The sequence below is a fragment of the Wolffia australiana genome, chromosome 6 (assembly GCF_029677425.1).
Source record: "Wolffia australiana isolate 7733 chromosome 6, ASM2967742v1".
Classification (NCBI taxonomy): Eukaryota; Viridiplantae; Streptophyta; class Magnoliopsida; order Alismatales; family Araceae; genus Wolffia; species Wolffia australiana.
Window position 1 is genome coordinate 1 of NC_135840.1, and position 57,583 is coordinate 57,583.

The 57,583-nt window shown below is 34.0% G+C and overlaps 1 protein-coding gene across 3 annotated transcripts; it reads right to left on the reverse strand.

Moving 5' to 3' along the window:
- Window positions 1-47,466: 47,466 nt before the first annotated feature.
- Window positions 47,467-54,664, reverse strand: LOC144704706 (tubulin-tyrosine ligase). 3 transcript variants are annotated; one of them, XM_078577224.1, is made up of 17 exons: window positions 54,339-54,664; window positions 54,027-54,266; window positions 53,752-53,876; window positions 53,335-53,560; window positions 53,098-53,229; window positions 52,759-53,015; window positions 52,508-52,615; window positions 51,997-52,138; window positions 51,775-51,940; window positions 51,492-51,649; window positions 49,730-50,053; window positions 49,573-49,647; window positions 49,014-49,083; window positions 48,748-48,905; window positions 48,462-48,686; window positions 48,294-48,363; window positions 47,467-47,665 (listed from the first exon to the last, which is right to left on the reverse strand). In XM_078577224.1, exons 1-15 carry the CDS (start codon window positions 54,615-54,617, stop codon window positions 48,537-48,539), a joined length of 2,610 nt encoding a protein of 869 aa, XP_078433350.1. In that variant the 5' UTR covers window positions 54,618-54,664; the 3' UTR covers window positions 47,467-47,665; window positions 48,294-48,363; window positions 48,462-48,536. The 3 variants fall into 3 exon arrangements, with proteins under 3 accessions (XP_078433350.1, XP_078433351.1, XP_078433348.1); XM_078577225.1 differs by lacking the exon at window positions 47,467-47,665 and having other exon boundaries at window positions 48,178-48,363; window positions 53,335-53,554; XM_078577222.1 differs by lacking the exon at window positions 47,467-47,665 and having other exon boundaries at window positions 48,178-48,363.
- Window positions 54,665-57,583: the final 2,919 nt, after the last annotated feature.

Here is a 57,583-nt window from a genome sequence, read left to right on the forward strand (position 1 = left end):
AAAATTTAAATTTTAAATTTAAATTTAAATTTTAAATTTAAATTTTAAATTTTAAATTTAAATTTAAATTTAAATTTTAAATTTTAAATTTAAATTTAAACTTTAAATTTAAATTTTAAATTTTAAATTTTAAATTTAAATTTTAAATTTAATTCTAATCTTTAATTTAAATTTTAAATTTTAAATTTAAATTTTAAATTTAAATTTTAAATTTTAAATTTAAAATTTAAATTTAAATTTTGTAATCTAAATTTAAATTAAATTTTAAATTTAAATTTAAATTTAAATTTTAAATTTAAATTTTAAATTTTAAATTTAAATTTAAATTTTAAATTTAAATTTAAATTTAAATTTTAAATTTTAAATTTAAATTTAAATTTAAATTTTAAATTTAAATTTAAATTAAATTTAATTTAAATTTAAATTTAAATTTTAAATTTAAATTTAAATTTAAATTTAAATTTTAAATTTTAAATTTTAAATTTAAATTTAAATTTTAAATTTTAAATTTTAAATTTTAAATTTTAAATTTAAATTTTAAATTTTAAATTTTAAATTTTAAATTTAAATTTAAATTTAAATTTTAAATTTTAAATTTTAAATTTAAATTTAAATTTTAAATTTAAATTTTAAATTTTAAATTTAAATTTTAAATTTAAAATTAAATTTTAAATTTTAAATTTAAATTTAAATTTTAAATTTTAAATTTTAAATTTTAAATTTTAAATTTTAAATTTAAATTTTAAATTTTAAATTTAAATTTAAATTTTAAATTTAAATTTTAAATTTAAATTTAAATTTAAATTTTAAATTTAAATTTTAAATTTTAAATTTTAAATTTAAATTTTAAATTTTAAATTTAAATTTAAATTTTAAATTTAAATTTAAATTTAAATTTAAATTTTAAATTTTAAATTTAAATTTAAATTTTAAATTTTAAATTTTAAATTTTAAATTTAAATTTTAAATTTTAAATTTAAATTTTTAAATTTTAAATTTTAAATTTTAAATTTTAAATTTAAATTTTAAATTTAAATTTTAAATTTAAATTTAAATTTAAATTTAAATTTAAATTTAAATTTTAAATTTTAAATTTTAAATTTTAAATTTAAATTTAAATTTTAAATTTAAATTTAAATTTAAATTTAAATTTAAATTTAAATTTAAATTTTAAATTTAAATTTTAAATTTAAATTTAAATTTTAAATTTTAAATTTTAAATTTAAATTTAAATTTAAATTTAAATTTTAAATTTTAAATTTAAATTTTAAATTTTAAATTTAAATTTTAAATTTTAAATTTAAATTTTAAATTTTAAATTTTAAATTTAAATTTTAAATTTAATAAAACCCTAAACTAAACCCTAAACCCTAAACTCAACTCTAAACCCTAAACTAAACTCCTAAACCCTAAAAACCTCAAACCCTAAACTCAAAACCCTAAAACCCTAAACTCTAAACCCTAAACCCTAAACCCTAAACCCTAAACTCAAACTCCTAAAACTAAAAACCCTAAACTCAAACCCTAAACCCTAAACCCTAAACTCTAAAACCCTAAAACCTAAACCTTAAAACTCTAAACTCCTAAAACTCTAAACCCTAAACCCTAAACCCTAAACCCTAAATTTAAATTTTAAATTTAAATTTAAACTTTAAATTTAAATTTAAATTTTAAATTTAAATTTTAAATTTAAATTTTAAATTTTAAATTTAAATTTAAATTTTAAATTTAAATTTAAATTTTAAATTTAAATTTAAATTTTAAATTTTAAATTTTAAATTTAAATTTAAATTTAAATTTAAATTTTAAATTTAAATTTTAAATTTTAAATTTAAATTTTAAATTTAAATTTTAAATTTTAAATTTAAATTTAAATTTTAAATTTTAAATTTAAATTTAAATTTTAAATTTAAATTTTAAATTTAAATTTAAATTTAAATTTAAATTTAAATTTTAAATTTAAATTTTAAATTTTAAATTTTAAATTTTAAATTTTAAATTTAAATTTAAATTTAAATTTAAATTTAAATTTAAATTTAAATTTAAATTTAAATTTAAATTTTAAATTTTAAATTTAAATTTTAAATTTAAATTTTAAATTTTAAATTTAAATTTTAAATTTTAAATTTAAATTTAAATTTTAAATTTTAAATTTAAATTTTAAATTTTAAATTTTAAATTTAAATTTAAAATTTTAAATTTTAAATTTAAATTTTAAATTTAAATTTTAAATTTAAATTAAATTTTAAATTTAAATTTAAATTTTAAATTTTAAATTTAAATTTTAAATTTAAATTTTAAATTTAAATTTTAAATTTTAAATTTAAATTTTAAATTTAAATTAAATTTTAAATTTTAAATTTAAATTTTAAATTTTAAATTTAAATTTAAATTTTAAATTTAAATTTAAAATTTAAATTTAAATTTTAAATTTAAATTTAAATTTAAATTTTAAATTTTAAATTTAAATTTAAATTTTAAATTTTAAATTTAAATTTAAATTTAAATTTTAAATTTAAATTTTAAATTTTAAATTTAAATTTAAATTTAAATTTAAATTTTAAATTTTAAATTTTAAATTTTAAATTTAAATTTAAATTTTAAATTTAAATTTAAATTTTAAATTTAAATTTAAATTTTAAATTTTAAATTTAAATTTAAATTTTAAATTTAAATTTTAAATTTAAATTTTAAATTTTAAATTTTAAATTTGAATTTAAATTTAAATTTAAATTTTAAATTTTAAATTTAAATTTAAATTTTAAATTTAAATTTTAAATTTAAATTCTAAATTAAATTTAAATTTTAAATTAAATTTTAAATTTTAAATTTTAAATTTAAATTTAAATTTAAATTTTAAATTTAAATTTAAATTTAAATTAAATTTAAATTTAAATTTAAATTTAAATTTAAATTTAAATTTAAATTTTAAATTTAAATTTTAAATTTTAAATTTAAATTTTAAATTTTAAATTTAAATTTAAATTTTAAATTTAAATTTTAAATTTTAAATTTAAATTTTAAATTTAAATTTAAATTTTAAATTTAAATTTAAATTTTAAATTTTAAATTTAAATTTTAAATTTAAATTTTAAATTTAAATTTTAAATTTAAATTTTAAATTTTAAATTTAAATTTTAAATTTTAAATTTTAAATTTAAATTTTAAATTTTAAATTTTAAATTTAAATTTAAATTTAAATTTAAATTTTAAATTTAAATTTAAATTTTAAATTTTAAATTTTAAATTTAAATTTAAATTTTAAATTTTAAATTCTAAATTTAAATTTTAAATTTTAAATTTAAATTTAAATTTTAAATTTAAATTTAAATTTTAAATTTTAAATTTAAATTTAAATTTAAATTTAAATTTAAATTTAAATTTTAAATTTTAAATTTTAAATTTAAATTTTAAATTTTAAATTTTAAATTTTAAATTTAAATTTTAAATTTTAATTTAAATTTAAATTTTAAATTTTAAATTTTAAATTTAAATTTAAATTTTAAATTTTAAATTTAAATTTTAAATTTAAATTTTAAATTTAAATTTAAATTTTAAATTTTAAATTTTAAATTTAAATTTAAATTTAAATTTAAATTTTAAATTTAAATTTTAAATTTTAAATTTTAAATTTAAATTTTAAATTTAAATTTTAAATTTAAATTTAAATTTAAATTTTAAATTTAAATTTTAAATTTTAAATTTAAATTTTAAATTTTAAATTTAAATTTAAATTAAATTTTAATTTAAATTTTAAATTTAAATTTAAATTTTAAATTTAAATTTAAATTTTAAATTTAAATTTTAAATTTAAATTAAATTTTAAATTTTAAATTTAAATTTTAAATTTAAATTTTAAATTTTAAATTTAAATTTAAATTAAAAATTTTAATATTTTAAATTCCTAAATTTTAAATTTTAAATTTAAATTTAAATTTAAATTTAAATTAAATTTAAATTTTAAATTTAAATTTTAAATTTAAATTTAAATTTTAATTTAAATTTTAAATTTAAATTTTAAATTTTAAATTTAAATTTTAAATTTAAATTTTAAATTTTAAATTTAAATTTTAAATTTAAATTTTAAATTTTAAATTTAAATTTAAATTTTAAATTTAAATTTAAATTTTAAATTTAAATTTTAAATTTAAATTTTAAATTTAATTTTAAATTTTAAATTTTAAATTTAAATTTAAATTTAAATTTAAATTTTAAATTTAAATTTAAATTTAAATTTAAATTTAAATTTTAAATTTTAAATTTAAATTTTAAATTTAAATTTAAATTTAAATTTTAAATTTTAAATTTAAATTTTAAATTTAAATTTAAATTTAAATTTAAATTTAAATTTAAATTTAAATTTAAATTTTAAATTTAAATTTTAAATTTAAATTTAAATTTTAAATTTAAATTTTAAATTTAAATTTAAATTTTAAATTTTAAATTTAAATTTAAATTTAAATTTTAAATTTTTTAAATTTAAATTTTAAATTTTAAATTTAAATTTAAATTTAAATTTAAATTTAAATTTTAAATTTTAAATTTAAATTTAAATTTTAAATTTAAATTTAAATTTAAATTTAAATTTTAAATTTTAAATTAAATTTAAATTTAAATTTTAAATTTAAATTTAAATTTAAATTTTAAATTTAAATTTAAATTTAAATTTTAAATTTAAATTTTAAATTTTAAATTTTAAATTTAAATTTTAAATTTAAATTTTAAATTTAAATTTAAATTTTAAATTTTAAATTTTAAATTTAAATTTAAATTTTAAATTTTAAATTTAAATTTAAATTTAAAATTTAAATTTAAATTTTAAATTTAAATTTTAAATTTTAAATTTAAATTTAAATTTTAAATTTAAATTTAAATTTTAAATTTAAATTTCTAAATTTAAATTTAAATTTTAAAATTTAAATTTTAAATTTTAAATTTAAATTTTAAATTTAAATTTTAAATTTTAAATTTAAATTTAAATTTAAATTTTAAATTTAAATTTTAAATTTAAATTTAAATTTAAATTTAAATTTTAAATTTAAATTTTAAATTTAAATTTTAAATTTAAATTTAAATTTAAATTTTAAATTTAAATTTTAAATTTAAATTTTAAATTTTAAATTTAAATTTAAATTTAAATTTTAAATTTTAAATTTAAATTTTAAATTTTAAATTTAAATTTTAAATTTTAAATTTTAAATTTAAATTTAAATTTAAATTTTAAATTTTAAATTTTAAATTTAAATTTTAACTTTAAATTTAAATTTTTAAATTTAAATTTAAATTTAAATTTAAATTTAAATCTAAATTTTAAATTAAATTTAAATTTAAATTTAAATTTAAATTTTAAATTTAAATTTTAAATTTAAATTTAAATTTTAAATTTTAAATTTAAATTTTAAATTTAAATTTTAAATTTAAATTTTAAATTTTAAATTTTAAATTTAAATTTTAAATTTAAATTTAAATTTTAAATTTTAAATTTTAAATTTAAATTTTAAATTTAAATTTAAATTTAAATTTAAATTTAAATTTTAAATTTTAAATTTAAATTTAAATTTAAATTTTAAATTTAAATTTTAAATTTAAATTTAAATTTTAAATTTAAATTTAAATTTTTAAATTTTAAATTTTAAATTTAAATTTAAATTTAAATTTAAATTTAAATTTAAATTTAAATTTAAATTTTAAATTTAAATTTTAAATTTAAATTTTAAATTTTAAATTTTAAATTTTAAATTTAAATTTAAATTTTAAATTTTAAATTTAAATTTAAATTTAAATTTAAATTTAAATTTAAATTTAAATTTAAATTTAAATTTAAATTTTAAATTTAAATTTAAATTTAAATTTTAAATTTAAATTTAAATTTAAATTTTAAATTTAAATTTAAATTTTAAATTTAAATTTTAAATTTAAATTTTAAATTTTAAATTTAAATTTAAATTTAAATTTAAATTTTAAATTTTAAATTTAAATTTAAATTTTAAATTTAAATTTAAATTTAAATTTTAAATTTTAAATTTAAATTTTAAATTTAAATTTAAATTAAATTTAAATTTTAAATTTAAATTTTAAATTTAAATTTTAAATTTTAAATTTAAATTTAAATTTAAATTTTAAATTTTAAATTTTAAATTTTAAATTTTAAATTTAAATTTAAATTTTAAATTTAAATTTTAAATTTTAAATTTTAAATTTAAATTTTAAATTTTAAATTTAAATTTAAATTTAAATTTTAAATTTAAATTTTAAATTTAAATTTTAAATTTTAAATTTAAATTTAAATTTTAAATTTAAATTTAAATTTAAATTTTAAATTTAAATTTTAAATTTAAATTTTAAATTTAAATTTAAATTTAAATTTTAAATTTTAAATTTTAAATTTAAATTTAAATTTTAAATTTAAATTTTAAATTTTAAATTTAAATTTTAAATTTAAATTTAAATTTAAATTTAAATTTTAAATTTTAAATTTAAATTTAAATTTTAAATTTTAAATTTAAATTTAAATTTTAAATTTAAATTTAAATTTAAATTTAAATTTTAAATTTAAATTTTAAATTTAAATTTTAAATTTTAAATTTTAAATTTTAAATTTAAATTTTAAATTTAAATTTTAAATTTAAATTTAAATTTTAAATTTTAAATTTAAATTTAAATTTAAATTTTAAATTTTAAATTTAAATTTTAAATTTAAATTTTAAATTTAAATTTAAATTTAAATTTAAATTTAAATTTAAATTTAAATTTAAATTTAAATTTTAAATTTAAATTTAAATTTAAATTTAAATTTTAAATTTAAATTTAAATTTTAAATTTTAAATTTTAAATTTAAATTTTAAATTTAAATTTTAAATTTTAAATTTAAATTTAAATTTAAATTTAAATTTTAAATTTTAAATTTTAAATTTAAATTTAAATTTTAAATTTTAAATTTAAATTTAAATTTAAATTTAAATTTTAAATTTTAAATTTAAATTTTAAATTTAAATTTAAATTTAAATTTAAATTTTAAATTTTAAATTTAAATTTAAATTTTAAATTTAAATTTTAAATTTAAATTTAAATTTTAAATTTTAAATTTAAATTTAAATTTTAAATTTAAATTTAAATTTAAATTTAAATTTTAAATTTAAATTTAAATTTAAATTTAAATTTAAATTTAAATTTAAATTTTAAATTTTAAATTTAAATTTAAATTTAAATTTAAATTTAAATTTTAAATTTTAAATTTTAAATTTAAATTTAAATTTTTAAATTTAAATTTAAATTTTAAATTTAAATTTAAATTTTAAATTTTAAATTTAAATTTAAATTTTAAATTTAAATTTAAATTTTAAATTTAAATTTAAATTTAAATTTTAAATTTAAATTTTAAATTTTAAATTTAAATTTTAAATTTAAATTTTAAATTTAAATTTAAATTTAAATTTAAATTTAAATTTTAAATTTAAATTTTAAATTTAAATTTAAATTTAAATTTTAAATTTAAATTTTAAATTTTAAATTTTAAATTTAAATTTTAAATTTTAAATTTAAATTTTAAATTTTAAATTTAAATTTTAAATTTAAATTTAAATTTAAATTTAAATTTAAATTTAAATTTTAAATTTAAATTTAAATTTAAATTTAAATTTTAAATTTTAAATTTTAAATTTAAATTTAAATTTAAATTTAAATTTAAATTTTAAATTTAAATTTAAATTTTAAATTTTAAATTTAAATTTTAAATTTTAAATTTAAATTTTAAATTTAAATTTAAATTTAAATTTTAAATTTAAATTTTAAATTTAAATTTAAATTTAAATTTTAAATTTAAATTTAAATTTTAAATTTAAATTTTAAATTTTAAATTTAAATTTTAAATTTTAAATTTAAATTTTAAATTTAAATTTAAATTTTAAATTTTAAATTTAAATTTTAAATTTAAATTTAAATTTAAATTTAAATTTAAATTTTAAATTTAAATTTTAAATTTAAATTTAAATTTAAATTTAAATTTAAATTTTAAATTTAAATTTTAAATTTTAAATTTAAATTTAAATTTTAAATTTTAAATTTTAAATTTAAATTTAAATTTTAAATTTTAAATTTAAATTTTAAATTTAAATTTTAAATTTAAATTTTAAATTTAAATTTAAATTTAAATTTTAAATTTTAAATTTAAATTTTAAATTTAAATTTAAATTTTAAATTTAAATTTAAATTTTAAATTTAAATTTTAAATTTTAAATTTTAAATTTAAATTTTAAATTTTAAATTTAAATTTTAAATTTAAATTTTAAATTTTAAATTTTAAATTTAAATTTTAAATTTTAAATTTAAATTTTAAATTTTAAATTTTAAATTTAAATTTAAATTTAAATTTAAATTTTAAATTTAAATTTTAAATTTTAAATTTTAAATTTTAAATTTAAATTTAAATTTTAAATTTTAAATTTAAATTTTAAATTTAAATTTAAATTTAAATTTAAATTTTAAATTTAAATTTTAAATTTTAAATTTTAAATTTAAATTTAAATTTAAATTTAAATTTTAAATTTTAAATTTAAATTTTAAATTTAAATTTAAATTTTAAATTTAAATTTTAAATTTAAATTTTAAATTTAAATTTAAATTTAAAATTTAAATTTTAAATTTTAAATTTAAATTTTAAATTTAAATTTTAAATTTTAAATTTTAAATTTAAATTTAAATTTAAATTTAAATTTAAATTTTAAATTTAAATTTTAAATTTTAAATTTAAATTTAAATTTTAAATTTAAATTTAAATTTAAATTTAAATTTTAAATTTAAATTTTAAATTTAAATTTAAATTTTAAATTTTAAATTTTAAATTTAAATTTAAATTTTAAATTTTAAATTTTAAATTTAAATTTAAATTTTAAATTTTAAATTTAAATTTAAATTTAAATTTTAAATTTTAAATTTTAAATTTAAATTTAAATTTTAAATTTTAAATTTTAAATTTAAATTTTAAATTTAAATTTAAATTTTAAATTTTAAATTTTAAATTTTAAATTTTAAATTTAAATTTTAAATTTAAATTTAAATTTAAATTTAAATTTAAATTTAAATTTTAAATTTAAATTTTAAATTTAAATTTAAATTTAAATTTAAATTTTAAATTTTAAATTTTAAATTTTAAATTTAAATTTAAATTTAAATTTTAAATTTAAATTTAAATTTAAATTTTAAATTTAAATTTAAATTTAAATTTAAATTTTAAATTTAAATTTAAATTTAAATTTAAATTTAAATTTAAATTTAAATTTAAATTTTAAATTTAAATTTAAATTTTAAATTTAAATTTAAAATTTAAATTTTAAATTTAAATTTAAATTTTAAATTTTAAATTTTAAATTTAAATTTAAATTTAAATTTAAATTTAAATTTAAATTTAAATTTAAATTTTAAATTTTAAATTTAAATTTAAATTTTAAATTTTAAATTTTAAATTTAAATTTAAATTTAAATTTAAATTTTAAATTTAAATTTTAAATTTAAATTTAAATTTAAATTTTAAATTTAAATTTAAATTTTAAATTTAAATTTTAAATTTTAAATTTAAATTTAAATTTTAAATTTTAAATTTAAATTTAAATTTAAATTTTAAATTTAAATTTAAATTTAAATTTAAATTTTAAATTTAAATTTTAAATTTTAAATTTTAAATTAAACCCTAAACCCTAAACCCTAAACTCCTAAACCCTAAAACCCTAAACCCTAAAACCCTAAACCTAAACCCTAAAACCCTAAACCCTAAAACCCTAAACCCTAAACCCTAAACCTAAAACCCTAAAAACCCTAAACTCCTAAACTAAACCCTAAAACCCTAAACCCTAAACCCTAAAACCCTAAAACCCTAAACTTAAAACCCTAAACCCTAAAACCCTAAAACCCTAAACCCTAAACCCTAAAACCCTAAAATTTAAATTTTAAATTTAAATTTTAAATTTAAATTTTAAATAAATTAAATTTTAAATTTAAATTTAAATTTAAATTTTAAATTTAAATTTAAATTTAAATTTAAATTTTAAATTTAAATTTTAAATTTTAAATTTAAATTTTAAATTTTAAATTTTAAATTTAAATTTAAATTTAAATTTTAAATTTAAATTTAAATTTTAAATTTTAAATTTAAATTTTAAATTCTAAACTCCTAAGCCCTAAACCCTAAACCCTAAACCCTAAACCCTAAACCCTAAACCCTAAACCCTAAACCCTAAACCCTAAACCCTAAACCCTAAACCCTAAACCCTAAACCCTAAACCCTAAACCCTAAACGCCAAATCTCATTCGCTCCAGATTTTTCCCTCTCCTCGGGGAGAGCTTCTCTCTCCTTTGAAATCGGCGATTTGCTCATTTCCTTCGCGTCCGGTCTTGGAATGAGCTAAAATTTGTCCCATTGGATTCATATGGTCAAAATCTATTGGAATCGCATAAAAAATTGCTCTTAACAGATTAGTATAGCTCTTTCTAGAGGCAGGTTAAGATCAGAAGTTTTCATTTTCGAATTTTATTTTCCATAATTTGAGCGGTATACAAATCCAAATTTTGCCAAATTATGACTTGGATTGCTCGTCTAGGGTAGTAGAGCATCAAGGTTCAATTTATTTTCCATTTATTTATCATTTAATTGTTTAAATCTTGATGTTTTAGAAGAGTTTGCCGAAAAAACAAAAGGAAAAACTCGCGTTCCGCATTCCCATGCAGGCTGCTGAGTCAGCAGGGGCAGCTAGCTGGCCGTTTGACGTGTCAAACACGTCAAACGGCCAGTCTGCTCACCAAGGCAAGCTGGCGATGCCAGCACACCCTCCATTTGACGTGCTCGCCACGTCCGATATGGGTGCGTTGGACACGAGATCGCTCCAAGCCGTCGAAGCTGACAGCCTGGATGGATCTAACGCGTAGAAAAAAATGAAAAAAAAACACAAATTTTAAAAAAACCCAAAAAACATTAGATCTTGCGCTGCAGCCCGGAATCATCACTGCGGGCGGTTTTTGTACGACTATCTGGACCATCGCCGGTGAGCTTACCGCCGTCTCCCACTTTTTTTTACCATTCCACGCCCTCAGCACCCACCTTGGTTGATTGTTCCACACCCTCACCGCCCTTAGCGCCTGCCTTTGTTGACCATTCAACAACGCTGCCGCCGTAAGATCCTCATCTGGACCATCCAATCGACAGCCCAGATCAGCCCACGTCACCATGTCCACACCGGTTCGCCTCGGTGGCTAATGTGGCATTCTTTGGCCCATACATGTCGGCTGAGCCAGTTCGAGTCAACTCTGTCAACTTGGATGACTCACCACGTGCCGAACAGTTCGACTTGGATGAGTCGAATAGTTCAACTCGGCGGTCTCGGAACGAGTCGACCGGGTCGACAGCCACCGAGTCGACTCGGTCACCCTTGACCGAATCGACCCAGTTGACGCGGTCAACCTTGACCCAGTCAACCCGGCTGCCTCAGTTGACGGGGTCAACCCAACCCAAATTGACCAAACGGTCAATATTAACAGAGTTGACCTAGGAGACTTGGTCAACCCAGTGCATATTGACCAATCGGTCAACACCGACCGAGTCAACTCAGTCAATCCTGTACAAGTCAACCATGTTGCCTCGGTCAATATAGATCGAGTTGATCAGGTTGACCGAGTGAACCATGCCCACATTGACCGTATGGTCAACACTGACAGAGCTGATCGAATTGACTTGGTCAACCTTGCTCAAGTACCACGCGGTCAACCCTGAGCAGACAAACCACTTGGTCAACGCTGCACCGACTGACCACCTGGTCATTGCGTCGCAGATTGATCACTCGGTCATTCAAGACAGTTTAGAACTGATTGGGATGGGCACTCTAGCTCACACTGCTCACGTTGACTTGTTTGACTCGGTCAACCCAGTTCGAGTCGAGTTGGCCAACCTTGCTGAAATTAAACTAGTTGACTTGGTCAAACTTGACCGGGCCACATAGGTTGACTCGGTCAACGTAGACGGAGGCAAACGTGTCGATCCACCAGAACCTCACTGTGCCGAGGACCACAACGCATCAAAGACAAAAGGACAGGCGCTTGAGGAACAACTAGCTGAACGAGTACCACAGACGACATGGGCGGCGAGAGTGGCGAAAACTACACACATGGGCGCTACACACACGACTACTACACCTCCGCTCCCCAAGCTCGCACTACCCCCTCATTATGATGATTCGACCCCCAAACGGGGGTACACTGATTCGGAAGGAATGCGCGTAGTTACCTTCTCCAAAGAGGAGGTCTCGAGGATGGCAGCACCATTTGCCTACACAATGATTGGGAGATTCACTACAAAATGTCCACTCATTGATGATATTATGAGGGTATACTTAGCGCCGGGGAATTTCCTCGGCTCGGTGGTTATTGGCGCACGCAACCATCGAAGTGTCTTCATTCGCTTCCAATTGGAAGCCAACTTTAGGAGGGCCTGGAGTCAAACTACATGGACGATCAATGGCTCCACCATGCACACATATTGCTGGACGATCGAACAGACGAGTACCACCCGAGAGCACTGTCCTCACTCCGTGCTGGTATGGATAGGCTTCCCAGGGCTACGGCCACATCTCTTCACACCCGCTGCTCTTGAATCTCAAGCTGGTATAGTTGGAGCATTTATACGTCTTGATAAAGACGTACATTTGTTTAATCGCCCAGGATATGCACGGGTATGTGTCGAGATAGATCTCCTTGAGCCCATTCACCGCATGATACTCATTCGGAATGGAGACAAGTTGATCCGTCAGCCGATCGTGTATGAGAATGATGGGGGACCATCGCACCGACACCGGCACTAGACGAGCACAACCACATCGAGCTGCTCGTGCCGATATCCACGACCTAGGATTCAAGTACTCGTCGTAACCTTTCGTAAGTTTTCTTTATATTTTTCCCCGGTGATTTGATCAATCGATTTGTAGATGACATTCAAACATGTTCTAACTCTTTCGCTGCAAGAATCCACTTTATTCCATTTAAATTATGGCCCTAGAATCCAACACATTATTGGTTATTGCCATTTGTTAACAAATCCTGAGTTGACCCAATCATACCAAGTACTGTACAACCGTTGCCCATAGTCCACATGTCTATGATTAGAGGAAATTGCCTTGTGCTTTCAAACATGGATATCAACAACTCTTTCATTATCAAATACAACTTATTCACATAATTTTTCACTTTATTAGCCACCCAAAACCTGGAGCTTTCAATCGTAAATCAACGTTGGATCCTGGTTATCTGAGCGGATTGAAGGGGAGGATCACGAAACAAGGTATTGAAAATACGCTTGCGCGAAGGCGCGACGGAGCGATGAAGATGAAGACGAGCGGGAGCGAAGAAGCGAAGGAGCGGCAAGGTTATGTTTTTTTCACATAAAACGATTCATGTTCTCAAGGCACGAGTGAGCAGGCGGAAGCGGCCTAAGCAGTAGCTTGCGTGTAAACAACTCTATTTAGCCGATGGAAAGTACTTCAGTTGTTGGTACCACCTTACAGGAGGCGTGAGTACTTCGCTATGTTTATAGAACGACGAGGCGCGCTATTTGAAGCACCGATGCAGGAATAGCATCATCCTTATGGATGACACATTTCCATAGTAGATGAAAGAATACCTTTTCCAAGGCATCCCATTTATTGCATTCATGCATATGTATCAGATTTTATATGAAGAAGATTGAGGAGAAGATTAAGAAGGAAAGACAAAGAAGAGAAGACAAAGGAAGAAGAAAACAAAGAGGAAGATGAGAAGGAAAAAGAAAAAGAAAACTAGAAGGAGAAGAGAAGGAAAAAATGAAAACAGAATAAACAAGAAGAAGACAAGGGAAAATGAGATGAGAAGAATAAGAGAAGAAGACCATTAAGGAGAAGATTAAGTAAGAAAGATGAAGAAAAGAAGACAAAGGAAGAAGAAGAAAACAAGGAGAAGATAATAAAAAATGAAAACAGAATAACCAAGAAGAAGACAAGGGAAAATAAGATGAGAAGAAGAAGAGAAGGAGAATATTAGGGAGATGAATAAGAAGGAAGACAAAGAAGAAAAGACAAAGGAAGAACAGAGGAAAAAAGAAGAATAAAACTAGAAGGAGAAGAGAAAAAAATGAAAACCAAAATAAAAAAGAAGAAGACGAGGAAAAATTAGATGTGAAGAAGAAGAGAAGAAGATGAGAAGAAGAAGATTAAGGAGAATAATGAGAAGGAAAGACGAAGAAGAAAAGACAAAGGAAGAAGAGAAAAATGAAGATGAAAAGAAAAATCAAGATGAATAGAACAAAGAAGAAGAAGACAAGAAGGGGAAGAGAAAAGGAAAAATGAAAAACAGATTAAACAAGAACAAGATGAGGAAAAATAGGAGGAGAAGAAGAAGAGAAGAAGAAGAAGACAAGAAGTAGATTAAGGAGAAGAATAAGGACAATCGAAAAGAAAAGACGAAGGAAAAAGAAAAGAAAAAGGAAGAAGAGGGGAAAAAGGAAGAAGAACAGAAGAAGGAGAATAAAAGAAAATAAATGAACAACATAATAAACAAGAAGAAGAAGAGGATAAATAAGATGAGAAGAAGAAGAAGAGAAAAAGATGAGAAGAAGAAGAAAAGGGAAGAAGAAAATAAAAAAGGAGAAAAACAAGAGAAGAAGAAGAAAAGAATAAAAAGTTGACGAGGAATAAGAAGAAGAATAAGAAGAAGAAGAAGACTAAGAAGAAAAGGAGAGGAAAAGTTATGAAAAACATAATAAATAAGAAGAAGACAATGAAAACTAAGAAGAGAAGAAGATGAGATGAAGAAGATTAAGGATAAGAATAAGAAGGTAATATGAAGAACAATAGACAAAAGAAGAAGAAAAGAAAAAGGAATATGAAAATAAAAAACAAGAAAACAAGAAGGAGAAGAAAATAAAAAAAAGAAAAACAAAATAAGCAAGGAGAAGACGAGGAAAAATAAGATGAGATTAAGAAGAGAAGAAGATGAGAAGGAAGATTAAGGAGAAGAATTAGAAAAAAAAGACAAAGGAAGAAAACAGAAGAAGATGAACAGAAAATAAGTAGAAAATTGAAGATAAAAAGAAAAAAGAAGAAGAAGACGAAGAATAAACTGAAGAAAAACAAAAAAGAAAGGACGACAAAAGAAGAAATAAGTAGAAAATTGGACATCAATATTGGTCTAAATATTTGATCATGTTCAAACACTGAAATCAAAATGTTCCTGATAATATTCGACATATACGAAATTAAAGTTATGAACTTAGAATTTATCACAGATTATAAGCAGAATCAGAGCACTGTTCATAATCAACTACTGATACAGATCTGCCATTTGGATTAAAATAGGAATTTAAAAGAACTCAGACCCGGACGAGATCAACACTCATCAATCGAACGAATAAGGAAGGGAAAATAAGAAAATGAAGATTGCTACTTTTTTTTCCTAAGTACCTTCGCCTTCACACAGTCACACTTGGCAACGTCTTCTTCAGACAAGAGAGTGCGGTGAGCAGAAGCCGGGCAGAAGCAGCGGGGGTGGCAGAGATTGAGAGATGATGAGGGGGGGAAGTGTGTGGTGTCTCTTTCAAAACTTTTGCACGATTGCAGAAAACCGCACGGCACAGCCTTTGTGCGGTGTGCGGTGTCTTGTGTGAAAAAACTGTGTGGTGCATTGTGTTACAACTACTATTGTGTTTTCCCAATAATTATGTGATAAATTGGAGAAATTTAATTTAATGCATCTTTACCGCAGGATATAATGCATCTTTGGGATAATTTTGGCATTTCACAAGTCCAGATTATGAATAAAACAAAACACATTTAACTTTTCTAGCAGCTAGAAAATTTTGTCACTTCTCATGTCTTTAGCAACCAATAGACTAGGAATTTAAACGACATGGGTTTTGTGTAGCCAATATTTTTTCTTTGATTTCCTCCTTACCTCTTAATATATTAAATTATAAAATAAAAAAGTATTTTTATTTGATTTACATGAAAATTGTGTAATCTATAAAGATGAATTTGATAACTCAAGCTCTGCCTGTTTGATCATCTTACTTTCACTTTTTATTCAGGACAATAAATTGACATTTATTCCTAAAATCATAAATACTGTTAAATTGATTCCCAAACAGACCAGTAAAAATATCTAAGTTTTTGTTTTTGGCAACTTAAGCTCGATTAGATTTTTCCATTTTCTTGATTCTAATTATATTTTGAAGAAATTGAATAAAAAGATCTGTACCAGTGTGGACAGATCAGTTGTCGAATATCTAGGTCTTCCTCAAATTCATCATGAATCTCTTTAAGATCACTCATTGGCACCAGGGGATAGTGCCTAAATTTCATCCTATGTGGGTAGTTTATATAACACTGACGCCCAATCAGTCTTGGTTGATTTACATCACAACATATTCTAAAGATGGTTCTACAAACTTTTCCGTACTTTTGATGGTAAGCAGAAGGAAATAAAAAGCACACAATGGAGACTCAATGAGTTTTATGATGATAAACTAGCAAGAAACACATTTCTTCGAGACTTACTCTAGAACATACTAAAGTCTCACCTTTTTCTCATCTTCTTCTCTTCTTCTTCTCATCTTATTTTTTGTCCTCTTCTTGTTTATTCTGGTTTTCATTTATTTGTTTTTCTTCCCCTTCCTGTCTTCTTCTTCTTTTTTCTGCTTATCTTCATTTTTATTTTCTACTTTGTTTGTTTTTTCTTCTTCGTCTTTCCTTCTTATTCATCTCCTTAATCTTCTTCTTCTCATCTTCTTGTTTATTCTGTTTTCATTTATTTTCTTTTCTGCTTCTTCTTCATTTTTCCCCTCTTCTTCTTTTATCTCTTATTCTTCCTTTGTCTTTTCTTCTTTGACTTCTTATTCTTCTCCATAATCTTATTCTTTTCATCTTTTTCTCTTCTTCTGTTCATCTTATTTTTATCCTCTTCTTCTTGTTTATTCTGTTTTTCATTTTTTTCCTTTTCTTCTCCTTTTTGTGTTCTTTTTCCTTTTTCCACTCTTCTTTGTTTTTCTTTTCTTCTTCCATTGTCTTTTCTGCTTCATTTTTCCTTCTTTTTCATATCCTTAATCTTCTTCTTCTCATCTTATTCTTCTCTTCTTCTCATTTTATTTTTCATCATCTTTCTCTTGTTTAGTCTGTTATTTTTCTTCTTCTTCTCTTCTTATTCGCCTTCTTTTTTCTTTTCGTCTTCCCTTTACTTCTTCTTCTTATCTTCTTGTTCTTCTTCTCCCAATACTTAATACTTATTGCCTTTGACAGTTATGATTGGTCTGTCTTAATACGTATTACTTTCTTGCAAGTTGGTTGTCATTATTGTGTATAAGAATTCTGTGATTTTTTTTTCTATCAGCTTATGACATCAAATCTTCAAAAATGTCTATTCTTTTTTATTTTCCACATTATGAACCTGAAAATGTAATATGGAGGTTTGTATGCCCTCACATGAACCGAATGATGCCGAAATGTCTGCAGAAGATGAAAACCACAGTGGCTCAGACACGAGAAAGAAAAAGCCACGCTTTAATGCATGTGACACACTAAGGTACTTCACAGACGTAAGTGGGAATAAATTTAAGTGCAACTTGTGTGGAATCACTATAGGCCCCAGCAAGTACCAAAGCAGCACGCCTAAGTGGAGGCACCTGGAAAAGTTCCATCACAAATTATTCCAGTCATTTAAAGCAAAGACAAGTTGAGCCATACAAGAGAGATCAGTAATAGACATGTTTGCTGGTGGAGATACCAAGAAACAGTACTACCCCGGTCGTACCGCGGAGAAGACCAAATAAGATCTGATGCGACCATAGGTCTATCTAACTCGTTGTGCACCATTGTTAAGAAGAAATACTTCATACGACTTATCCGTTATATTGTGCAAGAAGAAATACCAGTACCATCACAAGAGACTATCAAGGCGAAAGTCTTCTCACTCTACCAAGAAATGAAGAAAATTTTTCGGAAAAAATTGGCATTTATTACTCGAGATTGATTGACACTTGGCGCGTGGACATTGGAAAACAGCATTGCTTTCCTCAGTGTGATAGTGCATTGGGTGGACTCTAAGTGGAACTTGTGCGAGTGTGTTCTAGAAATACACCATCTGACTAGGTCCCACACCAGCAAAAACATTAATGCACGCATCCTTGAAATGTTGGAGTTTGACTTGAAGAAGAAGGTATGGGTTACGACAGAAAAATTGCAATTACTATTATGTTTCACCGTTCCATTATATTGATGAATCCAAAATACGTAGGTGTGCGCAACTACCTCAGAAAATGCATCTAACAACATAAAGATGATGACTATTCTTGATGAACATCTCGTCACCGACATAGGAAGACACCAGAAACCACTTCAAGCAGCACGAGCTGACGCCCTGATGGCGAAGCCCTCAACCTATCTACGTTTTTTTTTCCTATAGGTTTAGGATAAAATTTTCATCTTTTCCTTAGTTTTTTTTCCTTAGGTTTACGTTTCTTTTTCCTTAGGTTTAGGACGGTGGCGCGCCCCCCGTCCCGCACCGCCGCGCGCCCCCATCTCGCGCCGCCGCACGCCCACACTGGCACCGACCGTGCGATCCGAGCCACGCCGCCTGCGCGTAGAGCCGCGCTCGGCCAACCGCCTCGGCGCCCTGCCGCGCATAGCAGCGCCGCGTCATGCCCAGAGCCATGCCGTGCCCAGCGCCATGCCGCGCCCAGCGCCGCACTGCGCCCAGCCGCGCCGCGCCCAAGACCGTGCCGCACAAGAGCAGCAACGCCCCCGTCCAGTCCAATGGACCAGAGCCCATTGGGCCGATGCTACTATCCAGGCCCAAGAGGCCCACACCGCCAGCCCGGCTCCCGCAATCCGAGGCGCCGCATCACGCGCCCTGAGGTGCTGCTACCGCCTTACAAAGCACCGTGAAGTCAAGCCACTTGCACGCGCCCCGAGGCACCACATCAGCCCTAGCCGACGCATGCACGCATCCTGAGACGATGCCACGTCAACCATAAGCCTATTAGTGGGTTTAATTTATTGGGCCGCCGATCCCGTTGGCCCAATCCGGCCCAAATCCGAGGCCCGTTATCCTGACCGCAGCCCGATGCCGCGGCCCAATACCCTGGCCCAAGCCGCGTTCGCCCGTGGCCCAGACGCCATCGCCGCCTCCAGCCGCCACTACCGCCGCCGCCTCTGGCCACCATTACCGCCGGCGCCGCCGCTCGCCGCTGCCTCCGGTCGCCGCTCGCCACCTCAGCCGCCTAGCGCCGTCGTATCGTATGCCGCTGCTTCGTCATCTGGCTGGTTGATCTGCTCGTCCACCGGTCGTCGGCCTACCGTGCCTCGACGACCGTCTCATGCAGCGCAGACCCTGTGAAGATAGCGACACCCTCGGCCCAACGAATTGAGGACCCCGCGCAGGACAGGACCTTTCTGGGACACCCCGCCCTAGAGCGGGACGTGCAATCCGAGACGATCATCCTCGAGAAGGACGAACGGATCACGACTCTCGCCGCAGGACGTCAACGACGTCTGTTCGGCATCATGCCCACAACCCGGGGTTCAAGTATTCTGCTTAACATGTCAACTAGCATAGTTTATTTTCTCCTATTTTGAATGTAATTTCTTTTCTAACTATGGACAGGCCTATCCGTGTTTTGGGCCTCGTCCTTTTGAATCATTCGTAATTTCATTTTTTTGGGAAGGCCGCTCGTCAAGGGACTGTTCCTTCCCGTTACATCCTGATTGGGCATGCCATCGACCCTATATAAAGGCCGGCATGTCCAAGAGGACGTTTTGGAGTTGATTTGAAATTAAATCTGAGTTTCATCTTGGCTCCCACTCCTCCATCAAGAAGATAGTTTTTTTTTCTAGTTTAGATCATGGGAAGATCGTTGCCATGGAACAGTCACCAACGCCCACTTTGTATCTGTCTGATCCTCTTCTCCATCAAGAACCAAGCATTTTTTATTGGTTTATGCTTCAAGAAATGTCAAGAACATCATCTTGCGACCACTTGAAGCTCGCTAGTTTCTACCAGCACCGGACCATCACCGCCTTTGACGCTGGTGCTTTCGGCTGCACTGCCCACCAGCAATCTGCTTTTTTCCAAGAACGGGTCAAGAATCTCACCCGGGATTGTTCGGGTTTTCCTTGCACCCTTCGACCTCATACCACCAAATCTTGGGCATCGCTAATACCACACCCGCTGCACTCGCACGCTGCTAGTGCCGCCCCTCGCCGTGCTTGCACGCCACTAGCACCGCTCCTATATGTGCCTGCTCGCCGCTAACGCCCAGTTCTCGGTGCTTGCACGCTGCTAACACCACTACCCTTCCTTGCCGCACACCTCAAGCACCGCTCCCCAGTCGTGTTCGCATGCTGCTAGCACCACACTCTGCCACCCTCCATGCCACCACACCCAGGAACTGACTGAGTCGTGTGCTGTGACACGTAAATATCGCCTTGCATCCACACGTTGCATCACCTCGGTGCTGTTAGCGTCAAACACCGTCACACCAAGCACCTTGACGTTTGAGCATCTAGGCGTCTTCGCTCACCCTGTTCCCGCTAATCATTGCTCAAGGCCTTCTTTGCCGTGGACATTGAAATCCACCGCCTTAGGTTCTACCATATCTCCTACGTTAGCAGTTTGGTTATTTTCTTTCAGTATTGTTGAGTGTTTTCCGACGCCTCTGAGAGTATTGTCGCTGAATTAGAATTTAGCCACCACTATTATGTGAGTGATAGGATTTCTCTTCTTGATACACTCACTAGTCTTTTACCGAGAAGGATTGGACGCCATTGGGTCATTAACTATAACCCTCATTTTGCAGAGTCTAATTGGTCCAAAGGGACATTGGGAAGTCTGATTGTGATCCAATCAAACATCTCAACTTAACTGATCATACCAATTGAACAGTATTTTCCTCACACTTGTCGTTGAATTTTAAGATCGCAGCATATTATCCTTGAATCACCTTGCATACCCGTTCACTCTTGTGCTGTAAAAAGTGCCGCTCAATCCCGGGCGTTACGTGTTACATCACTATTCCTCTCCATTTTGTCATTTTCTAGCACACTGATTCTATCATATTGATCTGTGTGTTGCCAATTCCTCCAAATTATGCGAACGAAGAAAATTATATTAAATTATGTAAAAGAAGTGTTTCAGAGTAAGTGTTACACAATCTCCACAAAATAGTATCATTTTTCAGCTCAAAGGGAATAGATTATCCATTCGACATGTCAGTAATACTATAATCTGAGAAAACTAGAAGTTCAATCAATCCTTTTATCATTTCTTTGTTACTCAAAAGCTTATTCTAATATTATATTCACTGTTTTGGAGAACTTGGAAGGTTTGAATACGTATTATAATAATTAATATGGAAAATAAAATTAAGAATTTATTTCACTGCTTCCTGTTAATGCACCAGATATAAGGAATTATTTAAATCACCAACAATATGAAATTATATTAAAAAGGTGTTTGAGAGTAAGCATTACACAATCTCCAAAAATAAGATCATTTTTGGGGTTAAAGGGATAAGTTTTCTATTTGAGTTATGCAGCACGTATTCTTTTGACATGTCAGTCACGACAAAACAATTATTAAAAAATAATAAAGAATAAGCCTTTTTATTAAGACTATTTTCTGAGAAAACTTGAATTTCAAATTAATTCACTTGTTTCGCAATATTATCATTTCTTTAGTATTCAAAAGCTTATTTTAATATTATATCCACTATTTAGAAGAACTTGGCAGGTTTAAATAATTAATATAATAATAATAATTAATATGGAAATAAAATTAAGATTTTTCTAGAAGCTTCATGTAATAAGAATCCAATATTCTCTTCTATGCTAGTTTCTAAATATATCACAATTCTTGATTTAATGTTGATTCCTTTATATCCACGTTAGCAAGTTCATTCATAACATCCTCAGGACTCTAAATCAGAGTCTTAGCCTCCTTCAGTGTTCTCTCTCCATTAGGGTGTCTACTAGCCGTTATGTATTTCAACGAATTTTATCAATTATCTTTAGCATTTATTGTTTAATTTTATATTTTTTGCATTAGAAATGATTTTTAAAATTAATTAAGAATTTTCTCAAATTAAAATTTTTTTATCAATTATATTTATAATTTAACAGTTAATTTTATATTATTTTCTCATTGGAAATGATTTTTAAATCAATTTTTTAAAAATAAGCAAAAAAACTTCAAAATATGCAAATTTGTGTGATGTGTGGTGCAAATTTCCGCACGAAACCGCATCGCACATCGCACACTGTTTCTGGTGCGCGCAAAAATTTGCATAGTCGGTGCAAATTTTCGCATCGCACTGTACGCACTACTCTATCTGCATTGTAACCTAGCTTTTCTTGCCTTTTGCACTGTCACAAAAAATAACTAACATATATAAACATTAATGGAGGCCAGTAAACTCAACACACAAGATATTTCCTTTCCAGTTTTTATTTCAATCCATCATTTATACTATATGACCATTATTTAGAATTTTGAATTATCTCTTGACACTTTTAGATCATAATACATGTTTCCATGAGTCGACGAAGCAGTCATAAGAACATTCATTTCAAAAAACACAAAATTATGCATTTGACGCCAAATGCCTTGCAGTCTCCAACATTCACTCTTGAGTTATAAAACCCCATCTCCAACTGAATTCTTAATTTTAAGAATTTACTTTGGACTAGTTTTAACTCTCACAGTTCTTCCATTAAGAATTCTAAAGTTTCTCATAATCTCATGCGACAATCAAACTTTCGCTAACTTGACTTTTTATTCAGAGCCATAATTTCAAGTTATATTATGAGGATGGCAACGCTCATCAGGTCTCCTCCTCCGAGAGACTTGCCATGGCCGAATCGCCCCCAATTGTGGAAGAATGGATTAAGTAATTACATTTTTACAGTTTGGGGTTCTTCATCCACCTTGTGCTACGATGTTGGGGTTGATTCTTCAAATGTCCCTGGCAGGCAGCAGGATCTGCTTCAGAGGAGAGTCATCGTCGGGGACCATTTCTCGTGGACGTGGGGGGCTGAAGGCAACTTTCCTCCTTGTTTTGTCGGAGGGTAGATGTGACATGCGACAAAGAGGATTCCTCAATCACTTGTGGTGCGTTCATGGTCGTGGACGTTCTACAGCGGTTGTCTCATAGAGAGGCTGGCAGTGGGCCTCCCTTAATCTACGAGACCCACAAAATTGTCCGCCTCTCTGTGCTATACGTCTCTGGCTTCCTCGCTTTTAGAGATATTTACCATCCTATTTCTGTTCTTTTTTATCTCGACTGTAATCACATTAGACTGTCTAGATGAGATTAGTTTTGCTATTGCCATAGTTCTTTTTTTCATGATTGAAATCATATATGACTCTTGTAATCATTTCTCCTAAGATGATGAGTGCCCCAGGCTCCTGTTCTTCTTCTTCGGCAACTGGAGAAGATGAAATGTGAATCCCCTTCCTTCTATCCTAAATATAAACTGTTGTACCCGCCCTTAAAACTGCCCAAGGACACTGGCCCTAATCAACAGTTGCCTCTCACTAAGTGGTCCAACCCTATACCGTACTGAGAGACGACATTGTTGTCCCCTCTCATACGTGTTCCAGCATCCACTGATCCTACATCAACATCTCAGCAATGGGTGAAAATGGGTGCCGTCAAGCCCTCCAAAACTACTCCTAAGGCAGCACCATCGTGCAAGGGAAAAGAGGCCATGGTCCACGCACCAACCTTGAATGCATTTTCTCTCATGCAATCCCTAAATGTGATTCATGATCAAAACCACATTGACTCGCAGTGAGTCGGCCCAGGAATGCATCTCCTGCCAATAGACACACTCTGAGCCACCCTTCTTCCTCTCGTATCCCATCATCACCTATTTTTGTCTTAGCATCCTCTAAATATCTTCCTCTCTGCACTCCCTCTCCACTGTTGACATCCCTTAACCCTACCCACCTTCCTCATCCATCAATTTCTAGTCATTTCCTCCTTCCTCCACTATGCCCCTACCAAGGAGCTTTATGACACCCACCCCTCTCCTATCCCCCACCACACCCCTTAGTCATTCAATGCTCAACCCTCTCCCATCCCTCGTCACACCCCTTAGCCACCCAACGCCTACCACTCTCCCCCAATCGCTAGACACAACCCTATCCCCACATGTACTTCACCCAACCCATATACCCTTTGCTAGAAATAATTCTTGACCAACCGTCAAGCCTCTCTCCCGAGTGAGGAGGATACTAGTGGACTGGCTTCCATTGGCCAAGAGGATGCCGACAACTCCATATTGGAGGATTCTGATATTGATACAACCCTTCCTCTTAGTGACTGCTCAAATACACCACACACATATCGCTTATAAAACACCATATCTTGGGTGCCCCATGTGAGCTGATAGTTTCATGATCCCTAGTCTTATTTGAAATTGTAGAGGTATTGGCAACCCTCTTACACATTCCCATCTCCTCTCACTCATCAATAAGCACAACTTAGGAATAGTTGACCTTCTTGAGCCGGTGACTTTTGATCGTCTACCATCACTCCTCAAATTAGCTTTTGTTATTTAGGACGACAGACTATTCGTTACAATTTCTGGCCAGAAGGAATCAGTATGTTACCTTCACAAAGCCGTATCTTCTGAAGCCTTACACGGGCATCGTAGTCTATGTGTCCCATCAACACCTAATGCGTGAAATCCTATGTGGAGAGCTTATACAATATATTCAAGATCACCCTCGACTTGTTGATCTCCCTTGGTATATAGCTAGGGATTTCAACTAGATCCAGGCAGTCAGTGACCTTTAGGAGGGACAACCACCTAGGTTGAGGTCCATGCAAGCGTTCAATAACTTTATCGTCCAGGCATCACTTGTGGAACTACTTACTATAGGTGAACAATAGACATGGTGGAATGAGCGCAATGCAGATGCCTTGGTGCACTACACTTTTAGTAGGAACAAGACCTTGGGACTGGATGGGTTTTCAGCAGAATTCGACATAGCTTGTTGCGGTATAGTAGGCACAGACTCGATGCTAGCTATCACTTTCTTCATTGGATATAAAAAATCCATAAATGGGCTTATGAGTGTAATTAATCTGTACGAGCAAGCTTTTGGCTAGCTTGTCAATGCCTTGAAGAGCAGCTTTATGGTTGGCCCATCCACCACCATAAAGTTCTCTCATATCATCCATCAATATACGTGATACTAACTAGAATGCCTCACCTTTGATTATATTGAGTGCCCTATCTTTCTTGATATTGCACAATATGCTTATTTTGATGCCTTCTTGGCCAGGCTACGATGAAAAATTGATGGATTAAAACATAACTTTCTATTCCCTGTTCGGCGCATCCAACTTATATGACACGTACTCATGAGCATCCTGATGCATACCCTAGCAGTACACTCGTTATAGCTCATGGTTCTTTGCTCTGTGACTCATTGGCTAGAGCTATCCATTGCTCTGTGACTCACGGTTGGCACTTCATTCAAGGCATGATTAGTGTGTGGTATGATACTTTGCTCGTCGACACACCCTTAGGCCGGCATATTCCCTTTGCCCATCATCAACTACGATTGATTATGGCACAATTGCTAACGGTGAATACGCGACAACTATGGGAGCAACATGGTCTCCTGCTATATGCCTTACCGCAGGCTATGGCTAATACCATAGGAACTTCTCTTGTCAGTCCTCCTAGAACCATTATCAAGAAAGATTCCATACACAAACCTAGGGATGTCGCATATGGCATCGGGCGATTATTATTCACATATCATTCTTCCTCTTGAGACCCATGCACCATCGTCTACCTAATGATGATCGGGTGGCCAATATTGCTGCCACTATTGGGCAGTTTCTCATCAGTTTGAGACTTGGAACACCTATTATTCTATGCTCCTTTCACACCATAAGATTTTTTGACAAGATACTTATCTTTTCCTAATGCTCTAAGCGGAGCCTCTATCGACACATCCTCGTAGACTACTTACTATAGGAGATATGGAAAGGGAAAAATTATTCTCATTTTGTAGGGACTCCAATTTGAGCACTGGATATAATGTAACGTGTCAAATAATTAATGTAACATGGTCTACGCCGGGATCAGTCAGCTCGTGTTACAACACAAGGGATGGAGAGCAATGATGACATGATGTGTGAATGCATAATTTTAGAAATACCCAATGAGAATTATGAGGACATTTGATGATATAAGAGACGACCAAGTAAAAATTCTGGGACTGGACGGTTACACTTAAACTCCCAACAACCCGACGGGATCACTAGACACTTGCAACGCGAGGGGCATGATGGCCCAGTGGCGTCCACGATTTCCTTAGTCAATTGAATTAGTTTACAGCCATAATAAATCCTATCTCTTGTTGACGGGGGCTAATCCTATAAGATCGTTGTTTAACATCAGCAGAGGAACAAATAGCGGAAGACGACACTGCAGAAAGTAATAACACTAAAAGGATTTAGGGAGAACGATAGAACCTGGATGGGATCGTGGACACGTAGTCCAACAAGCGAGGAATATCCGATATGTGACATAGCCTTGACACATTAAAGGGCATCTCCACGCAGAAGGATTGACCAGTAAATGAACGTGGAGGACAGAACTGGCAGTAACGAGGGCATGAGGGCGCACTTGTAAGCACGAATACAGCTCGCAGTACTGTTTTCAGGTGTTAGTATGATGAGGCACAATGCGTGACGTGCACAGTTGTGCAGACCTGCAGAGGCATGCAGGCGTGCAGGCGTGCAAGCACGTGCAGACCTGTGGAGGTGTGCAGGCGTGCAAGCGCGGCGGCACATTGATAAACATGCACACTAGCATGCGGGAATCATGCAGCGTGGGCACGAGAGGATGCACGGGTGATCGGGCATGAGGCGCACGGGGGTGCGCGGATGGGAAGGACGGTGACCTACAGGAGAAGTTTGCAGTCGCAATATGGTCAGCGGAAAGAGCCCACCGATGATGCAGGGTTATGAACCGATGCAGGCGCAGAGCGATTGTGATGATGTAGGATCTTGAATCAATGCAGCACAGAGCGGTGGCAAAGATGTGGCAGCAGATCGACTCCAAGATGACCAAGAAGTCTCCGAGAAGCACATTCTTGGGAAATAACCACCCTAGAATTGGGTTCTTGGTGAGGGACGGGGAAATCTTTTATTAGGCTAAACAGTCTTGGATGGCAAATTCTTAAGCGCTCCAAGAAAACCAAGAGACGAAGGATGGAGGGTCAGCGAGGAGCAGTTCTTTTGCGTAGTGTTCTCCATGCGGAAAAACTGGCGACGTGCAAACTGATCACCCTCCCCCCAGCATTCCTATCTAGGAAAATAGTAAAAGATAACTCCCACAAGGGAGGAGGTGGGAGCCCAATCGACAAAAGAAAACTTTAAATTTAATCAAACTCCAAGGGGCTTCCTTGCGCATGCCTCTCTATATAGGGTAGGGAGGATGCCCAATTGGGCCAAACGAGGGGAAACTGTCTCAAGACGAGAGACTTCCTCTCAACCTACATCAAACAACTATAAAAAATAACTATGGATGAGGCCCAAACACGAAGGCCCATCCAAAAATTCAGAAAGAAATAAAACCAAAATACATGTAACTAGGCTGTGTACTTGAAGCTGGGGTCACGAACATCGGATCGAGCTGTGCAGTGTGGCTGATATCGTCCAGTGTCTTGGCCGGCATGATGGTCCCCCATCAGCAATGGTTACGCTGCACCCATCGCCTCATACCGCCACTTCACTGCAGCTCGGCCCTTCCATGTGATCTTCATCAGACATGGGGCATTCCAATGACTTTGACATTCATTACCACTCAGATACAAATTGTCCATTGGCACCTGCCGCCAATCAGCATTGTAAAGCTAAATGTGGATGGTGAGGCCAAAGGGAACCCATGCTTGGCAAGGGAAGGGGGTATTCTTCGCGATCATAGAGGGAGTATCCTTTAAGTTTTTTCCTATTCATATAAAGTACAAATTAACACAACAGCCAAGGCTATGGAGATACATGATGGCTTACTCCTCTATGTGAAGTGAAACCTACAAAATATCATTGTAAAATCAGAGTCACAAAATGTTAGTCGATATGATACATGCAGGTCAATGCTCCCCAATGGTGCCGTCAGAGCATATGTCAAGACATTATGCAGTGTCCCCCAATTGACCAGCATCTGTCATCAGTTGAGTGAGGGTAACAAGACGGTGGATACCCTTGCCAACTATGTGGTATGCTCTCGTACCTCTTCCTCCATATTCCTCACATGGAAAGATCTCCCTAGGGTGGCTCGTTGTTACCATCGCATTGATAGCCTTGGCTTGCTGGCTCTTCCATGCATCGTATCTTGTCAAATGTTGGCCCCCACGAGTGGTGTATTACATGCCGCATTAGAGGTGTGAGTGCTCGACCTCGCGCCTAACTAATGTACATTACATACCTCAACGATGACATCTAATGAAGACGCGCAGATTTCTCATACTTCATGCATCACCACCTCTAAGGTCACAAGCAAGCTGTGGGCGCCAAGTAGCTTTCTCTGTGCACGGACTAGACATCACTCTTCTATATTTTCTTTTATTACACCATGGGCATGGGCAAGTATGGCATGTGTGTAATTGGGACATTTATACTCGATCTACATCTATAAGCTCTTATAAACACTTCATTTAATAAATAAGGTCCCCCTAGATGGCATCTAGGGCACAGCTGGATCCATCTATGGGCTTAATCTTTTTGTTGGTCATACTGGCACCATGATTTTTTGCCATTAAACAAAATTTAAAAAAATCAAAAATCCCTAAACCCTAAACCATAAGCTCAAAGTATATATGAATCATGAGGAATACTTTTCTTAGCTACACATCATTACAATGCATCATTTAATGTGAAGGACTAGTAATGTTGAGTACAGAGGTGTCGATAAAGTGATTTTTAGCATTAAAATAATACACATCTTAGATTCATTATGTGCATCATTCAATTATTTTTAGCTTTATTTTTAAAAATGTTGATGAAAATGGCCCCCATGCATTAATTATTTACATGTTTCAACATGACCATTTCTTCTCAGTAAAATTCCATCTAGTGCTGGAAGACCATTTTAACTCATATAGAAAAAAATTGGAATTATTATGGCATTTAGCTTGAAGTGCTTTCAATAAAGAAAAAGATAAGAAAAGGAGATCCCCATAAACTTTAACTGGACAGCATAAGGAACAGCTGGCAACACTCATGCCAGCCACCAGCTAGTGAGCACGCAACGCTCAAGCTGCCAAACTGCTGGCACATTGAGAACCACACAGGCCCTTATAGAGGTCTGTGCATGCATGCAGGAGATGTTTTTTACTTTCACAATATAAAATATAAAATCAATAATATAATATTTTTTATTTTTTATTTTTCTTACATGGGATCAATGACGCATTTTAATTGCAGCTCGGCACGCGGCTAGGCCAAAAGCAACAAAGCAATCGCAGCCCAATGGGCTGCAATCTGAAGAAATAAAAGAAGAAATTGTGACCAGGTTTTGAGCTGACCCAACCCTTAGAGAGTCGTTGGATCAAGTTTGATTCCTTGGAGGTTTAAAAAAACTGCTCTCGACCCCTTAAAGGTAGAATTTGAGGGCTAAAAGCCTATTTCTCGTTGCAAAAAGGAAAATTGCAATGAATATCCCTTTCAAATCTTAGAGCATTCGGCAGCATTGTGACAGATCTGTAGTTGTGCAGAAAACTCAAAAAGGCTTCAAGGAAGAGCAAGTGAGGATCCTGCATCCATTAGCAAGGAAGAGATGAAGGGAGGAAGCGATACAACAAAGTTAGGGATTCTCAGTTGGCATCCCCACCTCTTTTCTCAATTCATGGCAGATCTGCTACCTTCTTTTCTCACTCTGATTGATACTCAGTAGTATAACGCAATAGATTTCATCCAAATCAGTTTAATCACTTATCAATTTCAGTTTTGTCGAGATTCAATATTGTAACATAATTGAAGGATTTCATCGAGCACCTAGTGTGCATTCCAAGATATAAATCGATTTCTCTAAGTTCATATAGATTTTTCCTAATAAATCAATTCACCTTAAACATACTTCTGTCTTGCCGCCTCTTTGAGACATTTTGTCAAACACATGTATGTTGTCGACAAAAACACTCCATTTTCTCTCAATTTTTGTTTATAAAAAATACTTATGAAATATATCTAGTTATATAAAATATATTCTACCCATATTATCTCTTATCACTCTCCATCTCTCTATCTAATTAATGGAATTCTTCTAAAACTAACCAAAATGTGTCATCACTCCTCGCTTCATATTAAACTCTTAGTATATCTATATATTACTATATACCTATATTCTCATCTATATTGATATCTAGTAGAATAATCTCTTAATCTCTCATTCCCTTTATCAGTCATAATTATATTCATGTTCTCTCTTTTACTCTTTATTTTACCTTATATTAAATTAAATATTTCTATTCACTAACTTCTTATATATTATTACCCTAAAACCCGTATGTCATATCTAACTAAAATCTTAATATCCATTATCATTATCTCTAATCCTATTAACAGTGCTTCATTAGTCTATCTTTGTTATTAATGTTCTCTACTTCTTCACTAATACTAATGATGGAGGACCATCTCGCCAACGACACCATTGGATGCCAACAGCCACATTGAACAGCATGAGCCGACGTCTGCGACCCATCATTCAAGTACTCGACTTAATGATGAGTTGGCGGACATTTTTATCCTTCCTTTCGAATTTGCACGTGTGTAATTTTTATTTCAGATTAAGGACATGCCTATTTGTGTTTTGGGCATCGTCCTATGTATTGCTCATTTATTTTTTCGTTTGGGAATGCCGCTCATCACGAGACAGTCCCTCCCCATTTTGGCCCAATTGGGCATGCCTCGACCCTATTTAAAGGATGGCATGCCCAAGAGGTCCCTTGGAGTTGAATTTGATTGAAAATTTCCTCATCTTTGGCCCCTTTGGGAGTGTTTACAGTTTTTGTAGAGTAGATTGTGGGACCATGTCTGCTGCGCATCCAACCACATCGAATCTTCATGGAGGAAACATCACTGATGCCCCTTCGTCCTTCTTGAAGCCGTTCTTCAAGAAAGCTCATTCTTGAGCTGTTTGGGTCCAAGAAAGTGACAAGAATCATCTTCTTGAACTGCTCTTGAGAGCACCAATGTTGCCGCCACTGCTGCCTTCATTGTCGCCGATGCCACCGTCGCTGCCGCCATCACCGCCGCCACTGGTACCACCGCCCACAATGTCATTGCGTCTTGCATTCGTGCCCCCCCTTGCGCCCGAGCACCTCACGGTCATGCGTCCTCTCGCCGCGTCCGCACACCCCTGTACATGCGCCCCTTGTGAGTCATGCGTGCTGCCCGCCTAGTGCGCCTCCCTCCGCACGCGCGCCCCTTGTGCTCCGTGCTCGCTGCCCGTCCAGCACACCTCGCCCCTCGCGCACTGCATGCTCTCGCCGATGCGCGCGGCGCCCGCCGTACACCACGCGTCTGCCTTGCCGCTCACCGCCGCCAGCACCCGTGCGCTACAGCACCGAGCGCCGTTAGCGCTCGCGCGCTGCGGCACCCAAGTGCCACAATCGTCCGTGCGCCATTGCCCCAAGCTTTGGCCCCGCTACATCCGAAGTCCAATCTGCATTTGGGTGCCATTACCACCACATGTCACCATGCCATCGAGTGTTCCAACGCCTCTTACAACTATCTCGAAGGTGCCCCTTCATCACACGTAAGCCTGCTTACAAGGACTACACCAACGCAGACATCAGACATCGCCCTCAGGTTCTACCTATTCCCCTATGTTCTTTCTTCCGTGCTGTTGAAAGTGTGTCTCTGATAGTCTCCGAGAGATTGAATCAACATATAGGATTTAGCCACTGTCATTGTAGCAGAGACAGGGAACTCCTTTGTGGTACCACTAGTTCTTACTGAAAAGGATTGGATGCCTTCGGGTAATTCATTTTACCCCTCACTGTCGTGGATGTCTAATTGGTCCAAAGGGACGCTGAGAAGTCTGATGGTGACCCAATCAAACTCTCACAACTTAATTGAATTATCAAAATTGTCATTGTTGTTGTGTATTTTCCCATTGACTTTATAACTTTGCATTTCATTGACATCGCATTGCAAGCTCGAAACTACTAATCCTTGTGTTGTAACATGTGCCAATCGATTCCGACCGATTACGTGTTACATCAACTAATATCATCCGTTACTATAGCACCATTAATTCATCTCAATATCCTACTTTCTTAAAAGCTTTAATATGTATAAAAAGATATGAATAATATATAATATTCTCTATTTCTCTAGTTCTCTATCTTATTAACTACTCTTTATTATTATTGAATATTTTCTTAAATTCTCTAATCCATTCAATACTATTTCCTAACTATTAATTACCTATTTTCTACTGTATTCACTATCTTTATTCCTATTATTACTCATCCTTAACTATGACTCAATTGTTAAATTCAAAACTAAAGGCCAGACCCTATGGAAATGACCTTTCACTTACTATACACCTGAGTGAGTTTTTCATATTTTATCTTTTTTTTTATTAAGGCAAATTAAAATTACGGTGACAATTTTCCTTCATCACCCAGTCCCTTCAACTGCCATGATGAAAGACTCTGTGTGTACAAGCTTACATTGTACATAGAAAACAGTACAGAAAATAGTGTACCAGTTTGAAAACAAGGGAAATTATTCCACAATGCTCATGAGAAACCTTCAATTACCTCACTTCTCTTCTATTGAATAGTTTATCAGTATGGCTAGTGAAGAAACATCCACTTATAAAAACTCCAAGATGTTAATTATGGAATGCAATATCATGTCATGATTTGGATGCTTCATTGTAATGCAACAATAATATAAGTAATTACGTCATACTGTATCATGAAAAAAATGTAATTCTTCTATATATTGAGTAATTAAATCATAATATAATGACATCCAACATATACACATAAAATTATACTTGCATGAAACGACTGCACCTTTATGTATGTGATTTCCATCTTCTTCATACTATAGCTGCCTCTTGCATAGTGTCACACGGTCAAATCTCGAGCTAGGTTTCTTGCTCGGAATTGGCGTGTGCTGGCCTCAATGCTTGGAGCAGAACACTGAGCAGCCTTGATCTCTTGCAGCGGAAGCTTGTGCAATTGCTTAAGATCGCTTGAAAGGGGTTGGAGGAGATGTTGGTGCTAGGCACCATCAGTGAATAGGGTCATTGCATTGATATCTTAAAGAGTACATCAAGATTACATGGGGGAAGCAAGGGGTGTTACAAGGAACGAGATGAGGCGCCTTGCGCCAAGGTAATGTCGCCATACCGCCAAGGGGCCGCCGCTCCGCGCGCGCGCCCACTCTACTGCTACACAAGCGCGCCGGGCCGGGCGCCGTGCGCCCGCGGGCCTGGCAATCACACACGCCACCCCTGCCTTGACGATCACACATGCCACCGGCACACATGTCAACACTCTAGCGCGCAGTCCGCGCGACGCCGCCGCATTCGAAGCCCCCGAGGTGGGCGCTGCGCGCCCAGCACTAACCGCAGGAGCGCTCCGCGCCCGCTGTGCCGTCTCGGCGCTCTCTATGCGCCACATGCCTTAGTCTCCTGGCAGAATGTCTCCCTACCGCGCGCCCCGCACATGCAATGCGCGCGTTGCCCGCGCGGCCGCTGCGCGGCACCCCACACAACTCCGCGTGCTGCACCCGCTGCATGCCGCCCGGCCTGCGCGTCCCGCACCCGCGCGCAGCACTTCCCGCTCCCGCACGCAGCGCTCGGCGCTGGCGTGTAGCATCGGCGCCCGCGCGTGGCGCTTGGCTTTGGCGCACAGCGCCTGGCACGCGTGCGCACACGCCGATCAGCCCGCGCGGACAGTACCTGATCCGTCCCGCCTTGGGCGTGGATGGGCACATGCGCAGTCTGCCGTGAATCACCACCGACAATGGCAATGGCCTAACAGATCAGGTATTTGGGCATCGCTACCCATAATGACTCAGTCCTTAAAAATGTCGTGATCCGAAATACAATGGACACGCCCTCCCAATAAGCACGCAGGCCTCTGGGCAGGGAATGCCGCCTAGTTAGGGGCCTAACACATAGAGATAGAGATACAGATACACATAGCGTTATAGATAGAGATAGAGGTAGATATAGATATAAAGATAGAGATAGATTTAGAGATAAAAAGAGATAGAGATAGAGATAGGGATGGAGATAGAGAAAAATAGATAGGAATAGAGATAGATTGAGATAGAGATGCAGCCATACAGATAACAATTGAGCTAGATCTAAATATATGTAGAAGCCATACAAGAGATATTTATTTGAATAGGGCTTTGATTGGTATATGTAAACAAAGACAAATATAGAGATCAAAAGTGGTAGATATAGATGTCAATAGAGATCGAGAGAGGGAGAGAGACAAGGATAGATAAAGATATATATATATATATATATATATACAATGAGATAGAGTTGAATAGAAATATAGATAGAGTTAAATAAAATGAGATATAGAGAAAGGTAAACATAGAGTTAAGTAGATATTGTAGGGATGCAGATGGATTTATAGTTAGAAATAACAAAATACATAGCAATAGATATAGATGTAAACAGAAACAGGGATGGATATAGAGAGAAATCTATATAGGTAATGACAGGGATAGACCAACATAGAGATAACAAAGGTGTTAAGGATAGAGATAGATAGAGGTATATATAATGATAAAGATACAGATAGGTAGAGAGATAGATAGACTGACATTGTAATATATAGGCAGAAATAAGGATAGACATCTATATTACTCTATCTTACTCTGTTTTGATCTTGATTACGATCTATCTCTATCTACCTCTATCTCATCTATTTTCTTTGTTAGTTTGAACTATTTCTATGTCCATATTTATCGCTATATCTACCTCTGCCAATTTATTTGTTCATCTCTATTTGTATTCATAAATATCTCTATCATAATTTGTTACTTTCTATATTTCTATCTCTATCACTATCTATACCTCTCTCTATATCTATATCACTATCTCTATCTCCTCTCCATCTTTCTCTCAATTTCTATTCATATCTCTAGCACTATCTACCTCTAACTCTATCTGTATATGTATCTCTATCTATCTCTATATATTTTCATCTACATTTCTATCCCCATAACTATTCATATATATCTTTATGGCTACACATATTTCTAGCTTTCTTGTCTCTATCTATATATCGATTCCTATCTCCTTTTTTCCCTATGTGTATGTACTCTTATCTGTATCTCTATCTAAATCTGCATCAATCCATATATTTATCTTTATGTATATCTATCTCCATCTTTATGTCTATCTTTTTATCCTTCCATCTATTTGTTTGTATATCTCTATCTCAATATATTTCTATCTTGCTGACATAGTCAATGTCCTCCATGTGCTTTCTCATTGTAAAAGTCATATATTTTTTACAACATGGAATTAGTATAGCATTTCTTGATATTTAATCAACAAATTCCATTTCACACATCAGTTCACATATCGTATAAACATTCTATTCATATGAATTTATCACGATTATGACATGAATATGATCTAAACATGATAACTTAAAATGGTTGATTATTAAAAAAGAAACAAAAAAACAATTCAAAAAATGTGTTGGCCCCACAAAGGAGCAGCCCGGCTGCAGCCGGAGCCATAGCTTGATTGCTATAGGGCACAGGTTCAGGCAAAGCCACAACCGCAGCCTGATTGCTAAAGGGCACAACTACAGACAACGCCACAACTGCAGCCCAACTACAAAGGGCTGCAGAAACAGCCATAGATGAACACAGCAAGCAACGATGTTAAAAGGTAATTAGTATCAGCCCACGTGCACATGCATGGGAAGAACTTTCTTTCTTTCTTTTAAATTCAAATGATGTATGGTTTTGACAGTTCTATGCCAGTTATGAATTTTAAATCCTAAAATATGGGATTTCAATAACTAGAAGTCTCAGAGGAATGTGGATCGGGCCAGGACAAACATAAAAAGTTAACTAAGCCCAACCTGACCCACATCCACAAATGATAGGGAGAAATAAATTTTGGGCTTCGTGCGACCCAGGCCCAAGCCTATGGCCTCATGGGATTTCCTTAAAACCAATCTTTTAATCTTATTTTTTTATCATCTTTAATAATATTGAACAGTCATATTTAAATCTATTGATTATAATAACCTTCTCTTTCTTATAGGCGACAGATCAACGACAAGTGCTGACCTGCACCAATGATGCAAGACCAAGTGAAGATCCGAGCTGACATGGATAATGCTGACTAGGAGTGGAATACCATAACTTAAGGGGGTCCATGCCCATGATTTAATTGTATCCGTTGAACCCCAAGACACAGATCGAACGGTTGAGGGGTAAGATAGACTTCCTCTGCCCCTTGTCCTTATCTTCGTCACTGATGACCAAACCTTGAAACCAATAAATCAGATCACTCAATCACCACTGTAAAGCAATGGGGAGTAATCCCATATAAACCAGGGATGTCTTTGGAGCATACCCATCCTACAAAATCTAATTTTCTTAACCCGAACAGTATTTTTCTCGTCGAATTCAAATCTGAAATGTTTAAATTTAAAACGGGGGAGATCCTCCTTCTCTTTTCATTTTCTATTGACTATTTCGATAAGAGGTTGTGACAGGCATGTGACCAGAGGAGAGATTGGTGAGAGCGTAATAGAAAAAGAGAGACATCATGAGTGAATTATCTTGAAGAAGACTCGGATCGAAGAGGATCTCAAGCTGTCGATGACCCCAAATAGAAGAGTGTTCTGGTACGTCAACGAATATCAGATAGCATAGTTAAAAACTTATAATATTGCAATCAAACTTGGGACATTAGTGCACAATATAAACAGCCTGAGGTTTTGGAATTTTCATTAAAACACATTTCTTCTATGCATTTCCTCAAAAAGTTGGTTCATATTGCTGCCCAAACAAATTTTTAATCAACTTTTCTTACATTTCTAAACCAATAAAAATATCTTGAAGTAGCGAAGAGCTATGAAAATTACATAACTCATTCAATTTATTTCTCACATATAAAATACACACCTAAATCATTAAAAAAAAATTGTTAAAGACACCATATAATCAATATCGTTCAGTCAGGCATTTCGTCAAACACTTCATTCTCAAAATCTTTTCAAGAGTTGATTCGTTATTTTCTACTTTAATAAAATTCTACAAATTTGATAAAATTACCTTTTCTACATATACTATCATAATACAATTTTTCATGTACAAATAAAATCAATATAGTAAAATTCATTTATAAAAATCCCTATACATTATCTCTCTCCTTTAGACATCTCTACAAACACCTAATGGTGTTCTTTCATTCTCCTCAATTGCTGATTTACATCCTTAGTTTCTTGAAAATCCTCATCACCCTAAATACCTATTTATATTCCAATGAACTATCTTCAAAGTTTTCTTCCACATTTTACTATCTACAATTCAAATATCAATAGTCATATAATTTCTTATTAGTATAATTACTCTAGAATCCCTTATCCCTGCCTTCTAAATCATTAGTTAATTCTAACTCTAAGAGTCAATCCCTTAGGTCATGACCTTAATCTTAGTTATCCATCTTTGAGTGAGAATAAAATGTGTGTGTGTGTGCGTGCGCGTGCATATTTATATCCATATCTCTTTCTTTGTCTTTATCTTTATTTTTATCTCTCTCAACTTATGTCTATCTTTTTCTATCTCGATTTCTATCTATATTTATCTATCTGTGTCCATATATATCTCCATCTCTGTATATCTATATCTTCATCTTTATATCTCTATTTCTAAATCCATTTATATCTCCATTTATTTTAATATCTTCGATTATGTTTATATATCTTGTCTTTATATACATTTATTTTAATATCTACGATTATGTTTATACATGTTTCATTATATCTATCTATATCTCATTCTCTATATATTTATCTATATCTCTTACTCTATCTCTATCTCGATGTATCTTCATCTTTATGTATATGTATCTGTATCTCTACCTATTTCTCTCTTTCTTTATATTAATTTCTCCCTATCTATTTCTATCGTAATCTCTATCTCTATCCTCTCTATCAATATATCTAGGTATCAATATTTTTCTTCATCTCTATCTCCATTTATATTTCTCTATCTCTATCTCTACATCTGCCTATGTCTATCTCTATTTCTTTCTATTTATCACTCTCTCTTTATATCTTTATTTCTATCTTTCTCTATATTATATCTATCTCTCTCTCTATTTTTCTATGCCTATATCTATCTTTAATCAATCTCTATCTCTGTTGATGGATAATATGTGGTTCTCATGTTGATTACATCATCTATGTTTCTCTTTAAGTTTATTAAAAGACAAATTAATGAATTATCCTTCCACTATGATGTTTATTTTGGAATCCATGAATATGTAAAATCATCTAGTGAATTATAATGAGATCATAATATGGTAATCAGATGTCTTTAAACATGTGCTCTAAATATTTGTAGTATGTGGATATTCAACATGGACATCAAATTGTCCAAAAAGAATAGCATTATCTGATCCCACATAGATAATATTCATATTTGAACTTGTGCACATACAGTAGGTACTCTTTGCAGAAAGAGCTCACTAAATTGATGATGAATATTGAAAACAGGAAGATATTGAAGAAGCAGAAGCAATAGAAATATATTGATCTTCCGTGTGCGAAACAGGTTATACACCGCACTATTTATAGTGGTGCAAGTGTCTCAGTTTATACACTAGAGAAAATAAATTTGAATGAAGTCTGCCGTCGTGATACGATGGTGGTTATCATGGCGGGAGATGGCAGTGGTGTTTGATGGCAGGTGATGGTGACAACTGCCTTGGCGGGTTAGGACCAGGTGACGACTGCTGCTGGCTGGCGGCAGGTAACGTGAGGGTGGCGGTTGGTCATGTTGGACTACATTGGAGCTTGTGTACTTAACAGTTCCTCTTTCTCCTGATTTTATTATTTCTCATTATGTTTCTTTACCTTCTTCCGTTCCATCTTCCTTTCTTCTTCTTTAAAATTATTCATCTTTCAATCTTCTTTTGTTTTCCTCCTTTTATATCATTCGTCTTTTCAATTTTCAAGATGAGCTTTACAAGTGACTTTGCAATAAATTTTCCATTTGATGAGAAGTTCATAAATTTTTTTTCTCCACTTTTTTGTTCTTCGACTTTTACTAGTCAACATGACTGAACCGGGACTGGCCCGATCCTTAGATAAGGTTTAGTTCCTTACTAAAACTATGGACTGGACCGGGACCATCAAACCTTACTCTCTCTCAAACTTCCTCTCTCTCGGATCTCTCTCTCATCTGTTCTCTTGCTCAAACTTCCTCTGTCTATCGTATGCTCTCTCTCTCAAACTTCATCTCTCGCTCTCGCTCTCTCTCTCTCTCTCTCCCTCTCTCTCTCCCTCTCTCTCTCTCTCTCTCTCTCTCTCTCTCTCTCTCTCTCTCTCTCTCTCTCTCTCTCTCTCTCTCTCTCTCTCTCTCTCTCTCTCTCTCTCTCTCTCTCTCTCTCTCTCTCTCTCTCTCTCTCTCTCTCTCTCTCTCTCTCTCTCCCTCTCTCTCTCTCTCTCTCTCTCTCTCTCTCTCTCTCTCTCTCTCTCTCTCCCTCTCTCTCTCTCTCTCTCTCTCTCTCTCTCTCTCTCTCTCTCTCTCTCTCTCTCTCTCTCTCTCTCTCTCTCTCTCTCTCTCTCGTATGCCCTCTCTCGTATGCCCTCTCTCAAACTCCCTCTCTCTCAGACTTTCTCTTTCTCTCATATGCTCTTTCTCTCAAACTCCCTCTCTCTCAGACTCTTTCTCTCTCTCTCTCAGACTTTCTCTTTCTCTCATATGCTCTTTCTCTCAAACTCCCTCTCTCTCAGACTCTTTCTCTCTCTCTCTCAAACTTCCTCTCTCTCGTATGCTCTCTCCCTCTCAAACTTCCTCTCTCTCGGGTTCCCTCTCCCTCTCAAACTTCCTCTCTCTCAGGTTCCCTCTCCCTCTCAAAGTTCCTCTCTCTCAGGTTCCCTCTCCCTCTCAAACTTCCTCTCTCTCTTAAACTTCATCTCTCAGACCCTCTCTCTCTCTCTCGTATACTCTCTCTCAAACTCCCTCTCTCTCTCAGACTTCTCTCTCTCTCTTGCGTATGCTCTCTCTCAAACTCCCTCTCTCTCAGACTTTCTCTCTCTCTCATATGCTCTCTCTCTCAAACTCCCTCTCTCTCAGACTCTTTCTCTCTCTCTCAAACTTCCTCTCTCTCCCCCAAACTTCATCTCTCTGACCCTCTCTCTCTCTCGTATGCTCTCTCACAAACTCCCTCTCACTCAGACTTTATCTCTCTCTCTCTCATATGCTCTCTCTCTCAAACTCTCTCTCTCTCAGACTCTTTCTCTCTCTCTCAAACTTCCTCTCTCTCTCGGGTTCCTCTCTCTCTCTCTCAAACTTCCTCTGTCTGACTCTTTCTCTCTCTCTCAAACTATCTGTTGTTGAGATTCCTCGAGCTTCGTATACAAAGTAAGAAAGAAGAAAATAAAGAATGGAGGAAGAAGAAAAGGAGAGAACACAAGAAGACGAGAAACGAGGCAGTTAAGATCATTATATTCCGGGAATTAAATCAATACATGTAGGTTTGTATTTATGGTTTTAAATGTGATAATAAAATAGGTAAGTTTGTCTCTTTAAATCCTGTCTGTTATAACAACATATAATGGATACTTTAGATCGTATCTTCACCGTCCATTTTAAATCTATCTATATTTGATCCTAACCGTCTATCTTTACCTATTTATATGTAATCCTAACTGTCTATCTTTCTCCTATCTATGTGTAATCCTATACATCTATATTTTCCTATATTTAATCCTAGCCGCTAGATCTCTCTAATGAGTATAGGGTACGTGTTCACTTATTACTAGTCCAATCTTCTTAAAAGTCCTATTGGTTGTCTCTTGGTGATGTGGCTTGTTCGAGTAAGACTCCTCCTTCAACACACCCCCCCCCCCCCCGCGCGCAAGATCATCGTTGGTGACAACGTTGAGCATGTCCTTGAGAAAACAAAAATAAAATTTTGGTAGATGTTTTTTTAATGCATCTGCAATTTGATTTTCACTATCGACGAATTGAATCTTCAGAGCTTTGGCCGTGACTTGTTCTCTGAAGAAGTGATAGTTGATTTCCACTGCTTCATTTGAGCGTGAAAGATTTTCTGATAGATATGTGGCTCCTAACTTGTCACACCACAATGTTGGTATTGCTTCGGGTAGTGCTTGAATTTCTTTTAGTAGTGATTGAATCCAAAGAATCTCAGCAGTTGTATTTGCGAGTGCTTTATATTCTGCTTCTGTGCTGGATCCAGCCACCGTGGATTGTTTTTTACAAGTCCATGAAACAAGATTTTACCAATAAAAATGAGATATCCTCCTGTTGATCTTCTATCTTCTCAATCACCTGCCCAATCAGAATCACTAAATGCACTAATAGATGTGTTAGAATCTTTGTGAACAAGTAAACCACGTAAATATTGTAATGCACCAACAATTTTTCTGTACAAAGTATTATCCAGCACTTTATTTTCACTTGAGTTATTGAGGATAAAGCAATAGGAGTAGGCAGTGGTTTTGAATTTTCCTTATTTGATCTTTGAAGAATGGTTAACAGATACCGTGACTATGTTAAAATAAAACCTTTCGGATGAGGTAGTAATTTTATGCCCAGAAAATATATGGGCAGGTCCAAGATCACGAATTGCAAATTGCTAATGTCATGGGTAAACAACATCCTGCATATCTTTTGATTGAAGAGAAATTATTAAGATGTCATCAACATATATTTAAATAAAAATTGGATCCGATCACTTAATCTGAAAAATAAGGATGCATCTGTTTTTGACCCAGAAAACCACAGATTTCATAATGAAGAATTCAATTTAATTCGAGGTGTTTGTTTTAAACCATATATTGATTTTTTAAGCAAACAAACAAAATCAGGATGAGACTAATTTTTGAAACCTGGAGGTTGCTCCATGTAAATTTTTTCTTCCGAGTATCCTGTAGAAACGCATTTGACACATCAAGTTGATGAATCTTCCAACAGTTACTAATGGCAATTGAAAGTAATAATCGAATTGTAGTATGCTTAATTACAGGATTAAAATTTTCTGTAAAGTCAAAGCCTTCTTGTTGATTAAAACCCTTTGCTACTAAGTGAGCTTTGTATCTATCTATACTTCCATCGGATTTATACTTTAGCTTGTATAGCCATTTGCAGCCTATAACGTGTAAATTTTTATTTCTGGGGACTAAGTCCCACGCTTTATTTTGAGTCAATGCATCAAATTATTTTTTCACTGCTTGCATCCAATTTCTGTCTTTAGATGATGCAGTGCATGAAGATGATTCTGTAACACTCAAAAATGTAGATAAACATGTTGGAATTGGATGTCTTATAGCTGTGAGTGATAAATGACTACTTCTTTAAAGTGTATCATCTTGAAGACAAACATCTTTGAGTTTCCTTACTCTGATTTGGACTCCACGCTCGGGTGTATGATCAAGTGTGCTGGAAATATCTGAAATATTAAAATTTTCTTCCTCTTTAGGAGTGTTATTTCTTTCGCTTGATGAATTTTCATTTTGATCAATATCTTTATTCAGAAATGGATATGATATTGATTTTTTAATATCATTATCTAACACTCTATTTGGTGTTGATGATGATATTGTTTGTGCTTGGTCGATGAGTGGAATATTTAAAGTAACGAGGGGACCAGATCCAAGTATTCCAGAATAATTATTTGACAAGGATGTAGACAAAAAAGGAAAAAATATTTTCATCAAATAAAATATGCCTTGAAATGTAAATTTTACCTGATTACATTGAAAAACACCTGTGCTCAGAATGCATTGGGTTGTATCCCAGTAGAGCAAACTTCTCTGATCGTGAGTCCAGTTTATGCTGAGCATATGGCTTTAAGTATGGATAACACTGACAACCACAAGTTCTCAAAGAGGAATAATCAGGTGATATTTTAAACAACATTTCAAAAGGAGAATTATTTTTTAGCACAGGTGTTGGTAATCTGTTAATTAGATACACAACAGTAGCTACTGCTTCATCCCAAAAAAAAATTGTCATTGAAGCATAATGAAGTAGAGCTAAGGCTGTTTCTACAATATGTATGTGTTTCTTTCAGCTGTACCTTTTGTTCAGGGGTATGTGGACAAGATACCTTGTGAAAATTTCCTTGTGTTTTTAAAGTTGAGTGAAGAGATTGGTATTATCCTCCCCAATTTGATTGAAAATACTTAATTTTGAGTAGAAAATTGATTTTCTATCATCTTTTGAAATTCTAAAAATTTATCCAACACCTCATTTTTCTGATATAAAGGATATAACCAAATATATTTATTGTAATCGTCTATAAACACAACATAATAAAAAAACAGAGGTTTGATAAGACAGGGGAAGGACCCCATAAATCCGAATGAACAACTTCAAGTGGTTTGTTAGAGAAATTTTGAGTAAGAGCAAATGGAAGCTTATTTGACTTGGAGACTCTACAAGAATCACAAACCGATTGTTTCAAAACATTTGTGAAAGGAATTCCAAATTTTCTAATAACTAGATGTAAAATTGGAAATTGGGGATGTCCAAGCCGTGAGTGCCATGTGTCTGGAGTCGCCTTTTCTCCAATCAGTGCCATGGGTTGACTTGTCTGTGGCTCCTGACAATATAATCCTTCTCTAATAGTTCCCCTTAGAAGAGTGAGGTTGGTTTTATTGTCCTTCACAAGACAATAAGATGGATGAAATTCTACAAAAACATCATTATCTACAATAAGTTTATGAATAGACAAGAGATTTTGTGGTAGTTCCTGGTACGTGTAAAACATCTTTAAGATGAAGCCTTTTATTATAAGTTGAAATTTTAGATGAGCCAATAGACAGATTTTCAAACCTGCACCATTACCCATTTCTAGATGTTTGCTTCCTTGATAGTTGGTTGTGTTTGAGATCAGACTTGGATCAGCTGACACATGGTGGGTAGCTCCACTATTTGGGAACCACAAATTGTTTTCAGATTGGCTTTAGTGTATGCTTGAGGTGAATATAACCACAAATTGTTTGTCCTTCACAAGTAAATTCCAAGCTTCTTTGGTGGTCCTGGCTCTACTAATACAGTGAACAACTTAGAAAGGAGGAAGCCAAGCACCGTTTGATCGTTCCTCCACCAATGTTTGTATTCCAGATTTTCCACCAAATTGCCCTGTGAATCTAATATAGAGAAAAGAGGCGGGTCATTGTAAACAAACGTAATTAACTCATATCCATTTAAAATTGGAATGACCAAGCTCTTCCAAACTTGATAGTTATCATCATTGAGCCTGAATAGTACTGAGGCTCCTAGCGGAATATTCACCCGAACTTGTCCAGCGATGACAGCAGATCTTGCAATTGTGGGTGAAGCTGAGGTTGATCCTCTAGTGGGAGCTTCTTCAGCCCTGACGACTGGTAGCTCTGATACCATGTTGAGATTGCTCGAGCTTCGTATACTAAGAAATAAAGAAGAAAAGAAAGAATGGAGGAAGAAGAAAAGAAGAGAATGCAAGAAGACGAGAGATGAGGCGGTAAAGATCGTTATATTCTGCGAATTAAATCAATGCATGTAGGTTCGTATTTATGGTTTTAAATGTGATAATAAAATAGGTAAGTTTGTTTCTTTAAATCCTGTCCGTTATAACAACATATAACGGATACTTTAGATTGTATCTTCACCGTCCATTTTAAACCTATCTATATTTGATCCTAACCGTCTTTCTTTACCTATCTAGATTTAATCCTAACCGTCTATCTTTCTCATGTTTATGTTTAATCCTATCCGTCTATCTTTTCCTATATTTAATCATAGCCGCTAGATCCCTCTAATGAATACAGGGTACATGTTCACTTATTACTAGTCTAATCTTATTAAAAGTCCTATTGGTTGTCTCTTGGTGATGTGGCTTGTTCGAGTAAAACTCCTCCTTCAACACGTCTCAGAACTTCCTTTCTCTCATATGCTCTCTCTCTCTCTCAAACTTCATCTCTCTTACTCTTTCTCTCTCTCTCTCAAACTTCCTTTCTCTCATATGTTCTCTCCCTCTCAAACTTCCTCTCTCTCGGGTTCCCTCTCTCTCTCAAACTTCCTCTAGCTGACTCTTTATCTCTGTCTCTCAAATTTCCTGTCTCATGAACTTCCTCTCTCTCTGAGTCCCTCTCTCTCTCTTGAACTTCCTCTCTCTCGTACTCTCTCTCTCTTGAACTTCCTCTCTCTAGTAATATCTCTCTCTCTCTTGAAATTCCTCTCTCTCGGACTCCCTCTCTCTCTTGAACTTCCACTCTCTCAGACTCCCCCTCTCTCTCTCTCTCAAACTTCCTTTCTCTCATATTTTCTCTCCCTCTCAAACTTCCTCTCTCTCGTATTCTCTCTCTCTCTTGAACTTCCTCTCTCATATTCCCTCTCTCTCTCTCGCAAGTTAGAAGTTCTCTGCCTGATGGTCTTCAACAAAAGTGAGAAAAGAAATATAAGAAAAAGAGATAAGAGAGACACAAAGATAGGTGATCAAGAAGATTCTTTTATGAAATATTCTCAAGTGAGCACAAGCATTTGTTCATATATATATCATTGTACAGAGCTGTACGAAAGGAAGTTTTAGCCATTTTAATCTATCAGTTGTAACAGCTTTTAATGGCTAGATTGGATTAAATCATAACCTCTAATGTATTTTCTGCCTGTAGACTAATCCTGACCTTTTATCTTTAATGCTATATTAAATCATGGTCATTATTATTCTTAACAAGTATGGGGGGTATGTATCCATTTTTTAGCAGTTGATGTTTCATTCAAGTTCCTATTGGTTGTCACTGTGGCTGGCGTGGTTGGAAAGTTAGTGACTCTGCTTTCCCGATTCTTCCTCCTCAATATGGTGCTCTCTCTCTCTATCATTCTCTCTCTTTCTCTCACTCTCCCTCTCTTGCTCCCCCCCTTCTCTTTCTCTGTCAATCTCTCTCCCTCTTTCACTCTCACTCTCCCTTCCCCCTCTCTCTGTCAATCTCTCCCTCTCCCTCTTTCTCTGTCAAAATCTCCCTGTCCCTCTCTCTCTGTCAATCTCTCTCTCTCCCTCTTCAAATCTCCCTCTCCCTCTCTCTCCCTCCCTCCCTCCCTCCCTCTCCCTCTCTCTGTCAATCTCTCTCTCTCTGTCAGTCTCTCTCTCTCTCTCTCCCTCTTTCTCTGTCAAAATTCCCTGTCCCTCTCTCTCTGTCAATCTCTCTCTCTCCCTCTCCCTCTCCCTCTCTCTCCCTCCCTCCCTCTCTCTTCTAAATATAACACAATTTTACTACCCCTTTTCCCCCTTTCTTCATTTCTGAAGAGCCTTTGTGATCATCACATCACCCACCACGAGTATTTCATCACCTCACCTGTCACCGCCACAGGACTAAAGATCCACATCTATCACGGTGACATCTATCCCTCCCTCCCTCCCTCTTCTAAATATAACACAATTTTACTACCCCTTTTCCCCCTTTTTTCATTTCTTGAAAATCCATCACATCCATCTAGACACATCACCTATCTGAAGAGCCTTTGTGATCATCACACCACCCACCACGAGTATTTTCATCACCTCACCTGTCACCGCCACAGGACTAAAGATCCGCATCTATCACGGTGACATCATCCATCACGGATCTGTCAACGTGATGAGTGACATGGCGGGCGGCATTTGTTGTTCCCTATTTGATAGATATTTCATAGGTAATGGGTTTTTCAAAATATGGAGCAATTCTCATAAAGACAATGATATGACAATGAGTTGTGCTAAGATAATATTAAATATCAGAGCTTACTTTTTAAAAGATAAGTTCCATTTAATTTGTTTAGTCGGGCGTTCGTAGAGTAGTGGTCATCAACTTTTTCAAGTCAAGTTCATTTTCTTAATAGGGAAGCATTTTGAAACTATAATAAATGCTGATATTCATTTTACGATTATGTGTTTCATCCTCTTCCTCTATTTTCTTCAAGACTCATTGTTGATTTAAACAACACCCTCCTAGCAAAAGGTCTTTATTGTAATAAAATATAACCTTCTATAAAAAAATATTATGGAACTTGTTACATACTTTTAACAAAAAACCATTAAATATCATGCGACATTCTTCCAACATAATACTATTCGGAGTGGTTATTTTTCCCGAAATAATTTCTAAGTAGGTTGTAAAGAGAACGAGGAAACCTCAAAGGAGAGAACTCAAATCTGGCTTCCGAAATATATAACAAATCCAATAAGTCCAATAAAATCAGTAAATTACAGAGAAAATTCAATGACGATACGTAGAATCAAGTGTATGCATCGAGTAAACCCTTCAATTTTTGCACGTAAGATACAGTCATTAATCCAATTCAGGTCAAACAGCAAAAAATCACGGTTCTTAAATAACTGGGATAGCTCCAAACCTCATACACAATGATTAGATAACACAATATCAGAAACTTTTCCACAGATTTGCCCTTACATGATTGTGATAAAAGATCCAATTTATGCAGTAAAATGGCTTATGGTTTCTATCAAATTGAGCTCAAAACATGAAATAAATTAAGAACCAAAGATTCCTAGTATTAAAGGATTTCTAAAGTTTTCCCTTTTCTTCAGAAGCTAGTATTTAAGCCAAAGATATTGAAATTTTCTTATGCCTTAAATCTCTGAAGAAAGAATAATGATAAACTCTCTCGTGTATTTATCATGACAAATGAAGAAAGCATTAGCTGACAATTCCTTGACCCAAGAGATCAACTCATTGACACTAATACTGAAAAGCAGAGGATGGAGCTCATGCATCTTCTACCAAATCATGGCTAATGATGATTGAGGCTGAAAGATTAGAAAATACCTCAAAACATAAATGCACCTACTCTTACGTCATTCATCAGTCTCTTCATTTTTTGTCTCACTTTTGTCATTCTCAAAATTTCTATAAAGAGGTTCTCATTGTAAATAATGCCAGGTAGACTGCATCTGTATTCTCCTACCCTAAGATTAAAAAAAAAATACATAAAAAACAAATTATTCTAAAAGATTCCTAACCTGGAACACCTGACATATGGACCTTGCTAAGGGCAGCTAGATTCATGTGTAAGAACACATGCACTTACCACTGCGCAACAAACCAAGAATGCATCAGAATGATGGACCTTGAGGAACAGTAAACATGGAGTAGGAAGCATGAAGATAAGTGGGTCGGTCATTTCTCACCAGCTTGGCCTAGTCCTTCAAACATTGGAGACCGTTTGCCTGACTGATCTGGTGAAAGAGATAAATAGGTTGGGCTCAAAGAGGCGACACATGGGCGACCTCACCAAGGAAGAGGCAGCCAAAAACAACGTTGAAGAAATCATGGCCTATTAGCACACTGTGGGAGCCCACAACCGCCTCTGAATCATGCTGGCAGGCCCGGTGGCAGTCTGGGCAGTATGTCACCTGAGAAGAAATTGGTTTAGAGGTCGACTTTTAAAATTTAACAGATAGTACAACGGGGTACCTCCAAAAGCTTTGGGTTGAAATTTGCATCAACCATCACATCAATCCCATATATGACCCTAGACGAAGAGCTTTGCATCCCGGGGTGCATCGCCGATGCAGATTCAAATGTGCTTCTGATCATCTTCCTGATCCTCTCATGAATATCCAACCACCTTACTGTGTTATAAACAAATCAATTTAAGAATAGATGAATAAATGATTATACAATTTAAAAAATGGGTAAATGAAGAGAAACTATCCATAATTAACAGAGTGGGGAATAACTTTGATGCTCTTTCTCGAACTCCCTGGAGAAGTCTGCTGCATTCATGTGATGTAACCGACCAATATAATTCTGAAAGTGAGAAGCATGCATTATGATTAAACTTGTTGACCAACAATAAATAAATGTTTTTGTTTCCAAAAAAAATCTCTCCCTGTCTCTCTGTCTCTTTCTCCATTTGTTTCCCTCTCTCCTTCCCTCCCTCCCTCTACATTCATCCCCTCCTTTCTTCCATACTTTCTCTGAACCTCCATTCCTCCTCCCTCCGTTCCTCCCTCCTCTCTCTCTCACCCTCCCTTCCTCCTCCCCTCCGTTCCTCCCTCCTCTCTCTCACCCTCCCTTCCTCCTCTCTCTCACTACCTCTCTCTCTGTCACGATCGGACTATCTCTCTCACCATCTCCCTTTGTCACTCATTTAACTCGTCCTCTCTCACCATCTCCCTCTCTTACTCATTGAAACTCTCGGTCTCTCACTCACTCACTATCTTCCTCTCTCACTCAATAATTATCTCCCTCTCTAACTCATTAACTCTCTCTCTTGCTCTCTCTTATTTCTCTTACCATTACTGTGAAATGAGTCTCATACTCAAAGAGGCTGTTCTTGTTGAGAGTATAGGGATTATTTGCCAACCTCACCTGAGAAAGAAATTCAATCAGCTGAAAGAATCCATCCGCAAAATAGATTGAATCGAAATACTAATTCCCAAGATGGACGTACCCAAAAGACATTCAAAAGGAAAATCTCCAATGGATTCATGCTACGGACCAATACAATATAACGCAGATCAAATTTTCTTCCTCTGAAAAGTGCAGGCTGTTCGATATACTTCTGGCAGATCTTCGGCCCAGTCTCCATGAGCCTTATGATGGCCGACAGATCTGAGGTTACTGTTGTGTCTATAGTTCTCGCCATGTTCCATGGCTTCAAGATCCACAGATTATCTAGATTCTCTCTCTTCCGGTGACAGTAATCTCCAATGAGCTCAGTCAGTTGAGTTTCTAGATTGTATGTGCGCTGAAGCCAAGCTGGAAATCCCAGAGCCTGCAGCAAGACAAGAAGGGAAATCTACCAGAAATGAAGAGCTCTAGCAGTAACAAAACAAGCTCATTTATGGCTTAACTTCTGCAGGAAGAAACTGCTAAAACGAATCAAGCAAATGTAATAACATTTTACGAATTCATTCTAAATTTATGTCTAATAACATTGGTCGAGGCAAATGGATAGACACTGGGATCAACATCCCCAAGATGCTAACCATGTAATAGTATTGGAATCTCAGATCTCCTCAACACACCGTCAGTTCCAGTAGATCCAACGGAAGGAACATCCGGGACAGCAAGAAAGGGGAAGAGAAGCCGCAAGACAGGAAACGTGAAAACTGCCCTTCTATTATTGGTTAGGGTTAACACCCCTTTTGTTTATTTTTTTGAACAATGTTTAACACCCTTTTTATAACATACATAATGGGTTCAGATCTTAACATCTGAACCCAAGTGTCTTACAATGGTCACAAACGAAGTAGATGTTACAGTGGGCATTTAACTAAACAAATGGCGAGTTGGGTAAAATGACAAACAAACTGAAAATACACTCGGAAATGAATTTTTAATGTCTAACTAATAGATTCTCACCACTGATTACTGATTCTGAACAATGAAGGAACAAATAGCTCTGAAAATAGTAGAGACTCATTGATGATTTATACATTGAACAATTAATTCTGACTCAGAGCTGTATCTGACTGGTCGGCTGGCAATTGTAATGCATCCACAAAGTTTGTTTTGTGTCTCAAATTTTCGCTGGCAGCATACCATATTTCAAAGGATTGATGTAATTTTTCTACCACTTGTACGTTGCCATAATTATGGTGTTTTTTTCCAAAATTTAACTTTGACGTTCAACATCTTCAACAAACCACTTGATCTATCTCTCTCCTACCTTCATTATGCCTTGATTTAGACCAAACTGTCTTGATTTTGATGGACCTCTGATAGAGCACCACTGATAATCTACCAAAAATGAGAGAAGCTGGGGGAAGGAAGGATAACAAAGACCAAGAGACAAATAGAGAACGCCAGCTACAATAGTTCCTCCACCCAATAAGCTGGATACAACTCCTAGTCAGAAAAAAAACTTCAGTACAGCACATACTGATGATTCTCTTTTAGATTCAGGGGTACACACTTATTGATATCAAGAAATGGTTTTGGCCATTTCCTGCCTCTATGACTTCAGTGAGATCCTATCAATCTCATTGGCATATTCTATCACCATGTTTTCCATCTGTCCACCTTAAGCATCATAAACTATCCAAAAATGAACTTTAGGAGTAGCTGTTCAGACGTAAACATTCAACTGACCGAGTGAAAGCTGACCTTAATAATGCAAATCTAGAATCACAGATGAAGCCGGGGGAAGCAGGAGTGCATTCCAAATTATGCAACCAACTGGTGAACGAACTATAAAGAGTGAGAATAACCTTTTGAATGGTCTCTGCCAAGTGATGCTTCATGACAAGGCATGCCTCAAAAGGAAACTGATTGAAGTAATGATGTTCACCAAGACCAAGGGCCTTTTTCATTTCCTCATCCACTTGACGACTTGTCCATATGATGTCAGCATCTTTCGGTGATGTAGCTGCAAATTGAGTTAACTGGTGAGCTAATTGTGAACATGAAAGGTATCAGAGCCAAAAAAGGTGCTTCACTGTCTTTTCCAAGGATAAATTGCATCTTAAACAAAACGAAGGCAAAATGTCTCACATAGAACAAACTCAGGACGCCTCAAGTAATCCTCAACTTGTGGAATGTCTGTGTAAACACGCAGTGGGCGGCCATCAGCAAGCAGAGCACTGGTCGTCATTGTTGATGCCTCTCGAGGAGATGGTAATTTTCTTGACAGGAGTTTCTCTTGATATTTCAAAAATTCCTGGAATAAAACACCCGTGAGTATTTAAATAACTTGAACATATTAGAGAATCTTACCTGAATAAAGTAATCCTCTGGTGTATGGAACCAAGCCGTGAGCCTTGCAGAACGTTGTTTTTCCTCTCCAATTCCAAATAGGAAATCCCGAGTGCATTCCTCCCCTTGGACCACGTTCTGTGTGGGCCACAGGATTGAAAAACTGAAAATTAACCATTAAATGAGAAATATTACAAACTATATGATGTATCATGTGGATTACAAGTGATACTAACTGTTAGACGACCGTTGTTCACTCATGTGCATATATAGCTATGTCATAGTTAATGGAAATCAGTCCTTTCTTTCTATTTTGTTTCTCTATCGGTCCTCTCTCTCAGCGTGTGCCCTAAAGAGCAGACTTTCATCTTCTCCGTCCCTGATCTCATCAAGCCCAGAATCATTATCTTTGAACAGATAACATAAGAAAATAAGATATAAAAATAAGTAAATATCGAACGATAAGTAAACTATAAATTAATCAGTAGTTGTGTAGGCAATGAATGAATATGAAAGAAAAAGAGAAAAAAACCTCATTGAAGATGCAATATTTCCATTTGGCATATATAAGAAAGGAGCCACCCTAAAGTTTGCCGAGTCACTATGCCTCAACGCTGAGCCAAGTTCGTCCATGACGTACCTAATTCACAGTCAAATTGCTGGATTAGCCGTCAATGGCTCCTGCTGAACATAAATAATAGATTGACATCCAAATGTTCAAACAGATTGGCGTTTCAGTAATTCAAATAAATTGAGAACATAATGAGAGATAGGTAAATATACCATACAGGAGTATCATCAATCTTTTCCATATCTGCAAGCCTATAAGTCATCAAATATGGCCACATTGCCGCAATAACACGTTCAGCCAGGGTATCAGATGCTTTCCACTCAGGAAAACGAGGCTGAAGCCCTGAATCGACAACATGTTTTCTGTTTTCTAAGATATCTCGTGTGTCTACTCCATTGAGAGATGAGAGCCCAGGAAGTGCTTCAATAATTTTCATTGCAGAAGACCCCAGAGGGCCTGGAATATCAACCTGGGAGAGGTGCACATATACTAAGTAGAAGGAACTAAGATAATAATAACAGAGAACAAAAGTCCTCATCAGGCGGTCTCACCTCCAAGAGTTTGAGGTTGGATAAGCCTTGGAGACATTTGATCATATCATTTTCAGAATCTTCATTAAGAGGGTTTCCTCGCAGATTCAGATGTGAGAGAGATGGCATCACAGAATCAGAGATAATTTCCCGCTGAGAAGGAAACAGAGAATCAACCTCAAAACATAATGCAAATACCTATAGAATCCAATCAAAACATGCAGTATCATAAAATAGAATCATATCATATCCCATCACCTTATAGGATAACCTCTTAATGCATCTGTCGGATAGATCGAGAGATGTAATGGCCCCCAGTGGAGAACTGCCTCCACGAGATGGACTATCATCTGGACAGTCCGAACTGTAGATTCCACCGCAATATGCCAAAGCCCATTCACCGAAATTGCAAGTGAATAAAGAGTTATAGATTTCCAGGCCTGGAATAAGGGCCAAGATTCTATCTCCAAGAGGAGTTCTGTGCCTAGGAAAAACTCAATCACACAAGTGAATCAGAAGTTATAAATAAAAAGAATTTAGGTTAATTATCAAAGAAAAATACCTTCCAAGGATAACCATAAAATACCAGAAACGACAGAAATGCATAACGAAAGGAAAAGAAAATTAGACGGCTTTGTATCTGAAATAAGGGATGACTGCAGTTGCATTACAAACCTTTCATTCAAGACTGGATTATCATTTAACCAAAGAGCTTTAAGATTTTTACATCTCCCAACTTCCTGTAGAAGAATCTCCGGATCTCGAAGTTCATTTCCCCAGAGATTGAGTGCGACCAAGTTCTAATAAAACCACAAAAAAATAAAGAGGTGAACATAAACCCATTAAATTCTTCAATCTAGCCCATTGAAAACAATAGAATGAGATTTCGTTTAAGCAGCTCAAATAATTCGAGATAAGTGAACATAAACCCAACATCGGGATTTGTTTACCGAGAACCTGTCGCACAAGTTCATGGAGCACAACATCTCGTCGTTTATGCACAACTCTTCGAGCTCCAACCAAACCGCATCACTCCCTCTTTCCCTACCTTTCTCAATCTCTCGGCCTAGTATTTCCATAACATCGAGTTCAGATCGATTTTTTTCACTCTCGACCGATTCCAAACTTCCATCGCTGTCCACGCACATTAGAGATGCCATTCTCTCAGCAAGCCCAGGAACTTCTCTCAGCTGCGAGGGAACAAGAAACCCATATAAACACTGCTCAATCGATCTCAACCCTCCCCCCACAAGTTTCCCTACCTGCTTGAGGGCGTCCAACAAGCGGAAGGTCCACGCATGGTCAATAAGGAAGACACAGGACTCCTTGGCCATGAACTCTGCGGTGAGAACGAGGCAACGCAGTCGGCCGCCCTCGCATGGTTCAATGGAGAAGAAACTTCCACCGTCGAAGGTCTCCAAAGAAAGCTTTTCAAAGAGCTGCCGGTAGAGAGCTGGAGGGAGACCGGATGCCGCAAGGAGGGTACCATGGACGCTCGCGAAGTCCTCGAAGTTCTTCAGCACTGGTTGGGGAGACGCCATAGCTTGCTACTGCTGGAGCTTTGAAATTCCAGCCTTCCAGGGTAGAATAAGAACGTTAGACTTCTTTACGAATGTCCTCTTTAAGATAATATATTCATTGGAAAACCCTGAAAGTGGATATTTTATACCAATGGTACAATATATATTCGTTGCATGCAATCATTGTGAGAGTTGTTTATTAAGTGAAAAAAAAGGAAAATTAATTTACAAATTATCATTGGCACCCAAGAATGTACACTATCATCCTTCTTTGTAAGAATCAGTTGTGCACTCCCCAACATAGCCGCACCCCGACGATACTAGTTATTTACATAAATATTAAATTCAATTTTATTTGTTATTTAGGTCTCCCTACAACCTCTCTTAACCCGTATCACACTGTCAAATCTGCAGCTAACAACAATGCTCAAATTGAACGCGTGCCTGGCATCAAAGACTGGGCAGGAGTGTTGAGCAGCCTTCTCCTGTGCAGCGGAAGTCTCTTAAGAATGCTTGAGATTGCTTGGGGGTTTGAAGGAGGTTGGATTAGGCCCATAGTAGACCATCGAAGCGTTTTATTATCACGTGTAAAACCACACACGTGAGCATGTAGCCATCACCGCTCCAAGCATGCCCGGGGAGGCCCACCAAACAGCCACAGGCTGTGGCCCTCGTAGCACCCATCGGTCAGTCGTACAGGCCTCGACGTCCACCCGTTGCAGCCCATGCTCAGAGTCTAGCTTGGACGCTCCACACACCTCCAGCCCCCATGTTGACACCTATTCCACTATGGTCCTCGTTGGTGCCCCAAGCCTTGGCACTTGTGCGTCATTGATGACTCTCATTATGTCATTAAATATTATGAATTTTCTGAGCATCAAAGTGTCGTTTGCATACATTTAGTCCATATTGGTCATACTTCATGTGCATTATTTTCTTACTTACTAACCCCACTTGATTCTTTGAATCAAGTGGATTAGATCTCACTAATTGGACTTAATGAGTTCAGATATGGATCAAGCATCAAGAGGACAGCATTTGATCAAGAGGAGCTGGCGAAAAATTATAAGGAAGAAAAAGCCCTAAAAAATTCTCCAAGAAGCACAAATGAGAGAAACCTATAAATAGCCTCTTGAGAGTGCATTTTAGGTTGTCCAGAATTTCCACCTGAACAGGCTAGGGCTTGGAGAAGAAGAGTTCTGCACCCTCCAGGAGCTGATGAGCATTGGAGCTGGAGAGAAGGAGCAAGCTGAGGAGTAACTTGGGCTAGACGACCTCCACCTTGCCACAAGGATCGTGACACAAGGTTGGAGCGATTTCTCAAGTTTCAGTAACTATGTACTTCTCTCCTTATCAGACAATCTAGGTTGGGTTGGAAGAGACACACCAGTGGTCTTCCAACGATTCCAACTGATATTGTTCCTTGTTCTAGTTTGATTTCAAGTTGTTGTTTGTTCAAATCGATCTCTCTTTCGTTTCGCCTTCAATCGATTATCCGCATTTCGCATCGAGTTCGATTTCCCCAACCTTGCCACAGTTCAACAGCAGAAGCTGCCTCTACTGCCAAGGCGTTGAGCGCAGCCGGCAAGCTCGCACAGCCTCTGCAAGCAGAGGCAGTGCGCCGCTAACAAGCGCGCAGCACAAGCCGTGCGCAGCCAAAGACCGCGCACAGCAACAGCAGCGCGCAGCAATAGCGGCGCACAGCCAAAGGCCACGCGCAGCCCAGCCGCACGTAGCCAAGGCCGCGCGCAGTCAGCTGCTGCGTGCAGCACGGGCTGTGCGCTCGTGCAGCACAGGTCGTGCGCAGCCAAAGGCCGCGCGCAGCAATAGCAGCGCGCAGCTAGGCCACGCGCAGCCAAGGCCGCGCGCAGTCAGCTGCTGCGTGCAGCACGGGCTGTGCGCTCATGCAGCACGCGGACGCACCTGCTAGCGCATCTGCACGCAGCTAAGGCCGCGAGCAGAAACCATTGCAGGTGCACCCGCTGAGTGTTTGTGAAATTGCCCCAAAGGGCAGGTGAGAGTTTATAAGTAAAGAGAACCTTTACTGAAGATTCTGCTGAATTGATTTTTTAAAGAGCATTATGTGGAATCTTGCTGGAGATAACATTTTTTATTATTGGGATTAATACAGAAATCTGATAAGCTAAATTGAATTGGATAATTGCTATTGTTTTATTTGCTCCCTGTGGATCAACACCTTACTCGCCCTAAGGCTGTGAGGTTAAAAATTATTGTTGAATAGCTCAAATCCTCACATGATTAACTAGTAAATAACCAGTAAAAATATCCATAATTTGAGACTATCAGTCGTACCACCACTTGAGGGGGCACACCACCTGCCTCGCATCCATCTTGATGCTTCCGTGCGTGACGACCACATCCACCTCGGTATCCGCACGCCTTGGCAATGATGGGTCCGGCCCATCCTTGCAAGGGTACCACCTGCCAGCTGTAGTGCAAGCCATGGCAGCCCATGTGTGGCCTCTTCCTGATCCATCGTACGTGTGCACCGGCATGCATGAGCACAACATGGGCGTTGGCTTCAAAGATCACCGATGAGTGTCACAACTCATGGTGCATGTTGTGGTTACACAACAGACTTGGTCTCTGTGACCCTGAGTCTAAGTATCTGGGATTTTCCCTTAGGCAAATCCTTAGTGGACTGCTCCCACACTCTGTGAAGTTGGTGTGCAGTTCTCTGTGTGAGAATGCTACATACTTTCGGGTCTTACATTATGGCAGGGGTGAATATGGGAAGAAAATTAGCTTTGGTCTGCATGACCTTCCTATCCACATACATACATATGCATGCATGGGTGTGTACATGTGCATGTGTCATTCTGAGAAAAGAGTGATTAACTTGTGCTCATATGTGACATGCATGCTAATGATGTGTGCCACTTGTGCAAGATGATTGGTCAATGTGATGGGTTGATCACTCAAAATTTCTTAATTTCTAAAAATGTGGATATTAAATATAAATAAAT

Coding starts and splice junctions, on each gene's coding strand:
- LOC144704706 (XM_078577224.1), bottom strand. CDS start 54,617: ATGGCGTCTCCCCAACCAGTGCTGAAGAACTTCGAGGACTTCGCGAGC. Junction 53,230..53,334: donor TTAAGAGGTTATCCTATAAG/GTGATGGGATAT, acceptor TTTCCTTCTCAG/CGGGAAATTATCTCTGATTC. Junction 49,084..49,572: donor AGACTCATTTCACAGTAATG/GTAAGAGAAATA, acceptor TCTCACTTTCAG/AATTATATTGGTCGGTTACA.